The sequence below is a fragment of the Uloborus diversus genome, unplaced genomic scaffold (assembly GCF_026930045.1).
Source record: "Uloborus diversus isolate 005 unplaced genomic scaffold, Udiv.v.3.1 scaffold_13, whole genome shotgun sequence".
In the NCBI taxonomy this organism is placed as follows: Eukaryota; Metazoa; Arthropoda; class Arachnida; order Araneae; family Uloboridae; genus Uloborus; species Uloborus diversus.
In genome coordinates, this window is record NW_026557987.1 from 9,082,137 (window position 1) to 9,154,225 (window position 72,089).

General features: G+C 34.2%; 1 protein-coding gene across 1 annotated transcript; it reads right to left on the minus strand.

Moving 5' to 3' along the window:
- Positions 1-21,029: 21,029 nt before the first annotated feature.
- Positions 21,030-29,045, minus strand: LOC129232664 (uncharacterized). The gene is made up of 4 exons (XM_054866796.1): positions 28,776-29,045; positions 25,539-26,450; positions 25,124-25,244; positions 21,030-21,121 (listed from the first exon to the last, which is right to left on the minus strand). The coding sequence occupies exons 1-4, from the start codon at positions 29,043-29,045 to the stop codon at positions 21,030-21,032; spliced, it is 1,395 nt and encodes a 464-aa protein (XP_054722771.1).
- Positions 29,046-72,089: the final 43,044 nt, after the last annotated feature.

The window sequence follows — 72,089 nt, forward strand, 5'->3', positions numbered from 1 at the left end:
ATCTTGATTGCTCAAAAAAAAAAAAAAAACATCGCTCTTTAAGAAACCATTCCACCGGTTGAACTACATAAAGTGGTAGATACGGGGGTTCCTAGAGTGTAGTGTAGTGTTATATTCAATGTTACGAATCGAAAAATGTTCTCTGGAACTACATGAACCAACGTTGAATTTTTCTGGGCGAGAGAGTTGGGTGAAAGTGGACTGATTATTAAGAGTAATTAACTAGTCTTGCCAAACCTAAGACCCTGGAGACATATTTTGCGGTTGCTGATAATTGCGGTTTATTGCTATTGTTGTAAAGTGGTATGATTGAGAGTATTCTTAGCCATCGGTGGGCAACCGACGGCCAGCGGGTCATATCGGCTGGCGGGATTGATTAATGCAGCTCGTTAATTGAGAGAATTGCAAATTGATCGACTACTTGCGTGTTCTCAGTGGATAGAATTCAACTTTCGACCCGCGGGCCATATGGCATTTAAGAAATTCAGGACTATGGCAGGACAAAGTTCTGTTATTTACATGTGCTCCTTTTTTATGTTAAATTTTTTTTTTCTAACTGTTTCAAAAAAAAAAAAAAATCGCTCCGATTGATACCGAGAAATAGCATTAAGCACATTCGTCGATGAATTTTTTTTAAATTGTATTCTGAGCGGTAATAGAAATACACAAAGGTGTACCTGCTACAAATTAGAATTCAAAGACACCAGCAAATACCTATGCAGTACCGTTTTTAGCACGGGAGTCTAACCCGTTTGCAACCCCCCTCCCCTCTCCCCCGACCAAAAAAAAAAAAAAAAAAAAAACTGTTATGTTTATGTAAATACGTAGTTCGTGCATTTTTCAGAAACATTTTATCTTCATTTTTGTGGTTCAGGGAAAGTGGGAATTAAAATATTAAAGTATAAATAATGAATACATTTGCTGTAAAATTTGGCCCAAACGTATATGTAACCACCTCTTTCCCGCAATATTGTGTGATCTATTTTAATTCCGCAACTCTATTGTTTATCGCCAAACTTGCCCAGCAACCACGCTATCGTAATCCATCCGTCTAAGGAAAAAAAACCGTGGAATATTCCAAAATCATCGTCAAAAAAAAAAAAAAAATGTCGTACATTTCACTCAGATAAAAACAAATCAAAAGTTTCTTTTCTTTGTTTTCTTTGAAAAAAAATGGCCAAAACAATGAATTACATTTACGGTTGCTTTAAAACAATAATCCTAGACTGAACTGCTCAGCGCCTAACGCGCCAAGCGACCACGATACAGGAACCCAGCCTTTTTGTGAGTGAAGCGGATGTTTTCTCTTTGGCAATAATAAATGTTTCGCCAAACAAAGAAAAATCTATAAAATCACATTAACAGTAGCTTCAAATCTTTATACGTTAAGAGCTGATGCGTTGTCGGCTTTGCACGTATATTCAACAATAACGCTTAAATAAAAGAAAAAAAAAACACCATGCAAAATTACCCTTCCAAACAATGACGACAGAATAATGAAATACTTTTAAGAAGTTAAAATGTGAAAGATGGATTTTAAAAGCGTAACCATGGAAATACGAAATAAATTAAGTTTAAGAAATTAAATCTTTTCTAAAAATAAAACTGAAAGTCTCTCTCTCTCCGTCTGGATCTCTGTGACGCGCATAGCGCCTAGACAGTTCGGCCGATTGTCATGAAATTTGGCACAAAGTTAGATTGTATCATGGGAGTGTGCACCTCGAAGCGATTTTTCGAAAATTCAATGTGGTTATTTTTCTATTCCAATTTTAAGAAGAAAATTATCATAAGATGGACTAATAAATTACTAAATTATCATAACGTGGAACCGTAACATGGGCACAAGCCAATTGGCGAGCAAATTCACCATACATTATTTGTAAATATACAGGCGAACAAAAGACCTTTTAATTTTCTATTACGGGCAAAGCCGTGCGGGTACCACTAGTGCAAAATAAGGAAAGAAACAATGGATTCAAAAGGAGTAACCGTGGAAACGCGAAACTAAAATGGTTGACAACCTGAATCAAAATGACATTTTCCGAACTCGATTTAAAAACGCTAGTAACTTTTTTTCCTTTGAAGATAGAAGCTAAGTTTTTCGACCAGAGGTCGAGAGAGATCTGAAGTAAAAAATTTCACTTTTTCCAATGGTGTCAAAAAGAAAACTATGGGACAATTCCTTCACTTTTTATTGATAGATTTAATGAAGAAAGTAGTGCCTAAAATTCAGCTAATCAAGACTAAAAAAGTTCGAGCTACAAAAGGAAATTACTCCCGACGTAATTAGTAAGAGCATTGAAACAAATTGCTTAGAACGCAGAAAATTCTACCCTTTTTAGCGATATATAGTATTAATCTGTGCAAGTAATTTTTCACTCCCATATTCGGGAATTTATGTAAATTTGGGCCTAAAATGAAAAAAAAAAAGAACTATTGATCGGACTTTTTCGAATTATAGCCTATGTCACCCAGTAAGAAATCACCTTTCATATAGTGAAGGAATTTTTCAAATAGGGGCAGTGGTTCCGGAGATTTTACCTCGAACATATAAACACACAAAAATCCTCCCTCTATCTTTATAATATTAGTATAGACTTGGTCCTAGGATCATGTATCCCTCAAAACGAAGGGATCAAGTATCCGTAATATGCGATTTTTTCAAACATACTTGTTCGATTATTAAAAATCAGTGGTAATTTACAAAAAAAAAAAATGTCTCAATTAAAAAAGACTGTCTGTACTTTAACATTACACTTAGGTATGTTTAAGTTGTGTATAATGGATTAGGTAAGCTTTAGAAGGCTTTCCAAAAAAAAATCCTTCCACATATTCTGACAATCATTTCTTGAGCTAAAACAAAATGGCTGGAAAAAAAAATTGCCAGTTTTTATGTTCAAGTATAACTTGAACATAATTGTCAGGTTACAAATCTCTACTTAATGATTTTGGTACATTTTTGATTGTGGGATCGTGTATCCCCAGGGGTCAAGTATCCCCAGTCTTCCCTATGTGTTTTGAGGAAAGTCAAAAAAGTTTTTAAAAAAAGTGGCCTATTTATTAAATCAAACTGCCGACGGCGAACAGTGATTTTCATTAGGTTTAGAGTCTGTATAGTTTCATTAACAAAATACCGTTTGTAAAACAAAGGACCTTCAATTGTCAGCATTTTCCCCAACACTAGTTGGTCTATTCCATGCACTCAACAACCGATCTTTCTCCTCACATCAACAGCTATTTCTGGAAACTTCAGGCCATTCCCTTCTATAGCAAAAATTCTCTAACTTTCTAACAAATTGCCCAAAATTTGCATGAAATTCCTCTTCATCTTCGGAGCATAAACCATATCAGTATTGCCTATGGAGGCTGTAAACACCCTTTTTATCCGTTGGTGGGAGTACCCAGTTTTATCTTGTGTTGTTATCGTGTAATTTCTAAATTAAAACCGTAACGGAAATCAAAAATACAAACCTGAAGGAGCAAAAACATCGGCAGAATACCATCCATGTCATAGCTGAATTCTAAGCTGTGTTCTACCATTAGTTTTACGTCCATACATCTCCGAGATCTCTTAACTTTGCAAGTGATCTGCGAAAACATGGCTTTGAATTCAGCTGTGTATCGATATGGATGGTGTTCCTCCTATGTTAATGACTCTTCAGAGTTCAAGGTAATTGAATGACAAACAGTTAACCACCACTGATGTAATGTTAAAAATTAAAAGGGAATGCGCCCACTTGTAAACGAAACTAATGACGGGTTTAGGTTTTTGAAGAAAAACATAGGACAAGTATAAAAGTTAAACTTTATTTTTCATTTCTTTCTAAATTTTTTGCAAATTAATCATTTCTCAAAATTCGTCAAATCATTGCATTTTTCAAAATTATTGAAACCTGATTAAAATAGTTTTGTTATAGTGTCCTATTTCATGCGTTAGAGTAATAATTAAATCCTTTATGCATTTGAAAAATTCTCAAATAGTGCGGTCGTATGATTTCTATGCAGATTATTTGATTAGCAAGAAAAATAAATAGGCACGTTAAAATTCAATGTTTTAAATTTAGCAGAAAGCAGAAACGCTATTTTTCTGACAATATAAAGGATATGAAATGATATCCATTGTTGGATGGTGTTAAAGCCTCCAAGAATGTTTGTGTGTTGCAAAATATTGTTTCGAAGCAGAATTTCTTTGTCATTTGCAATAATAAAGAACGTATTGTTATCCTAATAGCGCATTTCCCTGTGTTGCGAAGTCATTTTGAGAGAAAAATCAAAGCTTGTTGCTGCGTTTTAGTCTCAGTGAGGGTTTTATGATTTATTTCTTGATATTTGAAAACTATTTCTACTAAGGTAAGTCAACATAGCACTTTTGTATAGCTTCTTAATGATTAGCAGGAGAACCACAGTATAACGCAGTAGTATAAGTATCTGTGCTTTTTACCGTATGAAATATTCCGCTTGTGCGCAAATTTATATGGACTCTTGGTTGGTAATAAATTATAAAATGAAAGGAAGTAAAACTGATACTAATGCATAATATAAGTTATGAATTCATGATAGCAATGGTTTATTACTCTTAGTCAGAATAATTACTCTAAATTATAAGCAGTAAAATTAACAAAATACTTTCAATGATCATAAATGTATTCAAGTGCATAGGATTGTAAATCTCACTAACTTTCTGATCATAGTCAATAGCAAATGTTTAAAATATCTTAAATCACAAATGTAAGTTAAAACTAAATTGTTGATAAAGTAATTACTATTAACTAATATATGCACCCCTAGGCAATAGCTGCCTAGGTGTGAGAAAAAACAAAAAATAAGAACTTAATAGTACCCCGGGTGGGACGACTGATCTTGCTCATTTCTAAACACGGAGTTCTAATAATGCTTTTGAATTTATTCAAATGGGGTTTAATATGGCAATCAACAACGTTGTGACCCACAAAATTAGCAGATTACTGCAGACACGGGTTTCGGGGTTACAGGGAACCCCTTTTTCAATACAAAATAGTCAGCTTTTGGATGTAAAGACACCCGGCAAGAGCAACGAGAATGAACAGTAGGCAAATTAAATTGTAGAAATGGTAAATTAACAAAACAAACGTCACAAAATTCAACTCATAGCCAAAATTTATTGCATTTTTCATTTCGAGAAAATGTCGTTAAGTTATAAATTTCTCCAAAAATCTAACAATTACCGGCTTCATCATGTTAACAAAACTTATTTTATGGGATTTTTTAAAAAAATATTGCTTAACGGCTTTTTCTCGAAATGAATCGTGTTATATATTTCGGCTCCGAGTTCCTTTTTGTGTTGTTTGTTTTGTTCATTTGCTATTTAATCTGCCTGTTGTTTATTATCGTGGCTTTTACCGGAGGTCTTTACATCCAAAAGATCATTACTTTGCATTATGAAAAAGGGGATTTATTATAACCCCGAAACACGTGTCTGCAGTTATCTGCTAATTTTGTGCGTCAAAACGTTTTTGATTGCCATTTACTTCTCCGCACTAAGGCATTTATTTATTTCTAGTAGTTTTATATGTTTCAGTTTAACGACAAACTATTTTTTTTTTTACTTTGCTAGTGCTTCCAACTAATGGAAAAACATATGTCGTTGTGTCCATGCTTACCCTAGTTTCTCTGAGGAAAAAAGAAAACTTGATTTCAGTTTTAAAAAAGAGGGTCATCAAATAAAATTTACCATTCCCAGTTCCTCTCCGAAAATGAAGTGCTGTATGCAATTTCCAAAATTATCTCTCAATTCATCTAGAGAAAAGGGGAATATCTGAATTCAAATTATTAAAATTCTCCTTTTCTTAGTTTTAACAAATCAAGTTCACCGTGGAGTTATGGCGTATGTGTGCCTCTCCGGTAACACGGCGGATATGTGTGCAGTTTTCCATTGACAATCGAGTTTTACTTATTTGAGAGTTTTCATGAGTTAGGTTGACCTTATTTGGCGCACTTGACCGAGCGATAAACGAAGAGGAAGTGAAAATAAATACATGATTTTTTATAATATACAAACATTAAAATTATTCTGTGTTTCTAAACTCGGTGTTTCCCCACACTGTTATATATTTTCAGTAACACGCATTTTCTTTTCAGCAATCATGGACATCTCGGAAATTCATGAATATATTTTCCGCTACTACAACGGGTTTACGGACGAAGAAATTGAATTGGAATTTGACATTTTTGCCGAAAAAAGGCGCAAGAAAATCGTCAAAAAGACCAAATGGCCAAAAAAAGCTAAAAGCGTTTCTAAGCGCTTCCCACTCCAACCCTGGGTGGATCAAAACGGAGTGTGGGAACTTCCGGCCCCCAAAACCAAAAAGGGGATCCTCAAAAAGATCTTCGGATTTCTGAAGTGACCTATCTGGATGTCACTCGGTGGATGCGACCCACCTTAAAAAGCGTGCGAATCTTTATTGACTTAAGGTGAGCATTTTATTTATACTGAAAGTATTATTTATAAACATTATCGTAGTCCTCAACGCAATATTGAAACAGCAACGCAGTGACCAATGCAGGGACCATTGCTTTTTAAATATATCATTCAAGCCAAATGTCAAAACATTAATATACAAATACCACAGCTTATGAAATTCATATGGCATGATTCTACCCTTGAATTATCAGTAAAAGTTATATGAGGTCTCTCTATTGACATGTGTTAAAAAAATCCATGTGTGTATGCATCACATCACTTCCTTTTACACCAATTTTTTCCCCCATTATTGGCAATTTTAATGTTATTCAATAATTATTTCTTTAAATTTCACCAACAGTGGTCAAACTGTAACCAGATTTAAGAAAAAAGAAAAACCGCCAAATTTGTCGCCAAGTTGGCTACAATACTTGGCGACCAAAAGACTGGCGATACATCGCTAAGTGTCTGCCAAGTTATCATACCTGTTGAGTTTGCATAGAAATTACCAATGATTTCCCCCGAAAAAGGTGCAAAAGACCCCTTTAGAAACACCCGAATGCAACCAAAATAGAGGTGCCCAACTAGATCCCACTAGGAGTCTAAACTCCCTTCCACGACTTGTTTTGGCTTGTAGATGGCATAGCAGGGTTTACTGTTTTTTAAAATTTGCCGTGTCTTATCTTTTGTTCTGAATATGTAACAATTTGCTATAGACCGCATACGTATTATAATTCGGGTCGATAGTTCGTTTTCCTTCTGGGTGTAAAAATTTGTTTGTAACAGAGTTTGTTTAAAGAAATATTTTTCTTCGTGTTCTTTTATTCTACAATTTGTGTAAAAAAAGTTTATTTTTGTTTAAAATTATTACTCTGTGCAGTTGATTCGTTCAGTGTAATCAAATAATAGTGTGCATCAATTTACATGTATATCTAACAATCTTTTTTTTTCCTTCTTAGAATTTGGAACCAGATTACCTTTTTCGTTTTCACTGCTGCAAGTAAATTTTCGGCCAAACTCTCTAAATCTTTTGCAGCATCTAAATTTGCTGGTTCCTAGTCTTAAAAAGAAATAGCGACGACTCTCAAAAGATAAAAAAAAGCACCTGTCTAGCTTCTGACAATGCATGATGAAAACCATAGCTGGTGAAAAAGAATCAATAGTGAGAAATGCTGTTGAAAAAACTGAATTATCTTCGAATTCACAAGATTTAAGTTCAAGCTCCGATTTACATGAATACCTTATGCAATTACTGATGCAGCTCGTCCTTGGCCAAAACCAGTATCCAAATTCGGTGCATTAGGAACTTCTTAAGTATCTGGAATCTGATCCTGAGGGATCTGGAATGGCTTCCATAGGACATTTGAACGCTTTCCAAGAAAACTATTAACTTTCTACTTTTAGATTTTGGAACTAGCTGAAAACTCTTTCGCTTCCAGTGCTGCAAGTAAATTTTTGGCCATACAACTATCAAAATCTTTTGCAGCATCAAAATTTGCTAGTTCCTAGTCTTGAAGTCAGTTCCTCAAAAAAAGAAAGAAAAAGAAGAATAAGAAGCCTACTGGGAAGATAACTACTTCGAAAATCAATCCTATGACGAAATCAAATCCTCCACGAAAAAGAACTCATAGAGAGAACTGGTGATGATTTTTCGAACTCTGACAACGAAAAATATGTTAAAATTAAATACTCTACTGCTTTAGTTGAATAAAAACCTTTCAATAGCCCATCTAATTGCCTGCTTATTATTCTCTTGTTTACGCAGAACAAAATTCACCCAAACACTATGGAAAATCGAAAAGTCCGATCAGTGAATGAATCTTCCATAACTGGGTTGTTTTAATCAGTCAAAAGTACTACTTTTAGTCACTGAAGTTTGTAGAATAAGCAAAGAATAATGATAATAACATGGAGTGAGAAAAATCTTTTACTTTCAAAACGATTAATTTTTTAAATGTTCTATTTTTCAAATAAGGCGTGGGTTTTATGACGTCACACGTGATGAACTTTGGCGCGCTATTCCACTGGTGCGCTGAACACCTACGCGTGCTGGCTATCGCGTTTCCAGGCATGATAATTTGAAAGCGAATTAAATATTGCGCTCTTCGCTTGCTATCAACTATATCGCTGCCAGTACACGTAAGTAAAGAAGCGAATTAAATACTGTGCTCTGCGCTAATGGCATCGGTGAATGGCATTTCATCACTTGTGATCTCATGTGCAGAAGCGGGAAAAATAAAATTGAACCTGCGCACAAATAAAAGGAATGGTTAAAGAACAATAAACTGTGAGAAATTATTAAAAAAATGGTAAAAATTGTCTAGTTTTAAGCATGCTATGTCAGGAAAAAAAATAACTTTTAAATTCTTTATTCTTCCAAATAGGGTCGTTTCCTACCCTATTTGGAAAAAAAAAATCAGTTTTGAAGAATAGCCAATCCGTCCCCTTCTCATCAACGTTCATCAATCTACGCAAATTGTTTCGCAGATTTGTTTTTGGTATTAAATTGTCTGCTAGGAATAATCAGATTAAAAAACACGTTACGAATAGAACAAAATATCCTGCTCTTCATCGCGTTGATAATAGTATATAATAAAGGATTTAGTATGCAGAAAGAAATAGAGCATCTTTTATTGTGAGAAAGATGAGTACCAAGATGTCGATTCCAATTTTCAGGAAAATCATCACTTTCAAAATATCTAACCGAAATAGTGTCCTCTTTTTTCGGTTTGCAGCATTTGAAAGCCTTTAAAAAGCTGCCTGTAGTAAATGTTATCCGAAGTATGGGAATGAGTGGGAAAGTTAAATAGCGGGACAAAGTGAAATATTTAATATGTTTTAACGCCACCTAGCTATTAATATTTTAACAATGTAGCTGCACATGTACTGTCAGGAGAAAAATACCGTGGAATAAAGGCTCCAAATTACTGACAAGAATACAAAATAATGTTTCAATGAAAGTTTTATTATATAAAAAAAATATTTCTTTTCGTACTGTAATTTTCGAAACAAATTTCCAATTTAACGAATCAATACCTTTGTGCTGACAATTCAAAAAATCAGTAATCCAACGTTATAAAGCATATGTGCATCAACGTATATGTGCTTTATAACGTTGGATTACTGATTTTTTGAAATTCCCAATTTGTTTATTGTAAAAAATCTAAGTCATCTTAGCTTTCACTTTGCATTCTTTCCCTTTGCCTCACATTCCCCTACTAGGCAGAATTAGAAAACCCTTTATTCATTTTAATTCGTCTTCATGTTCTAAAACGACGCTTATCCTGAATAGCGACATGTTTTCGTCCAGGTAGGAGGTCATTTTGTCGCTAAAAGGATATGAATTACCCATAAGCTTATTTTTGTTCATTGAAAAAGGCGTTCCTTGTAACGCCGAAACATTTGTCTGCAGAGTTCTTGCACATTTGTGCTCTTAACGTTTTTCTTCTATTTGCTCTCAAAAAATAGGTGGACCAAAAGTAATAGATTGATACAATTCGTCAATTCCAACTTAATTAATCATGCCTTTTACTTTCTTGTTCATTTTTAATTCCAATAAACAACACCTTTTACTTTATGCATAATTAAATTTTAGCTGCGATTTCGCTTTAAAAACTATTATATGGAGGTCTATACTGCTATTACAATGAGTTCAAAATTCATCACGTCAGTGGTTCATTTTAAAACATAATCAATACTCGGTACTCGGCCGAGTAGTAAAAGCAGAGTACCCGGTAATCATCCCAAAGTGCTACTCGGAGCGTCTCTAGTAAAAATAGCTCTAAGGGTTCCCAATCCTCCTATTCACGATCGGAAAATTTGCCCTTTACACAAGGACAAATCAATATGACTTAAGAAAAAATAAACTTACCTTTATCTTATCATAGAATGACTAACATATCCCGAAGTCTTTGTGAAAATGGAAGATACCAGCCAAAAGAACTTGTCCACCTTTAAAAAAAATAACTCAGTGTTGACTGTGTAAAAAAGATACTGTTAATATCAAGGAGAGATACTATTCGCTATGAAATTTCTTCTTTGATTTTAGCGATGCATGTACTAACATTTGACTCTTGAAAATAAATTATCGTGTCTGTTAAAAAATGAGTCGAGAAAGGTTGCCGATCTATGTCCTGATGCTTAAGGAAATCATTAGCATTTACCTTTCGTACTCAGACTTGCAAAGGTCCCATTGCAATATCTGGCTTATTTCTTACAGTTACATTTCACATTGAGAGCTATCAACTACAAGAAAACTTCAAGATGAAATATGCTTATTATTGCACATGAAAACCTCGAAAACTAAAGTATACCCAATGAATAAGGGCCAAAAATGACATAATGAAGGAACAAATTAGGAACTAGCTGAATTTTTGCCACTTGTTAGTAACTAAGCAGGGGAGTATTTTCCGAAAAGTCCCTGCATTCCCCCTTGAGCCTCCCCCCAGCCCCCAGTCCCCTTAAATATAAAATTGTAGGTTTTTAAACACAAGCTTATATGGGTCACTCTTCAAAAGTGTAACTTTTCTGTCACACGCCTCTTTAACAAAAAAAAAAAAAAAAGTTTTAGGAGCAATGCATTAAACAATGCTTTTTAATTTCTTCGAAATATATCTATCTAAACTTGCCAACAATTTTTTATTATTAATTTTTATTTAAATATATTTTCGGTTCACAACATGTGAATTCTCACCTCCCTGGCATGTCACACACCTTATGTGACTGTTTATGTTGCTTAATAACTTGTTTAATTAAAAGTATATACTTATTTATTATTTTTTTCACAAGTCTCAAATGCTAATTGTTTCAGTATATTTAATTTCTGAATATTGTATTTTAGTTCCTTTAAGTAGGATAAGGAATTATGTCACAAATTCTCACCTCCATTACATCAACACAAAATGCCAATTATCATTAACAGATGGCAGTAATGATATCAAATTCCCCCCCCCCAACCCCCTTGCTTAATTTCAGTCATAAAGAAGTTGTGAGATTTTTGTCGAAGAACAAGAAGATAGATTTTGTTTGAAAAACTAATTGTGGTTATTGTTAATTCTCACCTCCGTGAACTTGAATTTCAGGGATGTGAATTGAAGTTAAAAAAGAAGTGAGCATGTTTTCAGCTTAACATGTGTAGATTGTATCAACGAAGAAAAAAATATTTCCTCAAGAAATGTATGCATTAGGCCTATATTAACGGAAAATTCCTCACCTCCGATATACCTTTTCAATTTCATTATTTCTGAGGTGAAAATAAATGGAGGGGAAATACACCAATTTAAGCATTCTACCAAGGATTGCCAATATATTGTCAAATTTGCTAATTTGGATATGTTTATTATTACTATATTTAAACACACATTTGAACTAAAAGGATAACTAAAAATTAAGTCGTACTTGAATTAAGAGAGCTTAATATTAAATTCACAAGAATCATTAAAATAGCTCATTGTTTGTACAATTAACAAAATTACTACTTTGATATTAAATTAGCTTCGATTTTTAAACATTCAAAGTTTTTTTCTTTAGTTCCGTGAGGAAAGGCATTTTTATTTATTTATTTTTTTATATTTATGAGTAAAGTAATTGGAATTTAGCTGGGCAATTGTTTATGGTTACTTTTAGTTGGTAACACTTTCATGTTAAAAAAAAATGAAATTGAAAAATATTTTCGTTGAAAAGTTATTTTCTAGAGAATGACTTATATAAGCCTGGTAGCAGAGACTTTTGAGGAAAAATTCCCTAATTAGATACTAACGACTGGCAAAAACTCAGCTTGTGCCTAATTTGTTCCGACACATACCCTTTATTGACTCAGGTAATACGATGGTTGATTCATTGCGAAGTACCTTTTTTTCAAAAATAAAAAGCAATTAAAATAACAATTTTATTGCATATTCTTTATGAAAAGGAAAGAGAACTATTCTTGTCTTTTTTTTTTTTTTTGAGCAATCACGATTGCTTATTGCTTTCACTTGACTGTTTTTGGCGTGTTCTCATTTTATTTTCCCACCGCCACCCTCCGCACCATCACCGTCGACCGGTTCCTCACGATGCTGCTGCTTTAGCGAAAGCCGTCTCCAGGTTGCATCCACGTCCTACACACACGCGCTTACATACACAACTACACATACACACACAAACATACACACACGCATACATACAGACAATTACACATACACGCACAAAAACATGCACACACACATACACACAACTACCCACACATTCATACTCGCACATAGACGCAAACACATATGCCCACATACACATACCCCCCCCCACACACATGTCTTACACACAACTACCCACACACTTATGCCAGCACACAAACACACATGCCTTCACACACATACCCCTACACACAAACACACACGCCTACATACACAAACTCGTGATTGCGAAAAACATAATTTGAATTCAAGACGTCAAAATTAAAATTAATTTTTCTTTTTTGAATATTTCTTTCACATATGGGCCGTAACTGCGGTTATAGTCTAGTAAACGAAGGCCTAAATAAGGGTGAAAAAAACATGTAGTTTTGCAAATTGACACACACTAGGGTGTCCAGAATAAAATTAGATTTGGAATCTCAAATTGCAATACCCCCCAAAAGTTGCGTATTTGTTAGTATAAAACAGATATAAAACAAAGTATTATCCGGTTAGAATAACTCCTTGGGGGTTCTAACAAGGCTTAAATTTCTCCAAAAATAGGAAAAAATGCTCAATTTTCAATATTTATGAAAATTAAAATTTTATTTTTCTTTCCTAATACCATTCAAAAGCTTTCTTTTAACGCTCTTTTAAAATAGCTTTGAAATTTGAATCTTTTTATATCCCTTATAGTTTTTAGTTCGTAATCTCGCAAAATGAACCAAAAATGTGACTTTGTTATAGCTTTTCTTTTTGCACATTGACATATTCTTTTATATTCCAGTCATTATTTTTTACAATGAATGTGCACACATTTACAATATGATTTCAACAGCTTTTTACTTTTGAATCAAGGTTTGAAGTTTCCTTATAAAATCCATATCTTGTGTATACCTTAAATACTAATCTGTAGACTCACTAAACTATGTGAATACACTTTCAACAGCCAGACTGTTTAAGAAAAGCATTTAATGAACCATTGGTCAATTTTTAACTGTTTTTGAAAAATTAACTGTGCCAGAATTCGTTTGGAAAAGATCGTAGTTTTAAAAACTAACTTAATAAGAAAAAAAACATACTTGAAGCATATTGTCAGTGTAATACAGAAAGGAAAATATGACTCTGAACGTGCTGTCAAAAATTCAAGACCTTTCAGTCATTAGCATCAGTTAATACGTATTAATGGTATTATAGAGTTGTATATTTTTTCAAGCTAAACTACTACTAATGATACGAAGATACACGTAAGTTATAGCTTAAATAATAGTTTAAAAAAAGAAAAAACACGCATTAGTAGCAAAATGAACTGAAAAATTAAAAATTATCTTTGGATGACAAGTATATAAAGTAATTGACCAAACACTTAATTTTGCTGTAGTAGAAAAAAGCGTGGGGGGCTGCCTATTTACATTTTTGCATGGATAACAAGTGGAAGAAATTTAAGACAACTGATAAGAAGCCTCCCACGCTTTTTTTTTCTATTACAGTAAAATTAAGTGTTAGGTCAATTACTTTATATACTTGTCATCCAAAGATTATTTTTTAGTTCATTTTGCTACTAAAGCGGCTTTTTTTAAGTTTTTTAAACTATTATGTTATTTGCATCAGACATTTTGAATGCTTTCTGGTAAATTCATGTGCAAACATTGTTACACTCCGCAGCTCTGATTTGTACGTTGTAAGTAATTCTAATAAGCAGCTGGCTATTTGTCCAAAGGAAAGTCGGACCCACAAACATACGAGTTAAGCTAATAAAAGCGTGTTAATTAAAATAAACTAATAACTTATCGTTAATAAATTAATTTGATTATAGAATATTGCATTGTCATCGCGTCTGAGGTTGCATTCCAAATTTTAAAAGAACCCGATCACAAAAAGTGGGCGAAAATTGAGTTATAAATTTCATTTCGGTGTAGACGGGGTTAGAACGCACGCTCAATGATTCCCGAAGGTGGACGTCAGCGAAGAGCCTCGCCTTAGACCGTTTGGCTACGAACGCTTATAAAGTGGTGGAATGTACTAACAGCGAGAAGCCACTAGCTCTTAGTCCAAGGCAGAGTTATTTACAAACATAAGTGAAGCTAATAAAAGCGTGCTAAAAAAAATGCGTAAAAGATTTCAGAAGAATAGAAAATCAACAAAACCTGCCTTTTCGTAATAAGCGCTGTTTTCTCAAAGCATGATTCCCTTCATACATAATCGAGGACAAACTTTCCCTTGTGCTGACTCAACTAATTTAGTAAACAACGCGTACCGAATTCTTTATGTTGTGATGAAAAGTTTCCTTTCTTTGTATCTGCAGGTAAGAAACATGCGTTCATGTCAGTCAGGGTTGCCAGAATTAAGAACAGTAAATACGGGACAGGCTTCTAGGAGTGAAAAGGGGGGGGGGGGTATTTTTGAGACGTCTATTCAAAATAAATCTGAAAAATTCAATCGCAACAAAGCAATAAACCGCACAAAATGTCGCCTATCAAAGTAAAAAAAAAAAAGTTTTCATTGCGATTGACGACGCATGCGCAGAGATATATTTCCAACGTGAGTAAATGAGCAAAGATGCAACCATTTAGTTCCTCATGGTCTGCCGCCAAAACAAAAACATTCAAACCAAATCAAAAGAGAAATAATTTTTGCGTTTGCTGCCACATTATTTTCTTATCGCTCATTATTTCACACTTTTTGTTTTACTTTATTTTTTTCCTTAAAATAATGTCTCGTTCTGTAAAATATTGTTATCCGCTAGAATACGGGACTTTAGCCGTCCCGTATGGAAGTTCCCCGGGACGCGGGACAATTTTTCAGAATACGGGACTGTCCCTTGAAATCCGGGACGTCTGGCAACCCTGATGTCAGTATAGAAAAGTAGTGAGGGGTTGCTTTCTTTGCATTTAAACTCTGTCGGTAAAGAAAACACATTTACAGAATTCATTAATCCTTTAATAATAATAAAAAGTAACATTACGGAACGAAAATAAATAAATAAAATTGCTTCGTGTCGATTCCTGAGCAACATGACCCCCTGAATCCACATGAATCAATGACTCCCCCTCTCAAATCCTTTCTTTTTCAATTCTTTTTTCTCTTTTTTTAACTTCTACGGGGATGTCTGGAATTCAAATTATGTTTTTCGTAATCACGAGTGTGTGTGCATGTAGGCGTGTGTGTTTGTGTGTGGGTATGTGTGTGTGTGTCTGTTTACTGGCATGAGTGTGTAAGTGTGTGTGCAGTTTTGTGTGTTTAGATGTGTGTGTGGGTATGTGTGTAGGCGTGTATATATGCGCGTGTGTGTAGGATATGGACGCAACCTGGAGATGTTTTTCGCTGGAGAAGAAGCATCGGGAGGGGCCGGTCGACGGTGGCGCTGCAGAGGGAGCCAGGGGGAGAATAAAATCATAGGACAGTCAAATGAGAACAATAAGCAATGTGATCGCTCAAAACGCTTCTTGTTGAATCCTATGTAACACGAACCCCTTGAATCCACATGATTCAATGACTCTCCCCTCTCAAGTCCTTATTGTTTTCATTTTTTTCTGTTTTTGAAGTCAAACGTTTTGTGCAATTGTTTTGAAATTCTTATCTATAACCTTTTTGTGTGACGGAAGTGACGTAGTTGTTTTTAATTGTTGCCAGAAATAATGAAAAATTAGAGTAATTAGAGCGTTCATATAATTCCGCTTTTTATTTGTTATTAAACAAAGACAAAGAATTGCAGTTATAAAGTTAAATTTGTTAATTTTTTTTTAATTTCAAAGCTGAACATAAGCAATTATATATTTGGGGCTTTTGGACAGTTTAAAGTTTTTTGAAAATGCATGGTTTTGAACATTTATTTTACTCAAATCAAGTCACTAGTTTAAAAATGAATCCACATAGCTTAGTCTTCTCGTTGCTTATCATCTATTTTCTTCATTTAAAAAAAAATACAATTTTGTTGTGAATATGACTAAGTCAGGAGCAGAAAAAATAAGAGCGTATCGTGAGAGAAAAAGTGGAGGTGATGTGGAAGTTCAGAACGCAGAAAAAAAAGAAACAAAAAAGTTTCATATCTATCGTGTGTCTTTACAACGCTTTTTTTTTTTCAGTCTTTAAATGAAATCTAGTTTTTTTTTTTTTTTTTTTTTTACCACAAAAGTTTCAATGCAAAGAAAGCAACCTTCTCGTATAAATTCAACTCACATGCAGCTAAAATTTTGATTGCAAAAATGAACATAGGTGTTCTTATAATGTAACATAAATGTGTTTATTTATATTTTCGGAGCTACATCTTCATCTTTTCTTACCCCTCCCCTCCAATGAATTATATTTAAGAGTCATTTTTTTAAAAAGCTGAACAAAGAAAATAATTAATTTGACTGTTGGGGGAGAGGAGGGGAGAGTAGTCAAAGTTTAAGGTCATAAATATATGATGCTAAATAGTATGACAGTTTCACTTCAAAGGGAATGATTGACTCGTGCCATTTTTTTTATAGATGTGGATACTATTTAATACTAAGTACATGCTAGCATAAATAATTTGGTGTCTCAAACATGGGGCAAATGCCAACTGAAAATGCTACCGTCATTACTTTTTTTTTACCTTGTTCGTACAAAATATATCTTCAAAAATCGCGAGTGACCCTCATATTGTATGCATAGGATTACTTACCATAGTACTCTTGGCTTTAGTAGTTTAACAGACTCAAAATTAATGATTTTCAATGAAAGGTCAAATTTCAGGGTCAATAACTATGTGCGAGACGAATCAATAACCGTGATCCAGCTGTAGTTTATGTCCATGTGGTGTATTTAGGTCTAGGATAGAATCCCATGGCATCTAATCAACCTTTTTAATTACACAGTGTCAAAGTTGATAATTTGGAACAAAAAAGATTCAAAGCTTTAGGTCAATTACCCTAAAATGTCAGAAACTCATGTGATCCAATCCGATTTCTTAATTTAACGGTCTCAAAAGTAATCATTTAAGTACCAAAGTGCGCTTTTTCACGAGTTTACATGAGTGCTACACAAAATCTATTGAGTTCAAACTCACAAAAATACCTCAACGTATCAACAGCCAAAGTACTTTCTTTTCCTCCTTCTCTCAAAAGAGGGATACCTGTTCAAAGGAACATAGTTTAAATTATCTATTTTTATTATTATTTTACTCATTTATTATTATTTTATTTATTTTTTTTAGTTTTTATTTATTCATGTTTTAGTGCTGCCATCTGTTGGATGTTAGTAAGACTTTCAATTTACCCGAGAAATGCTCTTTTTTTCAGTCCGAGAGTTTTCTTGTACGAATCCCTACTTGAAGACATTTAATGTACCTTGTATTTGAAATTGATGAGTTGAGTAAAGAGGGGCTTAAGGGATCTAACTTCTCCTTGACAGCTCAATCTCCCCCTTTGGGGTCCATCGCCCCTGGAGAACTTAAGAAATTGCGCCCCCCCCCCCTCCTCTCCCAGGGTCTCCCCGATGTAGAGCCTCCGGAGGTCAATGTGTCCTCCCCCACCCTTTTTTTGGTGGGGGGGGGGACATTTTGACCAAAAGATTCGACCAATTAGGAGACAGTATTGCAAATTTATAGTTCTTATTTACATAAATTTAATAAAACCAATGATATTTGCAATTTATCTTTACTAATATAGTAACGCTGAAAGTATTTCAGTTCAATTTTTCAGTTCCGTTTCTAGCATTGTATTTATTTATTTATCTTTCTTTTTTTCAAAATAGCTTTAACTTTAATAAATTTGTTTCAAAACATTAGGAGAATATACAGTAAACATTATTTACACATTTACTAAAAGAAAGAAAGAACCCCCTTTTTTTCTTTTTTAATAAAAATCAAAGCATTAAAAATTCTGTTATATGATTAGGAATGCAAAGCAAATACAAAAAGCATGGCTAATCTGAAATTGGCTTATAAAACACGACCATTTACATAAGGCAAAATAAAAGTATTATACATTCGCAAATGAAGGCCTCCCAATATTTTATTCAAGTAAGACTTTTCTATGCTTATATTATTTGTAGTAATGAGAATAAATACTTAGCACAAGAAAAACTATAAACTTCAAACTATACACGACAAAATGTCACCCACTTCCCTAGGACAAAAAAAAAGGAGTCATCCGGTACGAAACTTCCTCCTCCACCACTTCCTGGAATACAAATTGTGTATTGAAATCTTTAGCTAACTCGATGAATCAGAATGGAATGTCATGCCACCGGTAAAATCCCCCCCCCCTCTTTTTTTGGGGAAGGAGTAAGGATTATATCATTTATCCTTATTTCTTTTTCTTGCGAGGTTTTTTTAACATTTTTTTTACTCATAATTTTTTAAAAAATTTCAATTAAATTTTTTTTTCCTTCTTAATTAGTCAACATGCCGCCCCCCCCCCCCCGTCAGCTGCGCTCCTGGCGAGGGCCACTCCTGCCAACCCCTAGTTACGCCACTGATCCCCCTCCCCTCAGCACTCCAATGAACAAGGCAACCAGGATTTAATTTATTTCTACTTGTAATGGCTTCATATGTAAACTAGCGACACTCGCCATCAACTGTGTTAAAATTTGTGGTTTATTTTCCCCCAATTGAGGATACCAAACTACTACTTTGGATAGGTAACGTGATTCTGAAGTAAAATAATCGATTATTTCGAACCACCCTACTCCACAGCTCCGGTCCCCAGATGTATGACTTCTTCGGTAGGGGAGAGTCAGAAAGAATGGGTCAGTGCTGCATATGCCGAAATAAAATGGGAAAAAATATTTATCGCTTGTCCTGTAAATGTAGCTTAGATTTGTAGCAAATGTTTGTTGAGTAAATTATTTGTCCAGTAAATGTAGCCAACTTTAGATTCTAGTAAGCAAGCTAGAAATATTTATTCACTTTTTATTTCGACATATATGCAGCGCTGTCCCATTCCTCTCAGCGTCCCTCCCCATTGCCCTCGCGACAGCAAGTTTCCCAAAGGGATCAAAAACTGCACAGGAAAAATGTTTACGTTACGTGAAGAGGCCCCAAAAAATAGATTGCGACTGGTCACCGAATGTGGGGATCCGACACTGACTTGGACTGGAAAAAAACTAGGTAAAAAAGTTGAGATCCGTATCTGTATCCGCGGATCTACACCATCAACGATCCGGCAAATCACTCAATTATAAGATATAACCAAATTTGAATTGATTGCGGAAATTACACGCTAGGATCAGTGCTTATTCCTTCACTGTATAGTACAAGCGGAGAAGGGGGGGGGGGACCGAATAAATTTCTTACCCTTAGTCCTCAAAGGTCATAATCACGATCTGCTTAATGTTGCTCTCGGGTGACGATTTTTTGGGATACTATGACGAATTTTCACATTTCAGTTTATAGTTACAGTTTGCACTTCTGAATTTTACGAATTTCTAAAAACTTACTGACTAGTAAAAAATGTAAAACGCGGTTTTCAAGGTGGCGCCTTTTCATCTATATGTTCACATCTTTTGGATTGGGACAAGGGATTCCTTGATTTTTGAAGATTCTTAATCCCCCCCCCCCTTATTCGTTGATTTTTCAAGCATAAAGGAATTTATTCAGTTCTCCAGTAAAAGGTTTATTTTCTTCAAAATAAATTTTTCACTGATTTCGAGTAATTTTGGAGACGTTATTTGCGAAATTCTGGCATTTTTTAAAAAAGAAAAACATTTGATCCAAATTTATGAAATTGTTTGCCTTGTATAAAGAATGTGTTTAATTGCCAATCAAATTTAAAATAAAGTTTTTTAATAGTTTGCTTGCAGTATTTTTTTTTCTTTCCTTCGACTGGTATCAATATTAATTTATTCTCAAATCAATTCTTTTCGCAGCTTTAATTTATAAATGGTAGCTATTTTGCTTTTGTCCAAGGATTATTGCGTGATTATGGGGGAAGCAATAAAATATTATTCCTAGAAAATTAGCTGCACTGAAGCGTCTCATCCCAGAAAATCACTTTACACGAAAATGAATGGCTAAAAAAACAAAAAATGTCAAAAGCATCTGTGTGAGGAGTAAAAATATCTTTGAACTTCAAATCAAAACAAATAAATTTCGGAGCAAGGAATCGCAGTGGGAAAAGTAAATTTACTGCAGAGGCAAACAGGAAATTAATTCAAAGTGCTAAAGCTAGCAGCAAAATGAAAGAAATGCTTAAAACACTTACTGCAACTCTGCTTTGAAAAGATCGCAAATGAAACATATCGGTTGAAACTATCCCATTCATAACTATCATGCAATTACTTTTATACAAGACTACTTTTTAACTGAGTATTATATGTAAGTAATAATTGTTCAAATATTTCCAAGTTTAATAATAAGTATTCGAATTTTTAAAAATTGTAGATTTGCATTCATATAATAAACTCTATAGATACCTATATCCTACCCATTTACACAGACTCTACAGAACCAATTTTCACAAAACTTGACATGCAGATTATTTCCGTCGGCGCTTAATCGTTTTATGTGGAAAACATAATTCATACTCCACCGAAAAGCTTGCGATCTTTACAGGGTTAGTGGACATTTCTAATGGAAGAATGCATGCCATGTCGTTTCAGTAATTTAGTCGAAGGTCGAAGAAGTTTAGTCTTTTCCCAAAATTCATTTTGTTACTTTTTCCTCTGCTTATTCGGAAAATAATAATTAAAAGCCTTTACTCAAACCTGATTTTAGTTAAATATTTAAGTGACTAATTTTGAATTAACAAAAGGAACCCTTGAAAGATCTCCGTAGAACCCCGGGGTTCCACGGAACACAATTTAAGAAACGCCGATCTAATATTATACTTTGTTTTACTTCTCAAGTGTTATAAATCTCATGCTTAATTTGAAACAGCGATGCTGATTTTAAAAAGCAGGAAGCATTCCCGCTGCAATAATTTTAACGACTTCTAGCTGATGGACGCAACCACCCGAACAGGCACTCAAAACCTGAGCTGATATTTTGAAAACCAACGCTCTATCCACTACGGGGCCATTCTTTAATTTCGTAAGGATGATTTTGACAATGCTTGATCCCCCCCCCCCATGTCAGGGTACATGAGATTTTTCAAATCCTTCCCCCCTATTCTTGCGTAAGATTTCATTTCGTTTTTTCAAAATAGTAAAATGTTGTTAGAAAAGGATCACTTACACTAAAACCCTTAGTTTGATGCAAATCAAAGATTTCTATTTTTAAATTTATTATATGATGAAATACTAATTAAAAATAAAACATGCCATACCATAGTGCGATTCTTTTATTATATTTTACACTTTGGTTTTACAAATAGGCCAGTAGAATAGTAACTAACTACAGAAATACAGTACTTTGGCATGAATTACTAAAGGTACTTTTTGCTTTACATTTGTACAAATTAACATTAGACTACAAGAGCTAACTTGTGCATGCTCGCTATTCTATTTATCAGTAACTAGTTCCATCGCAACACATTGAAGTTAATATAATGATAAAATATAGCACAGTTGGAATTACAATGTGGTTATTCAGTTACGTCATTTTGAATTTAACCTGGAAGGTGGGGGGAGGGGGAGTAAAGGGTGTCCACTCAATGCAGATTTTATAGGAGAACAACAAATACCACGGCCCTCTTGTATGAAAAATCATTAACTACTCAAAGCTAAGAGGGCAATTGACCCCCCTAAAGGGGTGGGCTTGTGCTTATTACATAAACATTGACTTAGTTCGGAGATATTTTCAGAACCACAAGTATGTTAAAAAATTTGAAAATAGTATTTTGGGTAGGCTGAATGCAAAAAAGTATGAAACCTCTCTCTAAAATAAGGATGCAATCGGAAGGGGGGGGGGTGATATTGATACCCCAGAGCCCTTAATCCAAGTCATCTCGCCAAACGTAGGATGCTAACATATATACTAGTAACGAGTCTAAGTCATCTTGCCAAACGTATGCTGTTTATGTTACCGTTCAAGTATGAAATCCGTTATTTTATAGAATACCTAGTTATTTCATGGAATAACTGATCGTGTTCATTAAAGTGTAAAATTCTCTTGTATTTCATGGTTTAACTAGTTATTTCATAAAATAACGATCTGCAGTCCGTTAAAGTATAAAAAAAATCTATATCATATATCTTGCACGACAAATACATTTACTTTCCACCCCTGTGTTACCCCCAAAATGTTCGTGTAATTCCAAGTGTCATTTTAGTAATCCTTGTTGTAACAAAAGATTTTATGGTACGTTTCCATAAATACCATTTATACGCTGCATAAATTAGATAAATTGCTTCTTTTTCATTTCAATTGTCTGTCATTAGTTTATTTATAGACTACCTAATAATTTCATTTTAGTTAAATTGTTTATTTTACACTTTAACTGTCTCTCATTAGTTAATTTATAGAATACCTAGTTGTTTCATAGAATAACTAGTTTAAGTGTCAAATTAAAACCATGTTACACATTTTAACGGACACGATCAGTTATTTCATGGAATAACTAGGTATTCTATAAAATAACTGCATTATATAGTTTAACGGTAACATTAACGTAACTTCAAACGAAGGCATATAAGCCCCTCCCCCCATCAAAAGGAAGAAATTCCGATGACGCTACAGCTCTAGTGATTTTGAGAACTATTTGGTTTTCGGTGCAGATATTTCCAAAATCATTAATCACAAAACTTTTTAAATAAATTTTAGATTCAGGCAACATATTCATTAAAGATTTCGAAACAATATTAATTTCCTCAATACAGAACAGGGTTTTAAAAAAATGAATAAACGCAAGACATTCCATGGAATCAAACATAGATCGATCGGAAAAACATCTTACTACATTGAAGGTTTTTTTGACGATATCGAAGTATTGAGTTCTTGGTCTCTGGTAAGGTTCACTGGTTTAATTTATAGTGGACTGTATTTTTAAAAAGGTAAATTGATAAAACATAGGTAGAACACTTTTATTATGTAACTAAACATAATGTATAAACAAATCTCGGTGCACCTGCACCTGAGTCTTCAGGTAATCGACTGCCGAAGCAGAAGGTGCGAGACTTTTAACAACTGCGATGGCGCCACATGCGCAATACTTCTAGAGTTGAGATGTAACATGCCGCCCGCGTTGAAAGGTTCAACTTTCAAAAAACCAATCATACATAACATACATTTCAAAAACAATCAAAATTTATCACAGGATATGAACATAGTGATATAACAAGCTACTTCAAAATTATGTATGAGGTAAACATGTAAAGAAGTTTAAAAAATTGTAAATAGCAAATTTTAATACCCAAAAAATGACTTATTGAGTTGGTAAAATACAAATTTTAGAAATAGATCGAGTGAAAATACCATGAGAAGTTCTAATTTTTACGACTCTTATTTTGTCATCTGAACCCTTTATAGTTTCCACAATACGACCAAGTGGCCACTGTAACGGGGGTAAGTTGGGTTCCTTCAAAAGCACCATAGTACCAACTTCAACATTATCCTTAGCAAATTGCCACTTGTTACGCTGCTGTAAGTGATTCAAATAATCAGTCTGCCATCGTTTCCAAATTACTTGCACATAATTTGTTAATTTTTGCCACTTAGACAATTTACTTTCTGGAATGTCCTTTAAATTTGGCTCTGGAAGTGCAAGTAGTGGGCGGCCAATTAAAAAATGACCAGGGGTCAAAACTTCATACTCGTTCACATCGGTTGATAAAGGAGTAAGTGGACGGGAATTCAGAATTGCTTCTATCTGAACCATTACAGTGGTAAATTCCTCGAAACTTAATTTATTATTACCAACTGTCCGTTTTAAATGATGCTTAAAGGATTTCACACCTGATTCCCATAGCCCTCCAAAGTGAGGAGAACGAGGGGGAACATTTTTCCAAACAATTTCTTCAGACAATAAATAGTTATTTAAGGTTGAGGTAGGCGTGTCTACTTGTGCCAGTAACTTCTTAATTTCAGAATTCGCGCCTTTAAAATTGGTTGCGTTATCACTGATAATGCTTGAAATTTTTCCCCGCCTAGAGATGAACCTCTTCAGGGAAGCAATAAATGCCTCCGAGGTTAAATCGGAAACAATCTCCAAGTGAATGGCTTTTGTAGAAAGACATATGAAAATAGAAACGTATACATTAACAATTTTTGCCTTTCGAAGGTTACTTACGCGAATTTGAAATGGTCCACAAAAATCGACACCACTATTGACAAAGGGGGCAACTGGGTTTACTCGTTCAGAAGGCAATTCTCCCATTAACTGCAATGGCGAACTTGGGTTATTTTTGAAACAAACATTACAGTTATGCACAACCTTTCTTGCAATGCTTTTGCCATTAATAGGCCAAAATTGCAGCCTCACAAAATGAAGCAATCCCTGGGCACCAATATGAAAGTATTTTTTATGAAAACTTTCAAAAATTAAATAAGTTAATTTGCTATGTTGAGGAAGGATTAACTGATGCTTGGCATCAAACTCTATTTGAGCTTTAGTAAGGCGTCCTCCTACTCGTAAATTATCATTTGAATCCACAAAGGGATTTAGGGACGAAATTTTACTTGAGCTCGAAATACCTTTTCCATTCTTTAAGGCCGCAAGTTCAGACCCAAAATGCCTTACTTGCACCTTATTAACAAGAATGGCTCTAGCTCTTTGCAAGTCATCCAAAGATTGACTTCTTTCTTCCTTTCTACACTTCCGAGAAAATACGAGAATAAACCTTACAATTCTCAATAATTTAAAATAATCATTAGTTACATTTAACAAATATTCAAAAAATTCATCATTTTCTGAAATAAGAAATGTATTAATATTAAAGTTCTTGAGTTCTAGTTCATAAGCAGGATCACCAGAAAAATCACAATTCTCAGTTGATGGCAATTCACCTTGTAAAAACTCCGGACCATTCCACCAAAGTTCATTCGAAACGAGGTCCTTGACTGTGGTACCTCTCGAGATCAAATCAGCCGGGTTATTTTCCGAACTCACCCACCGCCAACTGCAATTACCGGTTAAGGTCACAATCTCCGCCACCCGATTGGCGACGTAAGTCTTGAGATTTGTCACGGGAGTGTTGATCCACCATAAGACAATACTAGAATCCGTCCAGCAAAAAGTTTTTGATATTGGCAACTCCAGAATAAGAGAAATCTTATTCACCAATCGCGCCAGCAGCAGAGCTCCACAAAGTTCAAGTCTGGGAATGGTTAACATCTTTAAAGGGCATATTCTAGATTTGCTGCACAAAAGTCTAGTTGTGAAATTTCCAGATGTATCAACACAACGCAAGTAAATTACTACTCCATATGCACGTTGAGATGCATCCGAAAATGCATGAATTTCAAACGCATCGGTGTTATCGGCAATCACTGGTCGTTTTACACTAATTTGATCAACTTGCCGGAGCTGAGCGAGAAACGAAGTCCATTCTTGCATCACATCCTTCGGCAACGACTCATCCCAGTTCAACTTCAGTGTCCATAGACTTTGCATTATAAGCTTCGCCTTGGTGAGAACTGGACCTACTAGTCCAAGGGGATCAAAGAGTTTAGAGATAGTAGATAAAACTTCTCGTTTGGTGAACATGTCCTTAATTTCATACGTGATGGCAAAAGTGAAATTATCGGTATCACGTCTCCATAACATTCCCAAAGTTTTCACAGGTTGAGAAAAGTCGAACGATAATTTAGCATTTTCTTCATCATCCATAATTCTTGTGGAGTTGGACATAATTTTATGTAATTCGAACCCTCCTCTCTTTAAAAGATTACGCAATGATAGTAATGACTGTTTTGCGGCATCTACAGACGCTGCACCTGTTAAGATGTCTTCAACGTATGTGTCATTACGCAAAATATCTGAAGTGATAGGAAAATCCGATTTTTCATCATCCGCTAAAGCCTGCAACACACGGGTCGCGAGAAAAGGAGCCGAGCAAATACCGTAGGATACAGTAGTAAGCCTGTATATTTTTACAGGGGCCTGACAGCTATCTTTCCAGAGAATTCTTTGCAAATCTCTTTGCGACTCATGCACTAGTATCTGACGGTACATTTTACGAATATCCCCACACAAGGCAATTTTATGCTTACGAAATCTTAGCACAATCGAAAACAAATCTTGCTGAATAGTTCTCCCGAATAGAAGAATGGAATTCAAAGAATATCCTGATGAGGTTTTTTCGGAAGCATTAAAGACTACCCGCAGAGGTGTAGATTTATTTTCCGGTTTAAATATTGGGTGATGTGGGATATAATATACCCTACCCGGTTTTTCATCAGCTTCGACATCCTCCACTTCTTCCATATGACCCAACGATAAATATTCAGCCAAAAAATCACGGTACAAATTTTCCATAGTATTGTTTTTATTCAATTTGGCCCAAATACTATTCAATCGTTTTTCTGCAGTAAGTTTTGAAAAACCTAATAACGATTCCGCGTTCTCACTCATTGGATATTTTACGATATATCTACCTGTACTATCTCTAGAGTGAGTTCTAACAAAATGTTCCTCACAAAATTTTTCGTCTTCCGTTTTAGTCGGTTCAATATTATCTCCGGGAAAAGACTCGATTTTAAAGAAATTCTCCAAAGTAGTATCTAACTTAGAATTTTCCGTAAGATAACAGTTAATTAAATCTGTTTCCTGTAATGTGCTGTTAGTACACAGGTACCCGAAAACACTGTCCTGAAATATTAATTTCTTATCCTCAGAATACAGTTTTTCCGGTCGCAGAATTTCAAAAAACAAGCTACTATTTAACAACAATTTTATGTCCGTACTCTTATAGAAATTTGGACAAGCCAACACAACACTAGGAATTTGACATTCGTTTATAGTAAAAGACTTAGACGGAATTTTTGCCGCGATTTGCGGAACAAGAAAACACTCAATCTGTTTCTCAAAAGTTCTATCTGCATTGCTAATGCAGCAAATGACTTTGTACTTTATTGGTACAGAATGGTCACCAATTCCACTTAAAGACAAATTCTTGACTAGCAATTTCTTAAGTCCCAAGAAATCTGCTACTTTTTCCGTCATGAGATTTATATCAGAGCATGAATCACTTAACGAAGTAACTTCCACGCGATTGTTGCCCTTTCCTAAAACAAACACATTTAATTTTGTCATTAAATTACCTATTTGTTGTGTGCGAGATACTAAAGTCGCACTTTTTTTGCTGTCAAATTTACTTTGCTGACCTACAGAAACAGTAGAACTTCCTTGCGAGGAGTCCGAAGGGTTACGTAAATTGCGACCTTCTGAGTCGGAAACAATTTTGGTATGAGAAACTTCACCTAAAGAATCATGCAACAAGGTATTATGTTTGCCTTTGCAAACAGAGCACACATATTTTGATTTACAGATCCCCACATGAGCATTAAGGCAATTTTTGCAAAGTCCTTTTTGCTCTACAAATTTCAATTTTTCAGATGCACTCATGTCATGAAATCCAACACACCAAAACAATGTGTGGTTGTTTTTACACAAAACACATACCCTCGGTTTATTATTTTTATTTTGAACTACAAACACCTTGCTTTTTTGGGACGAAGGGCCAAGGTTTTTAAGAGGTTTAGTTTGAGCATTTTTACTCACGGTTTCTAATATTGACACCCTAGTTTCAAAAAATTCTAGCAATTGATCGAAGCTTTCAACATCTTTACCTTTAAGAGACATTTGATACTGTTTAGAAGATTCTTTATCAACCTTTTGTAAAAATAAATGAGACAAAAGTATTTCTGATAGGTTATTTTGATCAAATTCTAGCACCTTTAAGGCACGTAGATTTTTTTTGAAATTATCTATTAAATTTCTCAATTCTTTTGGAGATTCATTGTTTATTTTTTCTAGGTTGAATAAATTTTGAATATGGGCATTAACAACAAGTCTTTTATTTTCAAAACGAGCAGTTAAGGCATTCATTAAAGAATCGTAAGTGTCTTCCGAGGTTTGCAAAGATTGAGCTTGACCTTTTAACGCAGATTTAAGGTAAAATAGTTTTTGCGTGTCATTTAATTGCTCGTTTTCATGGATTAAGGCTTTGAATTGCGTAGCGAAATTTTGAAATTCCTCATATTTGCCGGTAAAAATGGGTAAGGGAATTTCTGGCAGTTTATATTTAGTTTTAGCGATAGGTACATGCTGCGTAGCCGATACATTAGTACTAATCTGAGAATTAGCGTTTTTATGAATTTGAGAGAGGAGAGCTCGGATTCTTACCTCTGCATTCTCAATCGAAATTTCAATTTCTTCAAATGCCTGAAGGTTTTCCGTTATGTCAACGTTATCCGGTAGCCCAAGTACCTCTGTTTGAAGGGTCTTCAAATCTCTTAGAATTTCTTTTAGGGCTTCTAATTTCACTCTCAGTTGAAATTCAGCTTCTTCCAATTCAACGGTATTTAGGAAATTTTCAATTCTTGTAACTCTTCCTTTGAGAATTCCTCTTTGACGGTTTATCACAGTTGGAACTTTTTCTATGACAGTTGCCATATTTTCGGTATTTCTATGCGGCTAGGCGGACCACTTTGGTAAGGTTCACTGGTTTAATTTATAGTGGACTGTATTTTTAAAAAGGTAAATTGATAAAACATAGGTAGAACACTTTTATTATGTAACTAAACATAATGTATAAACAAATCTCGGTGCACCTGCACCTGAGTCTTCAGGTAATCGACTGCCGAAGCAGAAGGTGCGAGACTTTTAACAACTGCGATGGCGCCACATGCGCAATACTTCTAGAGTTGAGATGTAACAGTCTCTGTAAATAAAATTTGGGAACACAAGAATTCATTTTCTCGTAAAATCCATTCTTATTCCACAAAATAAAGCATTTAAACACTGCTTAAACCTTTTATATTCAAATTTCTAACTTTCAGAATTGACTTACCGATACATGGCACTTTAAGCATTTTCCTCACAAATCCTTCGAAAGAACAAATGTCTCCATTTTCGAAAAGGTGTCCAGGTTTTTCGCAGCATTCTCTGTTGGTAACTTTACAATATAATAAAATACTTGACTAGCTGCAAAGTAAAATTTAACCAACTGTTACAAAACCCGCGGTATGCAAGTTGGCCGCCATTGAGGAGTTAGATCTGTTTACAAGTGTCTGTTGCCAGTCGAAGGAACACAGAAATGCAGCCTTTTCTTACATGTGACAGTTTCATTGGGGGAAAAAATATTTGGGGTTGCACCTTTTTATTGATAGATATCATAGTCGACGACTTTTTTTTGAACTGAGAAAACTTGCATAGATTAATTTTACCGCCTTTAATTCAAAAAGTAAAAATTAATTTTCTTCAAAACGTGGTTTCTAACTGCACCAACTACCCCTGAGCATACTATTAAAATCTTAGAGCAGGAATTAAAATGGAGGGCGCAAGTCTAATCATTGGCTAGGCAAATGCTTGGGCAATGAGCTCAAGTCACGTGACTCAACATCGACGAATGGTTGAGACGTTAATGAAACCTGATTTCTTCCAACGCTGTTCTTCAAAGTCTATCACATGACTTGGTGTCTTTCCTTCACGAATGAAAGTCTTCGCTCCCTCCATTTTATCTCTTCTCAATGATTAAAACTTGTGGATGTCTATGTGTGCGTCTGTAACCCTATCTCCTTCCGGACTGTGACTGTCTACCAGGTCAATGTTGGTACCGTTGGATACAGAACATCCAGGGGAAGCCATTCATTCTTATCTCACATCTCTAGAAAAGGATAAAGCAGAAATACATTTAACATACCCACAGCCCGGTTATCCAATCCAAAGACTGCAGTTTCGTCATGCGTGTATTTTGGTAAGACGAAACTGCAGTCCCTGGAAGGGATAACCGAGCTGTCGGTATATAGCATGTATTTCTGTCTTGGAATTGGCTTAAAGGCGGTAGCCTATTGCTTAATACTCAAGCTTTGCCCTCAATTTACGAGTCGAACCGCACCATGTCTGCGAACTCTCTGCCACTCTCAGCTTCAATGAGATGACATCTGCTTCAAGCTCGGTTATTCCCTATCCCAGACCAATGAGCCCATAACAAGGACGAATCTGCAGTCTGTGGATGGGATAACCTCGCTGTCGGTATATTTTACTTACACTAACGACTGTTTTAACAATAACAGACCAAACATTTTGGGGGACGGTGTCCCCTTCCTAATTGCAGAACTGACTAAGATACAAAGTATACAGTTACAATCGGACCTCCATATATCGCAGTAGCAAATTGCCGGAAAAAATTCGATATATAGAAATTTCGATATATGGAAACGATCTTATTTTATCATAAGAATCTTCTAAAAGATTAAAATTAAAGCTAATTTTCATGCATGAAACCCAATTTCTAATTTATACCAGTATCACATTGAATGAAAGTTAATAATTGAAAAATTAACAGAAAATAAATTTTTGCGCGTTCATATATCTTCATTCTTTTTCAATTCAACTTGATCCGCAACATTAGGGGATTTCTGTTTTGACAATGTAAGCGAGAGAAAAGTAAAAAAATCAATCTATTTAACTTGAATGATTTTTACTGAAGCTAAAAAGACTAGGAATGTTAATCAACAGACAAAAGAGATAACTTGAAATTGATATTTTACAGTGTTACTGGTTACAACTAAGATTTGAAATAAACTTGAGGGAATTTAAGAACGAAACAGCGACTTATCTACACACCCCTCAACCCCAGATTTCTAGTGAGTTTCATTTTCTTAAATTTCTCCGCTAACCTTCATTTTTCATGAGACAAACAGTCTAAAGTGGAAAAAAAAAATCTACGAATGTCTCGAAAATTTTTTCGATATAGAGAGATTTTTTTCGATATATAGAAACAATTTTTCTATGTAGTGAAAATGGAAATTCGCTGGGATTTCGATAGATAGAAAATTTCGATATGTGGAAGTTTGATATATGGAGGTTCGACTGTACTTCCGTTTATAGCAAAATCGTATAATACCGGATTTATACCTACGACGTAGTAGACTCGATTCCTCATCAAGTTTTACTGTGAAAAAATATATTTTTGTAACTAGATAACAATTAAAACAAAATATTTCTTTAGTCCCTTCGACTTCGCTACAAATGGGGGTACCACTCTATAACTTATACAAAATAACTAATTGTGATGATTAGATAGTATAACATTCAAAGAGTTTGAATTATACTGTTAATTTAAGTTCGTTTTTATAAACAAGAACCTGAATGGTGAGCCTTAAAAACAACCAAAATATAAATAAATGAATAATTTTTTTCCCCTTTAGCCTACTCAACAAAAGATGAACAATGCTCCTTAAGAAGCTCAGTTGAAAAGTAAGTCATTTAATTTCAAGAAAATATTTCTAACTTCAGAAAGTTTAGCAGAGTACCAAAAATATCGTAGTACCATTTCACCAAAAATTGCCGATATCAACCTATATTATTAAAACCTGTGCACGTTTGTCTGTATGTGTGTCTGTTACTCTATCTCCTCTTTACTGGCAACGTCTATTAGGTCAATACTGGTACTGTTGGATACAGAATATTCAAGGGAAGCCATTCTCATCGCTTTAATCCTTAAGGGCCCAGATATCTAGTTCTGATGATATCCTGAGGGCAATTAGGGGTAAAAGCATTAAAATCCTCAATTGTCACCCACTGCAGGCGGCATTGAGGCAAATCAGGAGGCAAACAGGGGTCGATGAGTGAACCTAGCAGGGGCGGACCTGCCTAGTGTTTTAGTAACGTCTGATGTTTTTAACTGTTACCTGATAAATTCTATGGGAGATTATTACTATATCGCTCACCTCTCCTCTAACCGTCATTTAAGGGGTCAGGGTCGACAGTTGCTCCCCACTCCCTCCCATAGCTTCGAAAAATTTGTGATTTAACATTGAAATGGGCGTGTTTTTTTCTCTTTTTTTTTCGTTTTTCGGTAAAATGTGCTGTAAGTATACACCCTTTGACCCCTCACGCCCTGGGAAAACGACACGTCTGAGTTTTACCCTTTTGTTAGTTTCGCTACATAATTACTTTTAGTGCAAGGTGTTGCAAAAAAAAAAAAAAACTTAGGAGTCAATAATGATGTCTGGATGTAAAATTTCAGATGAAATCGCAAAATGAAGTTTTCAGGCACAAAATGTGACTAACGACCACGAATTTTGAACCCTGGTAGACCTAGAGGTCCTCCGAACTTAAAATTTTGAAAGAATGGACGGTCTTAATTGAATGGAACTCCAAGTTTTGCCGAATAGTTATCATATTTCCGAATGGAAGCCCAAATTTTTCTGAATCGTCAAACAAGGAAATTTCTGGAAGGTCCCAGTGACATCCCATCAGGGAGCCGTGGGTAGACCACAGTTAAGAAGAAGGGCCGATTGAGAGAAAAGGAAACGTGGGGTAAATGGGAGAAAACCTCATTAACCCACTTGTGGAGATTTTTAAAAGCAGTAGCTGGTTTCAATTACTCAACTTGCCACAGGATAATAAAACATTTAATTATGACATTCACTTTCCCAATTATTTTTGATCGGCAAGTTAGGTGCTTCTGATTACCCACAAATCCCGTACTCGGGGTAAATGGTAACAGCTAAGTGTTTCATTCTTCCTATTTTAAGATAAGATTAAATTTTAATGTAAATGACCCTTTCTATTTTGCATGAATAGAAGGATAATTAGTTGTTTTGTATGATTTTTCGTGTTATATGATTTCAGATTACGTTTAGAAGATTTCGCGGGACACATGCGACCTGCTGACTGCCGATTAAGTATTGTTGGTGTGGAAGTATCTTAAGCATCTAAGCTGATTGTGTAAATTCCGAGTATCTACCAACATCAACCTCATGGAGAGATAAACGAGGTGTTTTACATTTACCCCACATCCTCTGGGGTAAAAGGAAACGTAATTTCATTCACAAACGAGCTGATTTGTGCATCACATGACTTCCTTTTACTCCAATTTAATGTCATTTCCCCATTACTGGCATTTTTAATGTGATTTAATAGTTTACTCTCTAAACATCACCAACAATGGCCAAACTGAAACAGATTTTTAAAAAAATCGCCAAATTTGTCGCCAAGTTGACGACAAAACTTGGCGACCAAAAGACTGGCGATATATCGCCAAGTGTCCGCCAAACTTTAACACCACTTGAGTTTACATCAAAAAGGGGCAAAAGATCCCTTTAGAAACACTTGAATGCAACCAAAAGAGGAGATGCACAACTAGACCCCACTAGGAGTCTACGTACCAAATTTCAACTTTCTAGGAAATACCGTTCTTGAGTTATGCGACATACATACGCACATACAGACGTCACGAGAAAACTCGTTGTAACTAACTCGGGAATTGTCAAAATGGATATTTCGCGTGTCTATACGTTGTTAGGCACATCGAAAAAAAAAAAAAAAAACTCAACATTCATTCGGGGGTGAGCAAAATGGAAAATTAGGCCGAATTTTGAGTGAAAATTTTTTCGCGAATACAATACTTCCTTTTCTGTAAAATGAAGTAAAATTCAGTCATCAAGTCAAATGCTTTACATCTAGTTACTCACAGAGAGTGCTGTCTAGAACTGGTCTTTTAATCTCAGGAATTGGTTTTTTGGCTCATTTTTCTTCTTTCTACCGTAACTCAGTTACGGTTGCAAAGTGGACTCGATATTGGGTGATTCTATGTTTCACTTGTGCTCTTCTGACACCCCCTGTCGTTTGCAGATTAGGTCACATTCACCTTGCATATGCTAAAAATGAGTGAAATTTTTTCACATTTGCTTAAATGTTCTGTAACAAAAAAAAAACTTCTTGTCGAAAAACGGTTAGTCATTTTGTGGTGCTATTTTTGCAGCATTTTCAACCTCAAAATTACCTTAGTACTTACAAAAACTCGTATTCATACTATCTCCATATTTCTATCGTGCCTACATGCAGCCTAAGTTTGAAAACATTGAGTTATATTTTATTGAAACCATGCTTTGCTCTCTAACCGTCGCTATACCAAAATACCCCCATCCGCTGGGTAGTTCGGGCTTAGTTAAAGTTATGCTTGCCAATTATATGTAAATGGGTCTATTAACATTAAATTTGTAGGAAATCATTCTACAAATATACCCTTTATAATTTGTTGAAACTTTCTTTTTCACGGTAAAAGAAGTGAGTTTAGATTTTGAAGGATATCCGACATAATTCGGAATGCTGCTTTTTTCGGATATTTTTCATAAGCTCACTTCTTTTGCATTGAAAAGGGGGCTCATAGTAACCCCGAAACGCGTGTGTGCAATTTGTTCATTTTTATGTTGTTTTATCTCTTTTACGTTTCATGCAAAGAAGTATTTATTAATTCTAGTTAAAATTATTTTGTTTTAATATCACATTTCATGCGTTAAAGTACAATTAAAACCCTTTATTTTTTTAAAACTTTCTTTAATAATGTGGCCGGATAATTTTGTACACAAATTGTAATTCGAAAAAAAAATCGACAAGCTTAAAATTCAATGTTTTAACTGAAGCAGAAACAATACGGATATTTTATTTTTGGGCAGTAACAAGTAGATGAAGAGATATCAATTGTTGAATGGGGTGTTAAAGCCTCTAAGAATGTTTTATGAGTTTAAACATATTGTTTCGAACAAAACTTTCTTATTAATAAGCAACAATAAAGATGCTATTGTTATCCAAATAACATTCTGACCTTTGTTACAATCCTATTTTGAGAAAAAATCGAAGCCTGTTGCAACGTTTGGATCACAGTGCAGATTTTATGATTTATTTCTTAATTTTGGAAATATATTTCTATTAAGGTAACTGTGCATACTTCTTTGGTTTTTAGAGATTTTATTTCAAAATATTTAACATAAAATGAAAAGTATGATAATAAAGAATAAATATGGGTAAATCAATGGTAAAAGCTTACTATTTACTACTGCTTAACTTACTACTACTTAAAAAAATGGAGTACCAAGATTGGTTTATGATTTTTATTTTAAACTGTTTCAAAATGAAGTTACCCTTTTCTTTCATGGATTTCTCCTTAGTTTAAAGTTTTCAGATTGGTATTTATGTGTTTATCATTTGGCATCTGAAAATGATTCAATTAATGAGCAAATTAAACTGAATATGCGTTAATTCATGAACTTTTACAGGTTAATAAATACTTTATTAACTTAAGATGCACCAAAATAGAACTTCACATATCCCGGTTGGAGGTGAAAACCCAATAAAGTAAACGCTAATTTGATGGTGCATTTTTTTAATATGCAAACAGAAATTTACAAACGAGTATGTCAAGAAATTACCTTTGCTTATTTGTAGACGCTCATGAAACCTTTGTCAAAGGTATTTTGACCAAGTTTTTGACATGTTAAATGGTATTTTGTTTTTCTTGTACATGGTTATAAGATTGCGATCCCTCAAACATCTCGTCAAATGTACAAAGCGTATGCATTCCTTTCCACCACTGTACAATGCGATTTCAAATGTAACTACGACTAAATGCGAGATTGCAAATTCAAAGATAGACACCGAATGTATTATTTCTTTGAAGGCTTTAGCTTTTCGCGATAGTTATGTTCAGTCACAGTTAGTGATGCGGATCGGGTAAATACCCAGCGGGTAGGTAAATATTAGTTGGATATTTACCCAAGACCTGGGTAAATGCCCAAAAACTGCGTATTTTACAAAAAAATACAAAAAGTGAATGGGATTTTTTTTTTTAAATCTAAATATGAAATAATTGCTAAAACTGATACATATGTATTACACAGTTTATAATATTTTTTATTGAAAGACTTGATGAAATAATAAGAGAAACATATCATGTGAACCAAAGAATCTTTCTTTTCAATGTCATAATTGGAGAAGTATAAGCAATTCAATGATGAACTTCATGATTTCAAAATCGCAATCTAGGTTAGTCATATCCAAAATGAAAAAAAAAAAGAAGCATGAGGGATGTTTGGAAGAATAAACTGAGAAGTTATCAAGACTAGGATGTTATTTATTAATTTTTTTGATAACGGTGGCAAATATAGAAACAGTTTTCACATTAATAAGCAAAAAAAATCAAAATGTTGTTTTCTGTTGCCTTGCTCATTTGCATTTGCTCCTCGGTACTTCATGATGAAAATTTATTCAAACTATTTTTAACACACGCAATTAGTGATGTAGGGTGGGAATGTAATTTTTTTTTTTTGGTATTAATCCGAAGGCAGGATAAATCCCTGGTTATTGCGGATTTAAAAAAAAAAAAATAATAAATAAATAAAAAAATAGGTGGTATCAAAATGTGATCAAATTCTTTTTATAACATAAACCCTTAAATGAAATATTAAAAATATAAAAAATTATACATTATAATTTTTTAAAAGTTTATCAAAAGTGAAGTAAATCTTATCGCTTAGTGAAATCTTATAAATAAAAACTGTCAGAATTTAGAATGAACTATTTTAAAACTTAAATAGGATGGCAGGATAATTTAATTTTTTATGTGGTAAAGTATAGGGACTTAAGTTAATTTTGTCACATAGATGTTGCCAGCACAACTTATCAACATTGATTTTTCATAATATCATGCTACTAATTAGTTTTGGTTTCGATTTGTAATCAGTTTGTCACTCACTTTGTTTTTGTATTGGTAAAACTTTAAATTTTGCTTGTAAAGTGAAAAACAAAAACGAAAGATGGGGAAGAAAAAAGGACCTGCTTGGAACTTTTTTAATCTTAAGAAAGATAGGATTATGCAGTGTAAGTACTGTTATACAGTGGGGTATGGCAGTTAATGTAGGGAAATGTCAAGTGCTACACTTAGGTCATGGAAATAAGCATACAAGTTATTATTTACAATGTTCGGTCATTAGTCAGGCAGAAAACGTTATTGATCTGGGTATCTTAGTAAATCATGATTTAAAGTTTAATCAACAGTGCAAGTAACAAAGCCAACAGAATCTATTTCAAATTAATCTAAGAAGATTCTTCTGCCGTTATATAGGAGTTTAATAAGACCCCATTTGGAGTATGCTGTGCAATTTTTGTCGCCTTATGTGACGAAAGATATTTGTGCATTGAAAAGGGTTTAAAGAAGGTTACTAGACTAGTAAGAGGACTTTCAGATTTAGACTAAGGAAACAGACTTAATAGGTTTAATATGTATAGCCTGGAGCAAAGGAGAGACAGAGGGGACACGATTCAGTTGTTTAAATTTATCAAAATGAAAGATGTTACCGGGTTAAATTTTCTCATGGAAAGCAGACAAGGGGATATTGTGTTAAGTTATTCAATTCTCAGGCCAACCTGAAAATTAGGAAAATTACTTCTTTAGTAGAGTCGTGGGCACTTAGAACAGAAAGCGGACAGCTTTAAGATGGCCATTGATCTTCATTAGCAACTTATAAACTGACTAGGATCAGCGTAGCTGGGCCCAGAGCCTGTCGCTGGTCGTCACATTTGTATTTGTGATATTTATTTGGGTTATAAAAGACTAGGATCTTAAAAATTTGATGTTTGCTTTTTTTTTGTAACCAGTTAAGCTTTTTACTTTTTGTAGAATGACTTTTTATATCTGAAATTTGGCTATCAACATTGATTAGGCATATCCAACACATTTAATGTGAATATCATATTAGATTGCTAAGTTGTTTCACACAATAATTCTTTAAATATGTAATCAAAATACAATTTTTTGGGCAAAAGTTTATTGTTTTGTATATGGTTGGTTATATATATACATAGTGGAATACATAGAGAAAAGTATTTTAGTTGAATATAAGTTTTTGAAATAAATACCCGGGTAAATACCCATTTGGGTATTTACCCAGTTATAGACCCTGAGTATTTACCCCTAAAAATAAATACCCGGGTATTTTACATCACTAGCTTATAGTTGATACACGCATTGACATTTTATAAATGAACTAGAGGACCCGACAGACGTTGTTCTGTTCAAACTTTGTAAATAGAAAGTTAAAAAAATTTCAATAAACTATCAAGTGTTTGAACTGTTTTTTTTTTTTTTTGAAAAAAAATTAGTAAAAAGAAAATGTTTTAAGCTCAGAGTGCGTAGATTTATTACAACTTGATTTATCTAATGCTGACTGAGCAGTTTATTATCTTTTTTTTTCCTCGCGTACTTGAAAGTTCTTCATAGATTGTATGGTTGGTTCCTTCAGCCATTCTCAAAGGATAAAAAGAATCCTCAGATATTAAGTATAAAAAACTAACTGTCCATCTAGTAAAAACGGGAAATCCCGCTGCAACGTCCCCCATATGAAAAAGTATAAAACAATCGAGGGTATATCGTTTAAAAAATGATAAATGTAAAAACAGTTCCCAGAATAAGCGAAAATCACTCACCTCCCCACCCTTCCCTACGTAAAATGAACACATTCAACTAAAATGACAAACCACTCTTCAAAAACCAAAAAACAATTCTTTGCAATTTAAAATATTTCGATAGATAAACAAAAAGCACAATAAATTACATTAACAGAAGTTTTAAAATGTAACTAAATAATCATGCAACTCTATTGTTTATGGCAAAAGTTGCCAAGTCACCACATTACCAACGCATACACGTTACACGTGTAATCCAGCCGATCAGTGAGCGAAGCAATTCACATAGCGAGGTCCCGTCTATGGTAAAAAGGAGATAATATTGAAGCCGGAATGGGGTGGTTTCCTTCAGTCAAAAGTACTACTTTTAGTCATTGAAATGAATAGAATGAGCAAAAAAATTACATGAACCAAGAATATACTTTCATTTTACCAACAGTTTTTTTTAAATTAATTTTTTAAAATGTCTGATTATTCAAACAAGGCGTGGTCTTGATGACGTCACAAAGGATGCACTTTAGCGCATCTTTCTACTACGTTCCCACGTTATGGTAATCAAGCAGCGAATTAAAATTGCGCTCTACGCTTGCTATCAACCCTATCGTTGCCAATGCACGTGAGTAAAGACGCGAATTAAATATTTTGCTCTGTGAATGGCAACATCGAATGTCATTTCATCATTTATGATGTCACACGACAGAAATGTAAACAATGAAAGCGCACCGATTTAAATGATTTTTTAAAAATATTAAACTTAAATAAACTATTTAAAAAATGGTCAGATCCTATGTTTTTAAACATGCTCTTTCAGAAAAAAAACACTTTTAAAATTTTGGAAACGACCCCATTATGTGATAAAGCAGTGCAATGATGGGAGGGGTTATAATGGCATGGTCGCTTTGCGAGAATAGGTTTCACAACAATGACACCTTTCATATGTACTAAACAGATGGAAGTCAATCTTAATATTAGCAATGTACAAGGAGTCACGTTTTGAATGGGATAAAAAGGAAGCAAGACTGCTGGATTTGTAACTGGGGTCAGTTGGGGTGAAATGAATCATGGGGTGAATGGAAACAAATTCTTCTATCACACTTGTCGTAACTATTGAAACTGAACTGCTAGTGGGTGAAGAATAGCTAGTGAATACTAGAAGAGATTCCGAGTGTTTCCAAGCAGTTTTGTGAGTCAGCAATGTTTGAAAATGCACTGTGAAAAAACTTGTTTTTCAGAGTTGAGTGATCTTACATGTTCACTTGTCATATTGGAAGACAACATGATACATTTAAGTATGAATTTGATTTTCCTAGCTATTTTCAATGTGCGACTAAGATTTTTTCTTCTAAAACTCTAAATTCTGAAGTAAATAAAATAGTTTTTCCATTTTCCCTTTTTTTTGGAATATTGAAGTTAAGTATATTTTACTTTTGTGTGTATTTTACAGAAATTCAGCACATAATTTAGATTTTTATGCTTTTCATTCCTAAATGACTTTAGATTTTATTTGAAGAATTCCGCTGGTCGCATGCGACCTTAAGGTCGCAGTTTAATTGTTAGTGGGTAAGAAAGATTTCTAAAGCTTCAAAACTGGTTGCGTGTTTCTTTTTTCGGTTGTTTACCTTCATCCAACTAATGGGAAAGTAAAAGGGGTGCTTTCCTATACCCCCTGGTCTCTATGGTAACAGGAAACATAATTTCAGTCCTGACAAACAGTCATAAAATCAAGTTCTTCCGTCCCAGTTACTTCCAAAATTATCTCTCAATTCGCCTAGAACAGGGCTTCCCAAACTTCATTACCAGTGGACCCCTTTTATTGATTATTATTTAAGCGGGTCCCTGTCAGAGGGTATTAATACTTGTAGTTTCTAGTTAATTGATCTGAATTCAATGAACCAGTTCTAACTACTGGGGGTAATCGTTCTTTAAAAACGAAAAGCACAAAATAGGTAATTTGCTATGCTTAACTTTGCTTACATATTCTGGAGCAAAAAAAAAAAGTCAAATTGAACAGACAGATATCAGTAGGTCACACATGGATTACGTTTCGAAATAAAATTTCGAATGAATGGGTTGGGCTGAAACCGATCATCAGGTTCAACATTTACAGAGCTTTGATACTTAGTTTTAGCTGCTGCATTAGTTTGAAAATCGGGATAGGAATAGCTAGGTAGTGAAAAGTGTAAGAAGACGTTATGCGTTTACAACGAGTGGTTCCCTCTGTGTTTTTTGTTTTATAGAGAAAGAAAAAACTGGAGCTAAGTATCCTGGAAGGTAGATTTCAAAGCGCAGTATGTTGTTTTGCCTTTCAAGCAGTTATATTCATAAAATGAAAAGCTGCCTAGAGCTGTCGAAGCAGAGACGGCTCTCACATGACCTTGCGGCATTCTCCTGTATCTCGAGATGTCGGAAGTAGTACTCAAACGTCAATATATTTGCCCATATGGGGGTTAGGGGGGGGAGGGGGAGCTCAAGCTGTCAAGTTAGAAATTAGAACTCCCTTGCTTTTAGTACTTTTTTCTTTGCAAAAATGTAAAAACCTTTCTTCTCCAGACATTAATGAATAAGTTATTAAAAATGTCAAATTTTAATAATTCTAATGTGTGCTGAAATCGGTTTCTATGGGGAAAATATCTTGCTAAACCATAGAGAAAATAACTGAGCCCTTAAAATTTTGCATATGGGCGCCTATGAACGACAACTCCATATTTCGAAGGGGAAAAACCTGGGTTTCAAATCAAACGGATTACTTAAACGTCATCTAATGCTTTTCAATACTTCTTTCTCTTCGAAAATTTAAACGAACCCCCGAACAGGAGTCGGCTGACCCCCAGTGGTCAGCGGAACACAGTTTGGGAAGCTTTGACTGGAAGAAAGGGAAGGAACTAAATGTGATACATTGGAATTCTGTTTTTTTTTTTTTTTTTTTTGGAGCAATCACGGTTGCTTATTGCTTTTATTTGACTGTTTTGAATTCCTATGATTTTATTTTCCCGCCAGCACCCTCTGCAGCATCACCGTCGACCGGCTTCTCACGATGCTGCTCCTATAGCGAAAACCGCCTCCAGGTTGCATCCATATCCTACACACCCGCGCATACATACACAACTACACACATACACACAAACGCATACATACACCTATACATACACACACAAACACATACACACACAAACACATACACACACAAATACATACACACACATACATACACACACAAATACATACACACAACTACCCACATATTCATGCCTGCACACAGACACAAACGCCTACACACATACACATACCAACCCCCACACACATTCATACACACAACTACCCACACATTTATGCCTGCACACAGACGCAAACACACATGCCTACACACCCATACACATACCCCTACACACATACCACACACACAAACACACACGCCAACACACACACTCGTGATTGCGAAAAACATCATTTGAATTCAAGATGTCAAAATTCAAATTAATTTTTTTTTCAAACCGACTAACCGACTTCGATTGATTACAATTGAAAATGTTAAAGTGGTCCTGTCCTGGTGGAGGTTGTATGGTCACCCCTATTATCGTAGTAAATTGTGTTTCTTAATGGCTCAGTGTAGTTTACAAGTAAAAAAAGTTGTTAATTGTTCTAGAATGCCTATTTTATTTAAGTGAAGAGTTCGAACAAGAAAATTGCCGCTCTATACCGTCATTTTTCCCGTGATTTGATAACCCTTAAACGGTTGATTGTAGCCCAATATGGCCATGATTAGCATATTAGAATTTCTTTGACCTTATTCAGACAGGGGATTGGCTAGAAGAGATATGATCCCATGCTGTATATGCTGCACATATGTGCACGAGTTAGGCTCAAGAGTGTCCACGAAAAAAATAATAAAATCAGCGTAACGCCAAAAACAGTCAAGTGAGAACAATAAACAATCGTGCTCGCTCAAAAAAAAAAAAAAAAAAAAAAAAAAATTGAATTTTTGGCATATTGAATTCAAATTATGTTTTTCGCAATCACGAGCGAGCGTGTGTGTTTGTGTAGGCGCATGTGTGTGGGTGCGTGTGGGTGTAAGTGTATGTATGCATGTGTGTGCTATGTGAGTGTTGTGTATGCAGTGCTGTGCGTGTAGAAGTTCGTGTGTGTGTATTGTGTGTCTGTGTCTAGGCATGAGTGTGTGTGTAGGTGTGTGTGTGTGTACGCGTGTGTGGACGCAACCTGGACACGGTTTTCGCAATAGGAGCAGCATCGTGACCGCCGGTCGACGCTGATGCGGCAGAGGGTGCTGGCGGGAAAATAAAATCAGCGTAACGCCAAAAACAGTCAAATGAGAACAATAAGCAATCGTGATTGCTCAAAAAAACAAACAACAGGAATCGACTTGCCAGTGCCCTAAACGTAACGGTTGATCCTTTCCTTTTACATTGAAGTAAATACGAAAACTTTTGAGTTTATCAAATGGGGTCAAATACCATTTTTTTATTGACAATGAAAAATTGTCCTTTTTTACAATTTGAAAGTTTCTTCAGAGTTGGCCTTATTGGAGTGGAGATCCAAGTTTCTAATAGGACCGATTCGACACTTTTGTTAAACTGCTGGTTAACGTACCATGAGCGCAGGCTGCTTTGACACACATTTTGGAATTTTTCTCATCGTTTCTCAATATATTTGTGACTGTTCATATTTCCAAGCTGCGTAAACTTTTTTTACTCATGTAGAGTTCTTTTAATTTAATTTTTTAATAATGGTCATTTTATTTTTAAGTATTATTACCCTTTATAGCTGTTTTTTACTTGGGTCAATGTTACTCTTGCGTTTGAGTTACTTTAACCCAAACAGGTTTTCCCTATTTAAAATTGTTGCAGAACTAACTACAGTTAAAGAAAGTCGTGTGTTCCAACAAAAGTGTATTTGAAAGAAAAATACATTTTATAAGAAGTTTGAACCAAACACATATTTTTTACTAGTGCCACCCGCACGGCTTTGCCCGTAGTAGAAAATGAAAAGGTCATTCGATTCGCCTGTATATTTACAAACAACGGATGATGAATTTCCCGCCAATTTGCTATGCTTGCCCAAGTTACGGCTCCACATTATGATCATTTGGTAATTTATTCGCCCACGTTGTGATAATTTACTCAGTGAAAAGTTCTGAAAATTGGAATAGAAAAGAAACAAAATCGAATTTTCGAAAAATCGCTTCGAGGTGCACACCCCCATGCTACAAACTAACTTTGTGCCAAATTTTATGAAAATCGGCTGAACGGTCTAGGCGCTATGCGCGTCACAGACATCCTACAGACATCCTCCGGAAAGAGAGACTTTCAGCTTTATTATTAGTAAAGATAAAGATAATCAAATTGAAAAAGAAAAAAAAAATATGTGTGAATACATAGCTAGTCATCTCCTTTTTGGTAACTAAAGTAGGGGAATGTGGGGCAAAGTTTAAAATGAGTCAGCATTTTCGAAATGAACAAATGGGAAATTCGTTTTGAAAATTACAGTACATAAAGAATTGTATTTTTTAATCAAACTTGCGTTGAAACATTATTTTTCATTTTTGGCAGCAAATTTGTGCCTTCGAAAAAAAAAAAGAGTGGAACATTTTAATCTTTTTCCATAGGGCAAAGTGAAAAAAAAAAATTTATCTAATGAAATACTTTGAGTTCAAACATAAAAAATATTTTTGATCAAATCTAACTGTAAATAAAAGGTTGAATGATTAAACGCACAGATAACTGAAGCAATGAGCGAATAATTAAGTAAGAAAATATTTATATATGAATAAAAATAAATCAGTGAATAAAAGAGCGAATGAAAAAGAAAATAAGCGAATGAATGAATAAATAATTGAATTACTGAACGAAGGAATGTAAATGAATTAACTAATAAATGAACACGTAAGTAATTTAGTAAATGATTGAGTGAGTAAAACAAAATAAACTATTTCACTTTGCCCCATCCGCTTTGCTCCACATGTCCTTGACTCATTGTACAAAATATTTAAAATGCAAATAAGCTTAGCATTAACTAAATAACTCCTGCAATGGGCATTAGGAGGTCTCAATTAATATTCATAATGTTAATAAAAACTTTATCATATTATAATAAAAAATAATTTTTGACTTTTTGCAAAATATTAGAGGAATGTGGTGAGACAAAAAATATAAATTCAAGAAATTTGTAATTTCCGATTCTATGAGAAAAATTTTATAGTGGGTTCGTAATGCAACTTAAGTATACAAACTTTTGAGACACAAAAAATTTCATCATCATATAAAGTTTTATAAAAAAAATCTATATAAATAAAACACAGAATACAAAAGTGTGTATATATGAGTGTATGTATGTGTGAATGTATGTTCCCTTTACAAATCCTCAGTTTACGTCGGATCTCGACCAAATTCGGCAGGGAGATACTTAGGCACCCAAGAAGAAACGTGGGGAGTTTTTCGAACGCCAAAAAAGTACCGAGCCGTTCAAATGTTAATTTTGGGACCAGAAAATAGCATTAAATGACTCTTTCTACCCGAAAAATTTATCCGATTTTTCTTGATCCATGTCCCATTTGACAGCCCTCGAAAATACACCTATTGTTGGTTTACTTCCTTCGAAATGAAAAAAAAAAAGTCAAGGCTGTAAAATAGCCGTGGAAAAAGTAATGAGCATTTTTAAGCCTTATGGAACAACAAAATCAAATCGGAAATGTATCATTTGCCAATGAGCTCCATTTAAATTAGCGTGAATAATCACATCGAGAAGAGAAAGATCTGTTGCCATTTTTTTCCTCGACTGTCATTAAATAAAATGGCTTGCTTTGCTTTGATGTAAAATTTTCTCCGTTTCATTATTCTATGGCCATTTACCTTTTTTTTTTTTTTTTTTTTTTTTTTTTTTTTTTGTACTGCCAGCTGAAGATAATCAAGGATTTTAGTTACATTAATGTAAGGTTGCTTTTAATTTATTCGGGACTTTTTAATTTCCTGTTAACGAAATTTAAGAATCTTCATTTTGACCGGAAATTTTACAGTATCTTTTTTTTTTCTATTTTTTAAGCCTAATTCTTGAACACGCGTCACTCGACACAACTTCTATTTTAGAGGTAGACCGTACAAAGCCGGGCAACGCAGTTAGTATAAAATAAAGAAACGTAAAACTTTGCCTCACTGTACTCCAAGTGTGCGGTACAGTTAGGCAAAGCATACGGGGCGCAGTGAGACAGCATCCAAGACACAGAGAGATAGCATTTAGGGTTGAGTGAAACATTGTATGTTCAACGTTTTAAACCAAAATCAAATCATAATCAAAAAAAGATTCGGGTTTCATCGTACATCTAAAAAAAATTAATTTTAAAACCACAAAAAAGATTGATTTTGTTTTGTATCATTCCTAGTCGTAGGGCTGTTATTAGCAATTAAATATTCTTATTCGGAACGGATGCAACATCTGGTACATACGGTCAAATAAAAACTGACAAAATGGTTTTACATTTGCCCCAAAAACTATTCTAAAAGTCTCCATCCTTATCAGTTGCCATTAGAGAATTAACAGCATAATAGTATTTCTATTTGATGGCAAAACCTATAAGAAGAAAGTCTCCTTCAAGTATCTCACGATTTAACTCTTGAAACTCAGAAGGTAGTTTTTAGCACAAGTCAATACCGCGTAATAATATATCAGATCCCACATTTAATTTTTTCTACCTCATTAGTTTGTCAAATAAGATTAATTTTTATCAAAATTCTTTGCTTTTTTTCATTTCTGTAGTTTTTGTGGTATGTTCTTCTAAAATATGTTTTCTATGAGTGTCACTTGCTATGATACTTTTATCCTGTTGATGTTCTTTCTTCAGAACTCAACCTTTTCTCTCTTCGGTTTTTGAATATCCTCTGAAACTCTAAGAACCAAAGAAAAGACTCACTGCTTACACTAGAGCAACGGGAGCACGGGTGCTTTAGTATAAGTTTTATCTATAACTAGTGGTACCCGCACGGCTTTGCCCGTAATAGAAAAATTAAAAGGTCTTTTGGTTCGCCTGTATATTTTCAAGTAATGTATGGTGAGTTTTCTCGCCATTTGGCTAGTACCCATGTTACGGTTCCACGTTATGATAATTTCATATCTCGCCAATTGGCTTGTGCCCATGTTACGGTTCCACGTTATGATAATTTCGTAATTTACTCGTCCATCTTATATTTTTGTTCTTAAAATTGGAATAGAAAAAGAACCACATCGAATTTTTGAAAAATCGCTTCGAAGTGCACACCCCCATGCTACAAACTAACTATGTGCCAAATTTCATGAAAATCGGCTGAACGGTCTAGGCGCTATGCGCGTCACAGACATCCTACAGACATCCAGACATCCTCCGGACAGAGAGACTTTCAGCTTTATTATTAGTAAAGATTTACAGATTATTAAGATCTACTTTATCTGAAATGCTAATTTTTATTCATAAAAGATGTTATAAATCGATGCATGCGAGAGTTAAATAAAAAACATTTTTTGCCAGAAATCAGGAGAAAAAAAAAACGATCATTTGATTGCCAACTCAAGCAACAACTTCATATCTCAGTATTCACAAGACCAACTGCTGCAGATTCAGGGGTACCTATCATATTTTACCTGTTACAATTAAAAAGTCCAAAAAAAAAACCTTGTCTCACCGTTCCACGCGTCTCATTGCGCCCCAGCCTCCCCTATAATTTGAGCATCCATTTTTTAAAAATTGCCGAAAAATCATATGCTTTAATATTCGGCGGTATTTTTTTCATGACTGGAATAGATTGCTACTACATTGCTAAAATATTATAAGATAGGTAGCGCTAAAACCAGAGAAAATATTTCACCATTTCACTTTGCCCCACGTTTCCCTACTTTAATGATGCAATGAAACTTATTCTAAATTTAATCGATATCATCTCAGAATTATCATTAAAGATATTCCTCATTTCAAGATTCATAAACAGTTTTTGTTGGCGGGATTTTGCTCGCATTTGCGCAACTACAGCGATTTATTTAATGTGCCACATACAGCTCAGGCAGATCTTACAGCGTTTTCCTTTTGAACGACTTTGGAAACAAACGGGTGAAAAGATCTGCATGAGAGGAACCTCGTAGCGTGAAACTTTATAGAAATGGCCACAGTGGGAAAACTGTTTGTTCTCAACTTGCCTGTGGTAGAAACATGGATTTCTTGGGTGGAGTAACCTTTTTGAAACTGAAATCAATTTTAGGGTTCATTTGGAAACAAAAGAGAGGGAAAGTGGGGCGCGCGGGGGGGGGGTACGCTCCCGAAACAATTTTCGAAATCGAAGACTAAAACGTTTCATGTTGTTCTATCATTGAAAACGTTAGGTATATAAGTAGGAAGGAACGGTCGCTACTCCATCGGAAATTTTTATGAATTGTAACCTTAATGGCACAGTTTTGGAATATCTTTTGAGATTACCACTATGCAAAGGGCGGCTGTTCGGAGATCATCTATCAAAAGTTTTTTTTTTTCAACTGAAGTCCTAAAAAGGCAAATCAGGTTGATTTTAATGCCGTTAAGAGAAGTTACAGGATTCAGGGACTATTCTCAGGATACTTCTTCGCATTGAACTTTTAAATACGCAATTTCAATAGTCACACACTACGGAAGTCCTTCGAAATGTTTCGAAGTTGAAGGACTAATAAGCACTTTAAGTCTATGTTTGATGACGTTTGAGGAAGTAAAAACCACATCAGTGTTGCCTTATAAATGGAGGCTGTAAATACCCTCTTTATCTTTTGGTGTGAGTATCCAGTGTAATCTTATGTTGGTATAATGTAATTTCTAAAGTGAAACTTTAACCTAAATTTTAAATACAAGCCTGAAGGATAAAAAACATCGGCAGAACATCATTCATGTCACAGCTGAATTCTAAGCCGTGTTCTCCCACTAGTTTCGCGCCCACACATCTCCGAATCCTCTAAACTTCGCAAGTGATCTGCGAGAACATGGCTTACAATTCAACTGTGTCTCGATATGGATGGTGTTCTCCCGATATCAATGACTCTTCAGAGTTCAAGGTAATTGAATGACAAACAGTTAACCACCACTGATGTAATGTTGAAAATAAAAAGGGAATGCGCCCACTTCTAAACAAAACTAATAACGGGTTTTGGTTTATCAAGAAACACAGAGGACAAGTAAAAGCGAAACTTTCTTTTTCATTTCTTTCTAAATTTTTTGCAAATTAATCATTTCTCAAAATTCGTCAAATCATTGCATTTTTCAAAATAACTGAAACCTGATTAAAATAGTTTTGTTATAGTGTCATATTTCATGCGTTTTAGTAATAATTAAATGCTTTATGCATTTGAAAAATTCTCAAATAGTGCGGTCGTATGATTTCTATGCAGATTATTCAATAGCAAGAAAAATAAATTGGCACGTTAAAATTCAATGTTTTAAATTTAACAGAAAGCAGCTATTTTTCTAAGAATATAAAGCAGAGGAAAGATATCCATTGTTGGATGGTGTTAAAGCCTCTAAGAATGTTCATGTGTTGCAAAATATTATTTCGAAACAGAATTTCTTTGCCATTTGCAACAATTAAGAACGTATTGTTGTCCAAACAGCACACTGCTCTTTGTTGCGAAGTCATTTTGAGAAAAAATCGAAGCTAGTTGCAGCGTTTTATCTCAGTGAGGATTTTATGATATATTTTTTGATATTTGAAAACTATTTCTATTAAGGTAAGTCAACATAGCTCTTCTTCTTAATGATTAGCAGGAAAACCAAAGTATACCGCAGTAGTATAAGTGTATCTGTGCTTTATACCGTATGAAATTTTCCACTCGTACGCAAATTTATATGGACTCTTGGTTGGTAATAAATTATAAAATGAAAGGAAGTAAAACTGATACTAATGCATAATATAAGTTATGAATTCATGATAGCAATGGTTTATTACTCTTAGTCAGAATAATTGATTTAAATTATTAGCAGTAAAATTAACAGAATACTTTCAATGATCATAAATGTATTCAAGTGCATAGGATTGTAAATCTCACTGTAACTTTCTGATCATAGTCAATAGCAAATGTTTAAAATATCTTAAATCACTAATGTGAAACACTTAAAACTAAATTGTTGATAAAGTAATTACTATTAACTAATATATGCACCCCTAGGCAATAACTGCCTAAGTGTGAGAAAAAACAAAAAATAAGAACTTAACAGTACCCCGGGTGGGACGACTGATCTTGCTCATTTCTAAACACGGAGTTCCAATAGTGCTTTTGAATTTATTCAAATGTGGTTTAATATGGCAATTAACAACGTTTTGACGCACAAAATTAGCAGATTACTGCAGGCACGTGTTTCGGGGTTACAGGGAATCCGTTTTTCAATACAAAATAGTCAGCTTTTGGATGTAAAGACATCCGGCAAAAGCAACGAGAAGGAACAGCAGACAAATTAAATAGCAAAAGTGGCAAATTAACAAAACAAATATCAAAAAATTCAACTCAAAGCCAAAATTTATTGTTTGATTCATTTCGAGAAAATGCCGTTTAATTATAAATTTCTCCAAAACTCTCACAATTGCTGGCTTTATCTTGTTGACAAAACTTATCTCATGGAATTAAAAAAAAAATATTGCTTATTGGCGTTTTTTCAAAATGAATCGTGTAATATATTTCGGCTCTGAGTTCCTTTTTGTGTTGTTTGTTTTGTTCATTTGCTATTTTGGTATTTAAACTGCATGTTGTTCATTCTCTTGTCTTTTACCGGATGTTGTTTACATCCAAAAGATCATTATTTTGCATTATGAAAAGGGGTTCGCTGTAACCCCGAAACACGTGTCTGCAGTAATCTGCCAATTTTGTGCGTCAAAACGTTTTTGATTTCCATCTACTTCTCCGCACTAAGGCATATATTTATTTCTAGTAGTTTTATATGTTTTAGTTTAACGACAAATAATTTATTTATTTTTTACTTTGCTAGTGCTTCCAACTAATGGAAAAACATATGTCGTTGTGTCCATGCTTACCCTAGTTTCTCTGAGGAAAAAAGAAAACTTGATTTCAGTTTTAAAAAAGAGGGTCATCAAGTAAAATTTACCATTCCCAGTTCCTCTCCGAAAATGAAGTGCTGTATGCAATTTCCAAATTATCTCGCAATTCATCTAGAGAAAAGGGGAATATCTGAATTCAAATTATTAAAATTCTCTTTTTCTTAGTTCTAACAAATCAAGTTCACCGTGAAGCTATGGCGTATGTGTGCCTCTCCGGTAACACGGCGGATATGTGTGCAGTTTTCCATTGACAATCGAGTTTTACTTATTTGAGAGTTTTCATGAGTTAGGTTGACCTTATTTGGCGCACTTGACACAGCGATAAACGAAGAGGAAGTGAAAATAAATACATGATTTTTTATAATATACAAACATTAAAATTATTCTGTGTTTCTAAACTCGGTGTTTCCCACACTGTTATATATTTTCAGTAACACGCATTTTCTTTTCAGCAATCATGGACATCTCGGAAATTCATGAATATATTTTCCGCTACTACAACGGGTTTACGGACGAAGAAATTGAATTGGAATTAGACATTTTTGCCGAAAAAAGGCGCAAGAAAATCGTCAAAAAAACCAAATGGCCGAAAAAAGCTAAAAGCGTTACCAAACGCTTCCCCCTCCAACCCTGGGTGGACCAAAACGGAGTGTGGGAACTTCCAGCCCCTAAAAACAAAAAGGGGATTCTCAAAAAAATCTTCGGATTTCTGAAGTGATCTAATTGATGGTCACTAAGTGGATGCGACCCACTTTAAAAAGCGTGCCAATCTTTATTGACTTAAGGTGAGCGTTTTATTTATACTGAAAGTATTGTTTATAAGCACCATCGTAGTCCTAAACGCAATATTGAAACAGCAACGCAGTGACCAATGCAGGGCCCATTGCTTTTTAAATAAAGCACACAAAGCAAATGTCAAAACATTAACACACAATTACCACAGCTATAGAGTTTCATATGACAAGATTCCACCCTTGAATGATCAATAAAAGTCACACGAGGTCTCTCTATTGACATGTATTAAAAAAAAATTGATGTGTGTATGCATCACATCACTTTCTTTTACACCAATTCCCCCCCCCCCCCCCCCATTATTGGCAATTTTAATGTGATTCAATAATAAGTTCTCTAAATTTCACCAACAGTGGTAAAACTGTAACCAGATTTTTTAAAAAAGAAATTGCCAAATTTGTCGCCAAGTTGGCTACAATACTTGGCGACCAAAACACTGGCGATACATCGCCAAGTGTCTGCCAAGTTATCATACCACTTGAGTTTGCATAGAAATTACCAATGATTTCCCCCGAAAAAGGTGCAGAAGACCCCTTTAGAAGCAAGCTGAATGCAACCAAAACAGAGGTGCACAACTAGAGCCCACTGGGAGTCTACGTACTAAATTTCAACTTTCTAGGACATACCGTTCTTGAGTTATGCGACATACTTACGCACATCCGTACATACGCAATTACATACGTACGTACAGACGTCACGAGAAAACTCTTAATTAACTCGGGAATCATCAAAATGGATATTTCGGGCGTCTATACGTTCTTAGGTACATATGCACATGTGGTCGGGTCGAAAAAAAAAACTCAACATTCATTCGCGGGCGAGCAAAATGGAAATTAAGGTCGAGTTTTGAGTGAACATTTTTTTGCGAATACAATACTTCCTTTTTTGTAAAAGGAAGTAAAAAACAAATTAGCAAAAATGCAACAACATTTTTTTTTCAATCTTTTAAGCCTTCTTTTCAAGTTATTTATATTATCATTTCTTTCAAGTCATTTTATAATTTTTCCTCGATACATGGAAATCTATATCCTGAATGCAGTTCTAATTTTTTGCATTTTTCCTAGGGAATTTTTGTAACGATATAAAAACATTGATTTTTGATCGAACTTATCCTTACCTGCAATTAGATTCTAATTAAAGACCTTGTAAATTTTGAAGCTCTACCCACTTCATCACACAGCCACACGATTAATATTTTTTCCTTTGAAATTTAGACCTCTTATCAAAGCAGAAGAAATTTACCCAGAGATAGGAACCTTAGCATAATAATTTGTTTTAAAAGTTTACAAAATTAAAGACAGAGGGCTGTTATTTCGAATTATTCCGGGAGGGGGGGGGCATAAAGGCCGTGACCTCAATGCAATTTTATCAAAAAATCACAAAACCACGCACACTTATATATAAAAACGTCAGTGTTTTATAGGGGGGCTTTGACCCCCTTCCCCCAAAAATTTTAATGACGGACCTGGTTCAAGGAGTGGACCGATTTCGTCGGTTTGATTAAAAATTCGAAGAATTGCAGTGTATTAGGTATGTTGCTTCTTTGTAATGTGTGATCCTTATTTAGGGAATTTTATGTTAAATTCTCAAAATTCAAGTTACGTAAAATTCAATTTTATGTAAAATTCTCAAATGCCAGAGCAATCTCCCTTGCCAGAGCAGAAAATTTAACTCACAGGTTTAAAGTTTTATTTTGTAAAATTTTTCTTTTGTGTAATGCTTTTGTAAAAATCTTAAAAATTCGTCTCTTACAAGAGCAGAAGACATTAATTTTAGAGTCATGAAATTTCGCTCAGTAATTAGTGTTAGGGAGTCACAAATTTTCCGCACTAAGGCTAAGTGCTCTGAAAAAATTCGATTTTTTCGGCCAAACCTATTTTGGCCCAACCTTTTATTTCACATAGCTCAAAAAACGATAAGCCATAGCAGGTTAACTTTGTATGTAGACACTAAGTTGGGTTTAGTTGTGCACATTCCCGTTCGGTAGTGATTAGATGTTCCAAAAAGGTCTCTTACACCTTTTTGTGGCTAAGCGCTGTTCATTTCAATGCGGACTCAAGTGATAGCACAACTTGGCGACCACTTGGTGACAGATTGCCAAGATTTTTCTCGAGGAAGTTTTGAGCCAACTTGATGAAATATCACCAAGTTGGTGTTTGGCGAACTCGAAGCGCCAACCCAGATACGAAAAAATGTTTTTTTGAGTCTGGATTAATGTTGATGCCGTTGGCGAGAGTTAGCTAGGTATCCAGTCAAACATACGGAAATTGTCGATACTTGGAGAATTAATCTCCGTAAAACAGTTATTTGCATCGGCACTATGGTTATGTTTGTTCTTCATTAAGAACCCCACTTTTACGCGTTCAAAGGTTTTTATGCAATTTCTGATTCAAGACGCTAGTACAAGCATTTCTTTGATTCAAGTTTAATTCTCTTGTTTACCAGTTTTTATATGCGTAGGATATTTGTCTAAAAAGCTATTCATATGAGAAATATTGCTTCTAACACTCGTACATAAGTACACGCACCATCTATTTCGAGTTCTTACTTAACATCGGTTATTTAGCAGACGAAAAAGAAAGAAGTGTAGGGTAAACAACTTTTTTAATCCATCTTTGGCGATCGAATATTCGGTAGGAGGTTAAATCACTATTCGTTACATCAATTACTGTTATCAAACGAATGCCCTGTGGAAATTTTTATATTGTACATTATAAAGCCTTCAATTTGCCCAAACACAAAATGAAAAACCTTTAAAAAAAAAAAAAAAGCAGTGAAAATCAGTATTATATGATATCTTTTAAGGTAAAAGTCATTGATGCAAAATATGCATACACTCTGTTACAAAAAAAATATGTGCACCAAGAAGAAATTGAGCTCCAAACTCGGCAGGAATGTAGTCCGGTTAGAGATATGCAAAGGATTCGAATTTCGTCACCAGCGACACAACGGTAGGCGCATTATGCGCATACAAGATGCGTAATAATGAAAGATTAATTTCTCGTGCTGTTGAGGTACTGGAACGGATCTGTCGACCTGCATGGACGCTGTTGTGACTAGGACGACCTTAGAGAGGACGACCTTTGAGAGGTGGAATTTCGATCAGTTGTTAGAGTAGTATCGACCACCCCCTCGGTCAGAGCGATAGAGTAGTAGAACGGTTTTGTTACAAATTTATCACGATCTACGATGAATATACCCGTTACTAAACACACATCGTAGGACGCGTCGACAGGATTTTTGCTTCCCTAGGAAAGCTAGATTATAACTCGCAGGAGGCGTGTGTTCTTCGACGATCAACACCAACTCAGTTTCAGTGCTCAAGTTCTACTCACACGCGTGTGGAGGCGGCCAGGCCAGTGGTCCGATTCGGTATTTGGTATCGAGAGGCAGATATTGATTCTAAAAGCTGTGATAGGATTGAGGAACGATTTGTTGCGTCGAACGAAGATCTCTAGTCGTCCTAGTCTAGATGATCTGTAGTCGAACTATGAAAGTTCAGAGTTACTTGAACGATTTTTCAATGCTGTCGTTTATCAGCAGGAGAGCTGTGGTCCACATATCGCGTAGATATCCTAATAATATCTTTTATGAAATAAAGTATTCCCTTATAGATCACCAGAGCTCTCGCAATAAGAGCACACGTGGGACATGCTGGGAAGGTAACTGCTGTTGTGCCAGAACACTGATTAAACGGCTGTCCATCTGTATAGATTGTGACTTGATTCTCCGGAGAGGTCATAGGTGACCTACACTCCCTCCCACGACTTGTTTTGGCTTGTAGATGGCATAGAAGGGTCTAATACTTACGATTTTTTAAAATTTGCGGTGTTATATCCTTTGTTCTGAATACGTAACAAATTGCTATAGACCGCATACGTGTTATAATTCGATTCGATACTTCGTTTTCCTTCTGGGTGCAAAAATTTGTTTGTAACAGAATTTGTATAAAGAATTTTTTTCTTTGTGTTCTTTTATTCTACAATTTGTGCAAGTTTTTTTCTTTTAAATCATTATTCTGTACCCTTGATTCGTTCAGTGTAATCAAATAATAGTGTGCATCAACTTACATGTATAGCTAACAATCCTTTTTTTTCTTCTCAGAATTTGGAACCAGATTACCTCTTTCGTTTTCACTGCTGCAAGTAAACTTTTGGCCAAAATATCAAAATCTTTTGCAGCATCTAAATTTGCTGGTTCCTAGTCTTAAAAAGAAATAGCTACCACTCTCAAAGATAAAAAAACCATCTATCTAGCTTCTGACAATGCATGATGAAAACCATAGCTGGTGAAAAAGAATCAATAGTGAGAAATGCTGTAGAAAAACTGAATTATCTTCGAATTCTTGGGATTCAAGTTCAAGCTCCGATTTACATGAATAACTTATGCAATTACTGCTGCAACTCATCCTTGGCCAAAACCAGTATCCAAGTTTTTTGAATTAGGAACTTCTTCAGTATCTCGAGTCTGATCATGAGGGATCTGGAATGACTTCCATAGACATTTGAACGCTTTCCAAGAAAACTTATTAACTTTTTACTTTTAGATTTGGGAACTAGCTAAAAACTCTTTCGCTTCCAATGCTGCAAGTGAATTTTTGGCCATACAACTATCAAAATCTTTTGCAGTACCAAAATTTGCTAGTTCCTAGTCTTAAAGTCAGTTCCTCAGAAAAAAAAAGCGTACTGGGAAGATACCTGCTTTTCAAATTCATCTGATGACGAAACTAAATGTTATACAAACATGAAGATAGAGTTTTAACTGTCGGCGGACTTTTATAACAGAGAAAAAGTGGAACATTTAACCTGAAACGTATTACGTAGAATAGAAACAGGAAAGAGAATTCTGTTTCCGTAAAACAAATTATACAAACTCAATTTAAAGAAAAAGCATTCATCTAGATCTGTGTCTTCTTAAGCTTTTAAAAAATCAAAACAGTCTGTGGAAAAAAAAAAACAGCACTTTGAAACACTGGGGAAAAAATATGTTATCTTGAAAGCTGCAGCGGTCAGGTTCAAGCTCGGATTTACAAGAAAAACCTTTTGTATAAACTGCTGCAATTCTTTTTTGGGAAAAACAAGCTTCTAAATTTGTTGCGGTAGAAGATTTATCAAAATCTCGTCTTTCCGAGTATGAACATGAAGAAGAAGGGATAGTATCTTCAGCAAAGTCTAAACAAACGCCAAGCAAACCAAGTGTTCAGAAGAACTGCAAAGCAAATGCTCTTCATAAAAAATGACAAGACTTCATCCTACAGTTTTATATACATATTCCAATCATTTATCCAAAAACGAGAAAGCTGACGTAAAGATAACTATTTCGAAAATTCATCCTATGACGAAATCAAATCCTCCACGAAAAAAAGCTCATAGAGAGAACTGGTGATGATTTTTCGAACTCGGACAACGAAACATATCTTAAAATTAAATACTCTATTGCTTTAGTTGAATAAAAACCTTTCAATAGCCCATCTAATTGCCTGCTTATTATTCTCTTGTTTAGGCAGAAACAAATTCACCCAAACAATATGGAAAAGTCCGATCAGTGAATGAATCTTCCATAACGGGGTTGTTTCAATTAGTCAAAATTTTTTGAAAAGAAAATAGAACCGACTTCAAAATTGCTGTTGAAAGTGAAAAATAATTTATTCTTTAAACACCATCGATAATACTTTGAAACATAATTTCAGAAGTTGGCGCAAAACCAAAAAGTAAAATACAGTGATCGATGCTTCGTTCATATTTTTTTTCAGAAAATCATCCCAAGTTAGGAACGAAACATTTATATCGTTACTCAAATATACTGTTATCAATGCATAATGTATGTGGTAGTGAAGAAACTAGGCCTGGTTAAACTTATAGTTGTAGTTGAGTTATGGCTGTGAATGATCTTATCTATCGTTTTTGCGCCAACTTCAAAAATTATGTTTAAAAGTATTATCGATGGTGTTTAAAGAATAAATTATTTTTCACTTTTAGAGCAATTTTGAAGTCGGTTCTATTTTCTTTTCAAAAATTTATTTCATTCTTTTTAGTGTAAATGTAGATATTTCAGTAAAAGTAAGAAGTTACCTAGTAAGAAGTTCGGCTCTATATCACTGTATTGCTTTAGAAAAAAGCCTTTATTCAAAATTATCATTACAATTACTATTAATGTTATATGGCACCAAACTTTTATAACAATGAGTTTCATATTGTCGCGTAGATGAAGATAGCGAAGACAATGTAAAAGCCAAATGAAGCGAATACTCGTCAGTCTCAACCCTTGATCTTTATTCAGAACCACGAATGAACGTTACATCTCCTTATATACAACTGGAGAAAGGGCTGGAACTTTCCAGACTTTGAAAGATACAGAAATCAATAGAACATTCGAGAAAATACGGGAAACAGTAGAAACGAAATCTTAGTAAAATGTACTTTGTCCTAGTCGGGATTTGAACCCGGGTCGCTCGTGTGGGAGGCGAGAATTCTACCACTGAGCCACCGTTATCCACGGATGAAAAGTGTGAACTTCGCTACAATATCATTTTAATCATTTAATAGGGAAATTGCATAAAATGTACTGTTTCTTGCCCATAACTTTTTTTCTAAAGAACAAATATGGTCAAACAATGTAATGGGACCTAAGTTAAGCCATCCCATATCCATTAAAATAAAATCATCAAAATCGGTTCACTAGGTGAGACGCTGTGAGTGGACAAACAAAAAATAAACATACATACGGTATGAACTGATAACCGCCTACTTTTTGAAGTCGGTTAAAAAGTACTACTTTTAGTCACTGAAGTTGATAGAATGAGCAAAAAATAATAACATGGAGCGAGGAAAATCTTTTACTTTCAAAACGTTAAATTTTTAAATGTTCTATTTTTCAAATAAGGCGTGGTTTCCATGACGTCACAAGTGATGAACTTTGGCGCACTTTTCCACTGGTGCGCTGAACGCTTACGCTTGCTGTCTACCGTGTTTCCATATCTGATAATTTGAAAGCGAATGACACATTGCGCTCTTCGCTTGCTATCAAGTGTATCGTTGCCAATACATGTAAGTAAAGAAGCGAATTAAATACTGCGCTCTGCGCTAATGGCATCGGTGAATGGCATTTCATCACTTGCGATCTCATGTGCAGAAGCGGGAAAAATAAAATTGAATCTGCGCACTGATAAAAGGAATGGTTAACGAATTCTTTATTCTTCCAAATATAGGGTCGTTTCCTGCTCTATTTGGAAGAACAAAAAAATCAGTTTTAAAGACTAGGCAACCCGCCCCCTTCTCACCAACGTTCATAAATCTAGCAAATTGTGTCACAGATTTGTTTTTGGTATTAGATTGTCTGCTAGGAATAATCAGATTAAAAAATGCGTTACGAATAGAACAAAATGAAAATCCTACTCTTCATCGCGTTGATAATAGTACATAATTAAGGACTTAATATGCAGAAAAAACAGAGCACCTTTTATTGAGAAAAAGATGAGTTCCAAGATGTCGATTCCAATTTTAAGGAAAATCATCAATTTCAAAATATCTAACCGAAAAAGTGTCACATTTTTCCGATTTTGTAGTAAATGTTATCCGAAGTATGGGAATGAGGGGGAAAATGAAATAGCGGGGCAAAGTGAAAAACTGAAATATTTACTATGTTTTAGCGCCACCTAGCCGTTAATATTTTAACAATGTAGTTGCACATGTACTGTCAGGAAAAAAATACCGCCGAATAAAGGCTCCAAATTACTGCCAAGAATAAAAAATAATGTTTCAATGAAAGTTTTATTATATAAAAAAATATTTCTCTTCGTACTGTCATTTTCGAAACAAATTTCCAATTTAACGAATAAATACCTTTGTGCTGACAATTCAAAAAATCAGTAATCCAACGTTATAAAGCATATGTGCATCAACGTATATGTGCTTTATAACGTTAGATTATTGATTTTTTGAAATTTCCAATTTGTTTATTGTAAAAAAATCTAAGTCATCTTAGCTTTCACTTTGCATTCTTTTACTTTGCCTCACATTCCCCTACTAGGCAGAACTGGAAAACCCTTTATTTCTTCATTTTAAGTTGTCTTCATGTTTTAAAACGACGCGTATCCTGAACAGCCACATGTTTTCGTCCAGGTAGGAGTCATTTTGTCGCTAAAATGATAAGAATTACCCATAAGCTTACTTTTGTTCATTGAAAAAGGCGTTCCTTTTAACGCCGAAACACTTGTCTGCAGAGTTCCTGCACATTTGTGCTTTTAACGTTTTTCTTTTATTTGCTCTCAAAAAATAGGTGGACCAAAAGTAATACATTGATACAATTTGTTAATTCCAACTTAATTAACCATGCCTTTTACTTTCTTGTTCATTTTTAATTCCAATAAACATCATCTTTTACATAATGCATCATTAAATTTTAGCTCGGATTTCGCTTTAAGAACTAATATATGGAGGTCTATATTGCTATTCCAATGAGTTCAAAATTCATCACGTTTATGTTAGTGGTTCATTTTAAAACATAATCAGTACTCGGTACTCGGCCGAGTAGTAAAAGCAGAGTACCCGGTACTCGGCCCAAAGTGCGACTCGGTGCGTCACTATTAAAAATGGCTCTAAGAGTTCCCAATCCCCCTATTCACGATCGGAAAATTTGCCCTTTACACAAGGACAAATAAATATGATTTAAGAAAAAAACAAACTTACATTTTTCTTATCATAGAGTGACTAACATATCCCGAAGTCTTTGCGAAAATTGAAGATACCAGCCAAAAGAACTTGTCCACCTAAAAAAAAAAAAAAAAAAACTCAGTGTTGACTGTGTAAAAAGGATTCTGTTAATATCAAGGAGAGATACTATTCACTATGAAATTTCTTCTTTAATTTTAGTTATGCCTGTACCAACATTTGACTCTTAAAAACAAATTATCGTGGCTGTTAAAAAATGAGTCGAGAAAGGTTGCCGACCGATGTACTGATGCTTAAGGAAATCAGCAGCATTTACCTTTCATACTCAGACTTGCAAAGGTCCCATTGCAATGTCTGGCTTATTTCTTACAGTTACATTTCACATTGAGAGCTATCAACTACAAGAAAACTTCAAGATGAAATATGCTTATTCAAGGACATGAAAGTCTCGAAAACTAAATTATAGACCAATGAATAAGGGCCAAAAATGACCTAATGAAGAAACAAATTAGGAACTAGCTGATCTTTTGCCACTTGTTAGTAACTAAGCAGGGGAGTATTTTCCGAAAAGTTCCGGCATTCCCCCTTGAGCTGCCCCCGCCCCCAGCCCCCTTAAATATAAAATTGTAGGTTTTTAAACACAAGCTTATATGGGTCACTCTTCAAAAAGTGCAACTTTTCTGTCACATGCCTCTTTAACAACAAAAAAAAAAAAAGTTTTTGGAACAATGCATTAAGCAATGCTTTTTAATTTCATCGAAAATATATGTTGAATACAAACTGAAATTCCAACGATGAATTACTTTGTCAGGATTGCATTAATCAATGCGGGGTGCTGGAATCCAATAAGATCACCTTTTCTTCATAAAATGACATTTATTTCGCTAAAACTACAAGAAAACTACAGAGCCAAAAAATATCTAGGCATTACAGCGCCTTTTTCAAACTCCTACTAATTTCAATTTAATTTTAGTGTTCTGACAATTTCTCGTGATTCGCAATTATCATTCACTGGGAACTCTCTTCACTTCTGTTCCTAACAATATATCTATCTAAACTTGCCAACAATTTTTTATTAATAATTTTTATTTAAATATATTTTCGGTTCACATGTGAATTCTCACCTCCGTGGCATGTCACACACCTTATGTGACTGTTTATGTTGCTTAATAACTTGTTTAATTAAAAGTACATACTTATGTATTATTTCTTTCACAAGTCTCAAATGCTAATTGTTTTCAGTATATTTAATTTCTTAATATTGTGTTTTAGTTCGTTTCAGTAGGATAAGGAATTATGTCACGAATTCTCACCTCCGTTACCTCAAAACAAAATGCCAATTATCATTAACAGATGGCAGTAATGACATCAAATCCCCCCCCCCCATTATACTAGGGAAGCCCCCTTGCTTAATTTCAGTCATAAAGAAGTTGTGAGATTTTTGTTGAAAAACAAGATAGATTTTGTTTGAAAATTTAATTGTGGTTTTTGTTAATTCTCACCTCCGTGAACTTGAATTTCAGGGATGTAAATTAAAGGTAAAAAAGAAGTGAGCATGTTTTCATATGCTTAACATGTGTAGATTGTATCAACGAAGAAAAACATATTTCCCCAAAAATGTATCCATTAGGCCTATATTAATGGAAAATTCCTCACCTCCGATACACCTTATCAGTTTCATTATTTCTGAGGTGAAAATAAATGATGGGAGGGTGGGGAAATACATCAATTTTAGGCATTCTACCAAAATTGCCAGTATATTCTCAAATTTGCTAATTTGGAAATGTTGATTATTACACTATTTTTAAACACACATTTGAACTAAAAATAAAGCCGTACTTTAACTAAGAGAGCTTAATATTAAATTCACACGAATCATTAAAATAGCTCATTGTTTGTACAATTGACAAAATTACTACTTTGATATTACATTGGCTTCGATTTTTAAACATTCAAAGTTTCTTTCTTTCTTTTTTTTTCTTCTTTTTTTTTTATGTTCCGTGAGCAAGGCATTTTTATTTTTTTTTATTTTATTTATTTATGAGTAAAGTAATTCGAACTTAGCTGGGCAATTGTTTATGGTTACTTCATGTAAAAAAAAATCGAAATTGAAAAATATTTTCATAGAAAAGTTACACTTTCTAGAGAATGACTCATATAAGCCTGGGAGCGGAGGCTTTTAGGAAAAAAATCCCTAATTAGATACTAACAACTTGAAAAAACTCAGCTTGTCCCTAATTTCTTCCGACACATACCCTTTATTGACTAAAGTAAGACGATGATTGATTCATTGCGAGATACCTTTTTTCAAAAATAAAAAGCAATTAAAATAACAATTTTATTGCATATTCTTTATGAAAATGCAAAAGAACTATTCGTGACATTTATTTTTTGAATATTTTTTTCAAATGTGAGCCGTAACTGCTGTTATGTCTAGCAAACGAAGGCCAAAATATGGGAAAAATATGGGGAATTATGGGGGAATTATGAATATTAATATATTCTTAGTATGACGTTCTTTAAAAGCTTTTTTTTTCCTACATCACGAATGGAGAGGAAAATTCAACACAATAATTAAGAAACATTTCAGCAAGTACTTCATAAACATGCTTTTGAGAAAATGAAACACGAAAAAAAATGGTTAGTTTTGCTAAACTTACAATAAAAAGAAGTAACTAATGAAATGTTACTTTAGTTCAAGTTACTCTAGTACCAAAAATAGGCTGATTCCAATGATTAAAATTTAGTATCATATAAAAGACACTTCAATATGTTACGTAAAAAAACTTGAGTAAATTTAGAGTATTCTCTCATCTTCAAAAAACATTTAAAATAGAGGAAAAAATGAAATTTTTGGAAATTTTCAAATTTTTAAAGTACGATTTCGTCATCAAGAAATTCATGCACAATTACTAAATTAGAGCAGATAGTTAGTTATAGATAGTTTTTCAATCTGAATCATTTTTACTGTTAGTTTTTCATTAAAAGAGCTAGAAGAGTGATTTGAAATCTGAAGTAAATTGGTAAAACTTCAATCTTTGTTAATATCTCAGATTCAAAGAGAATCCGAATAAATTTTACTTTGCCCTTTCCCAAAAGAGATGTGTTTATAGATAGTGGAAATATTTATTTTTTAAGTGTATGTTTATAACTTACGGAGTTATTGAGTCACAAACTGGCTGCAATGAACTCTAAAAATTTAGGCTTAGCGTGAGCATCAACTTCTAATTTCCATAACAAAGCAACAAACGGTTTTTAAACTTCCATACTTTGCATTCCCGCATAGATATACATGGTTTACCTAAATAAAAATTTTCATTGAAATCTGTGACATGTCAGCCACAGCTGATTTGCTCATTTCACTTGGAATGACCCAGTTTTAAAAACTAACTTAATAAGCGAAAAAGATATTTGATGCATATTGTCAGCCTAATACAGAAAGGAAAATATGACCCTGAACTTGCTGTCGAAAATCCAAGAATTTTCAGTCATTAGCGTTAGTTAATAAGTATTAATGACGTTATAGAGTTGTATATTTTTTCAAGCTATAAACTACTACTAATGATACAAAGATACACGTAAGTTATAGCTTAAATAATAGTTTTAAAAAAAATTAATAAAAAACACCCTTTAGTAGCAAAATGTACTAAAAAATAAAAATAATCTTTGGATGACAAGTATATAAAGTAATTGACCAAACACTCAATTTTACTGTAATAGAAAAAAAGCGTGGGAGGCTGCCTATTTACATTTTTGCATGGATAACAACTGGAAGAAATTTAAGACAACTGATAAGAAGCCTCCCACCCCATGCTTTTTTTTCTATTACAGTAAAAGTAAGTGTTTGGTCAATTACTTTATATACTTGTCATCCAAAGATTTTTTACTTTTTAGCTCATTTTGCTACTAAAGCGGGTTTTTTTTTTAGTTTTTTAAACTATTATTTTATTTGCATCAGACATTTTGAATGCTTTCTCGTAAATTCATGTGCAAACATTGTTACACTCCGCAGCTCTGATTTGTACATTGTAAGTAATTCTAATAAGCCACTGGCTATTTGTCCAAAGGAAAGTCGGACCCACAAACATACGAGTTGAGCTAATAAAAGCGTGTTAATTGGAATAAAGTAAGAACTTATCGTTAATAACTTAATTTGATTATAGAATATTGCATTGTCATCGGATCTGAGGTTGCATTCCAATTTTAAAAGAACCCGATCACAAAAAGTTGGCAAAAATTGAGTTATAAATTTGATTTGATGTAGACGGGATTAAAACACACACCCAATGATTCCCGGAGGTGGACGTCAGCGAAGACGGGGGGCGCCTTAGACCGCTCATAAAGCGGTGGAATGCATTAACAGTAATAAGTCACTAGCTCTTAGTCCAAAGGAGAGTTACCGACAAACATACAAGTGAAGCTAATAAAAGCGTGTTAAAAAAAGTAAAAGATTTCAGTTAAATAGAAAATCAACAAAACCTACCTTTTCCTTAGAGGCGCTGTTTTCTCCTTCATACATAACCAAGGCTGAGCTTTCCCTTGTGCTGACTCGAATTTTAGTAAACAACGTGTATCGAATTCTTTGTGGTGTGACGGCACGTTTCCTTCCTTTGCATCTGCAGGTAAGAAACATGCGTTCATATCAGTATAGAAAAGTAGTGAGGGGTTACTTTCCTTGCATTTAAACTCTGTCGGTAAAGAAAACACATTTACAGAAATCATTTAGCCTTTAATAATAATAAAAATACAACACTAAGGGATAAAAATAAATAAAATAAAATTGCTTCTTGTCGATTCCTAAGCAACATGACACACCGAATCCACGTGATTCAATGACTACCCCCTCTTAAGTCCTTTCTTTTTTATCAATTCTTTTTTCTCTTTTTTCAATTCTACACTACGGGGGCGTCTGGAATTCAAATTATGTTTTTCGCAATCACGAGTGTAGGTGTGTGTGTTTCTGTCTGTGTACAGGCATGAGTGTGTGGGTATGTGTGTGTAGGTTTGTGTGTTTAGATGTGTGGGTGTGTGTGTTGGGTATGTGTGTTGGGTATGTGTGTAGGCGTGTGTGTATGTATGCGCGTGTATAGGATATGGACGCAACCTGGAGACTTTTCGTTAGAGGAGCAGCATCGTGAGGACCCGGTCGACGGTGGTGCAGCAGAGGGAGGCGGGGAGAAAATAAAATTACATAGGACACCCCAAAACGGTCAAATGAGAACAATAAGCGATGTGATCGCTCAAAAAGCTTCTTATTGATTCCTATGTAACATGAACCCCCTGAATCCACATGATTCAATGACTCTCCCCTCTCAAGAGTATTTAATGTTTTCATTTTTTTTCAAGTAAAACTTTTTGTGCAATTGTTTTGAAATTCTAATCAAATAACCTTTTTGTGTGACGGAAGTGACGTAGTTGTTTTTTAATTGTTGCCAGAAATAATGCAAAATTATAGTAATCAGAGCGTTCATATAATTCCGCTTTTTATTTGTTATAAAAAAAAAACAAAGAATTGCAATATAAAGATGAATTTGTTATTATTATTTTTTTAATTTCAAAGCTGAACACAAGCAATTATATATTTGCGGCGTTTGGACAGCTTAAAGTTTTTTAAAAATACATGGTTTTGAAGATTTATTTTACTCGTATCAAGTCACCAGTTTCAAAGAGTGAATCCACGTAGCTTAACTTCAGTTTTGAGATTAGTGTTCTCGTTGCCTATCATCTATTTTCTTTAAAAAGTACAATTTTGACTAATTCAGGAGCAGAAAAAATAAGAGCGTGGCGTTAGAGTGGCGTGAGAGAAAAAGTGGAGGTGAAGTAGAAGTTTAGTTAGCGAAAGAAAAGAAAAAAAAGTTTCATATCTATAGTGTGTCTTTACAACGCTCTTTTTTTTTTAGTCTTGGAACCTATGACACTAAATGAATTCTGTAAATGTGTTTTTTTGACTACAAAAGTTTCAACGCAATGAAAGCAACGTTCTTGCACAATTACAACTCACATGCAGATAAAATTTTGATTAAAAATGAACATAGGTATACTTATAATGTAACATTAATGTGTTGATACATCTTCATCTTTTCTTCCCCCTCCCTTCCAATAAATTATGTTTAAGAGTCATTTTTTTTAAAGCTGAAAAAAAAGCGAATATGGGTTTATTGTTGACACCATTAATTTTCCCGAAACTTTCAGAATAGATTACTGGTAAATTGATGAAAAAAAATGTAGCTTCTTTTCTCTCTAGTTTGACTTGTTGGGGGGGGGGAAGGAGGAGGGGATGGAGTGGTCAAAGTTTAAGGTCATGAATATATGATGCTAAATAGTATGACAGTTTCACTTCAAAAGGAAAGATTGACTCGTGCCTTTTTTTTATAGATGTGGATACTATTTAATACTAAGTACATGCTAGCATAAATAATTTGGTGTCTCGCACATGGGGAAAATGCCAATTAACAATGCTATTGTCATTACTTTTTTTTAACCTTGTTTGTACAAAATATATTTTCAAACGTCGCGAGTGACCCTCATATGTATGCATAGGATTGTTTACTCACCATGGTACTCTTGGCTTTAGTAGTTTCAGACTCAAAATTGATGATGTTCAATAAAAGTCAAATTTCAGGGTCAATAACTCTGTGCGAGACGAATCAATAACTTTGTGATACAGATGTAGTTAATGTCCATGTGGTGTATTCAGGTCTAGGATAGAAACCCATGGCATCTAATCAACCTTTTTAATTACAAGGTATCAAAGTTGATAATTTGGAACAAAAGATTAAAAGCTTTAGGTCGATTACTCGAATAGGTCAGAAACCCATATGATCCAATCAGATTTCTTAATTTAACGGTCTCAAAAATGATCATTTCAGTATTAAAGTGCGCTTTTTCACGAGTTTACATGAGTGCCACACAAAATCTATTGAGTTCAAACTCGCAAAAATACCTAAACATATCAACAGCCAAAGTAGTTTAATTTCCCAAATTTCATTCTTCCAGTGTGATAAAATTTTCTGCGATCTCAAACAAAAAATTGATCCGGTGCTATTTTTTGGAGTTCCTCAGGATTTGGATATTGGAAACTGAAAGCTTTGGCCCTTAGATCCTTCTTTAACCCAAATTGATAAAAAGATTCAACGTTATCTGTAAAACTTCAGGAAGCAATTTTTAAACATTTTTTCAGCATTCGTTAGATAGCAGATTCAAGGGCTCAGTAATGTATAGCAAGCAGTTTGATAGCTGTCAACAAGGATCAATACTGGTTTTGCGCTCCTTGGGCTAACACGTGTGTTTATATTCTTTCAGACTTTTACACGTAGATGCAGTTCTATATGAACTAAGAATTTGTTAATGAACATTGTACATTAGTTTATGTTGTAGCATAGTTCTTCTCAGTTTTGTTATTGTTTTAACTTAAAAATGTCTCAATAAAAACATATCTCCTAATCTAATATTACGACCTAATTTGGCCCAATATAAAAACTTGAAAACATCCGCCAGAGAGATTTGGAAAAAGAATAGCTAAAAGTAAAAATCTAAATAAGAAAAACGCAAGAAAAAACCAAGAATTCTCAGCAACGGGTTAAAAGAGCGATTACAGGCTCAAATCCTCGGGACTCAGTTACATGGCTAATATTATGGAAGATGATGATAAAGATAAACTAAAAGTAGCTGGAAGTTTAGAAAACGTTCACCTAGTTGCTTCTACTTCTTACAAATTTCGTTGAATTTGTTGGAAAGTTTACGGAGTTTTGTCATTAAATAATGGAATGAGCAGAGGTTTCCATAGATAGCCTTTCGCTCATTCCAGAGAAGAAAGAATTCATGTTGAGAGCATGGAGCGCACCAAAAAGTTTTGGAAGAGACCGAAAATTTAGAGTCCCTTGTTTTACTAATGGTGGCCATCTTTGTAAAAATATTCAACCTCTATAACTGATGAAAGGATGACTGCTCTCAGTAGATGATTTGAGACAATAACTAGGTATGCACACAAATTTAAAAAAAAAATCTATTTTCCTTAACATAAATATGAGCGACTCAAACTTCATGTAAAATGTATTTTTCTTTTAAATAAATAGCTTCATCTACAAACACACGCATTTCTTTGGCTCTAATTAGCTCTACAATGATTTTAAATAGGGAAAACCACTTTGGGTCAAAGTAGGGTAACATTGCCCAAATTAAAAACAATTAAAAAGGATAATACTACTTTGAAACAAAGTCATCAGCACACAAAAATTTACAAGATGTGTAAAATAGGTGTTCACAGCTTGGAAGTATGAAAAGTTAACAAAACTACTGAGAAAGGATGATAAAAGTTCCAAAATGTGGGCCAAAGCAGCCCGCGTTCACGGTACCTCTATAAAATTTCGTCAAATTCCGAGACACTCGGGAGGGGACAGTTTGAAAAATCAATTCAATTGACATGGAATGACTTTAATAAACAGTTTTCCTCTCAGGACATGGTCCCTTTCCCTCTTACCTAACCACTTTCTCACTTGTTGACTCATCCGCTTTATCATGCTGAGAGATAGGTACACCAGAGCATTTCCTATTCGATCGTCCACTAACAACTTCCCCATATACGGAAAACTCCTCTCAAAACTGACAGCCAAAACGTTCTCACTGTCTTCTCCCACCTTCATTCCCGTTCACTAATGAACTTTTTTTCCCCTCCTTCTCGCAAAAGAGGGATACCTGTTCCAAGGAACGTAGTTTAAATTATTTTTATTATTATTTTATTTATTTTACTTTTTATTCATTCATTCATTCATTATTATTCAGTTCAATTTTATTTAACTCATTATTTTACATTCTCTAGAAATGTGGAATTTTCCGACCCATGTTCGCTGCAACCTCATAACTCTTTTTATATTATTTTTTAGTACTATTTATTTGTCACCTTCTACCAAACAAAATAACATAGACTTAACAGTGATAGACAATACCTATTTCTGTTGAGACAAAAAAGATATACTAAAAAGTCATTACCATCCACTGTTCCTCGACTCAATGTTTGTCTTTTGTGATCTAACTATACTGCAAATAAAACTAAAAAATGCCATGAAGAAATTTATTCATAATTGCCCCACATAATCAAATTCAAAACAAAGTTTCTTTTTTGTTTTATTGCAATTTTGTAATTTTAGTGAAACAGTTTTAATTTGTCCGTGTCATTTTTCATCATTACCATCCAATAGTTTTTACACTCTTTCATAACCACTTGGTGGTACCTATTAACCCTAACTGTATTCAGTTTTAGTAGCAGCCACCTTAAGTTTGTTTGAAAAGCAAAAATTTACTGTGTGGAAATCTTCGTGCGTCTTGCTTAGATGTGTAGCTATCAAATTAAGTAGAAAATTTTTTATTGCTGTCATTGCCATCCGTACCTATTAATATTTATTTTAAACGTTATGTATTTTTGTTTTTTATTTGCTTACATTAGATGAACCTTTGATCAAAATGTGCAAAATTTTCAGAATGGTAATTACAGTTTAGCACATGTCAGGTAAAATAAAGTGAAATATCATTACCATCCAACACAAAGTATAAAGATTTGGATGGTAATGACAGACTGAGGATAGAACAAAATTTACTTCGTTGTTTTTTTTAATTATATACATTTTACCTTCAAATTCAGTACATTGAATTATTTTTAAAATTTCAAATACATAATTTTAAAAATTAAGTTTAAGAAAACTATCTTATATAAGTACCTGTTGGGCAGTGAGTTGCTGTTATTTTTAATGGTCAATGGTTCCCAGTTAACTATCATTTTGTAAAGTACATTATATTTTTAATTGATTGGTTATAAACGTAATTTGTCTTAAGATGATAACATAGGCGGATTTAGGACTGAGTTCCTGGGGGGGCAGGATTTTTTTTTTTTTTTTAGCAACATTTTTAGTGTCCCCCACTCCCATGATTTTGTCTGTCTACTGTGATGCATAAGTCCATGCTTTACTTTTTTGTGTGTCGTTTTCATTAATGTGTGTTTTCATGCTGTCCTTCTTGAATTGACCTTAAGAGAGGGAGCTGCTGTCATGAGAGTGACGCAGGGCTCCCTTTTAAGTAGGAAACATAATATCTCCAATTTTAAGGGGCCGGGTGTTTCTCCCCCGGGGGAAATTTTTTAAAATGGATATGAACTTCTGCATTTTGAAGCCTTATAAAGGTTAATTGGATAGAAATAAAAATTGATAACTAGATTATACAGTTGTATAGTATTGTTCAAACTTTGTAAGAAACAGCCATTTTAAGTTTGAAAGAAAAAATAAACTATAGATTTCCCATTACAACAACCTTTTTTTAATTATAAGTACTGCAGAAAACGAAAAGGAATAGAGGTAGTGTATCATTTTTTTTCCTGGCTAAACAGATTAACAATATGCAGTAGAAGTAAGTGGAGCCCACTTTGTTTAGGATTTTCAAAGACTTATCTAATTATTTTCAAGGACTCTAGAATAAATAAAATTATTTAACACAATTCATTTGTACTTTCCAGTGCCTGATATTTTAGTACTTGATTGTAAATTTTTACAGTCCTGCTCTAACTTTGTGAGAAAATAGCTATTTTAAATTTAAAAAGAAAAAGAAACCATAGATTTCTTATGACAACTTTTCTTCAGTTGCAAGTGGGGCAGAAAACGAAAAGGAATAGAGGTAGTGTATTTTTTTCCGTGCTAAACAGATAGACAATATGCAGAAGAAGTATACAATAAAAGGAATCAATGCAAAAGAATTTCCAAAATACTTCATTCGGGATTGAATAAATAGCAAGATATGAAACATGTGAGTCACAAAAATTTATTTCAAATAATATGTTACAAACGTAAGAACCATGATTTTTACATTTTTAATACAGGATGTGGCAAGGAGCTGAATTTGACACATTTTGGCATTCCTCCCCCTCTACCATTTGTTAGAAAATTTTAAATTTAAGGTTTTTAGCCATACGTTTCCAAATATTCAAGGTTTTCAAGCACTTAAAAATGAAATTAGTTTTTTCAAGCACTTAAAAATGAAATTAGTTTTTTTAAGCAATTTCTATGTTTTAAGGAACGAATCATGATTTTTTTTTTGAGTTAGGGACCCACTTCAAAGCAGAGGCCCTAAGCAATAGCTTGTTTATCTTATAGGCAAATTCGGCCCTGTTTGTAATTCACTCTTACCTGCAAATTTTTGCTTGTTTTTTTTTTTTTTTTTTTTTGTAATTTATACGAAAATTCGTCAGTTTTTATGGTTAAAGGATTTTTACGATTTTACGAATCTTTGTTAGGTTTTTATAGACTTTTATAAAATTTCAGCAAATTTTTCCAAAACATTTACTTTTGATGACTCAGTTATTTAGATTTCAATAATGACAAGGACTGATTCACTTAGACTTAGATGATTATGACTTACCTTACTTTTAAAACAGTATTTATAAAGTAAGTAAAATTGTACTCTCCCTCTAAGTAAAACGATTAATTTAATCAGAACACTCAGATAACTGAAATTTATTCAGTTTGCGATAGTATTTATTTTCTCTCTCTCTCTTAAAAAAAGAGAGAGAGAGAAGGGAAAAAAAACTATGTTTTTTAGAATTTCTCAAAAGGCCTATTAATCTACCAGTGACATGATGACACAAATCATAACGAGTAGATCGTTCTGTTAGAGCAAATGGGGAGGAGGGGAGTTTTTTCCCCTTTGCTTTAGGTTCTAATTTGTTAAAATAATCGTCAATTATTTTAAGTGTTGCAGCTTAA

Bases quoted from the DNA above. Each gene is read 5' to 3' on its own strand.
- LOC129232664 (XM_054866796.1), bottom strand. From the start codon at position 29,045: ATGGCAACTGTCATAGAAAAAGTTCCAACTGTGATAAACCGTCAAAGA. The intron at 26,451-28,775 runs GTAAGAATCCGA...CGTGTGTTGCAG, and splicing joins TTTCGATTGAGAATGCAGAG to GCTTTAGCGGATGATGAAAA. The intron at 21,122-25,123 runs GTATTTCGAGCT...TTCTTCCATTAG, and splicing joins GGCCTTAAAGAATGGAAAAG to AAATGTCCACTAACCCTGTA.